The 66,241-nt window shown below is 48.4% G+C and overlaps 8 protein-coding genes across 20 annotated transcripts in view; 6 read left to right on the top strand and 2 right to left on the bottom strand.

The window, feature by feature from the left end:
* The window catches only part of stab2 (stabilin 2), a 23,941-nt gene extending 13,927 nt beyond the window's left edge, over positions 1-10,014 (top strand). For 2 of the 4 annotated variants that reach the window (XM_047575480.1, XM_047575482.1), the window contains 28 exons: positions 142-267; positions 344-417; positions 677-748; positions 1,204-1,323; positions 1,392-1,436; positions 1,503-1,589; positions 1,710-1,859; positions 1,979-2,101; positions 2,195-2,272; positions 2,655-2,831; positions 2,940-3,029; positions 3,108-3,254; positions 3,437-3,496; positions 3,575-3,698; positions 4,430-4,579; positions 4,647-4,751; positions 4,821-4,928; positions 5,532-5,725; positions 6,099-6,240; positions 6,343-6,476; positions 6,642-6,807; positions 6,881-6,987; positions 7,063-7,182; positions 7,249-7,395; positions 8,561-8,671; positions 8,799-8,930; positions 9,583-9,690; positions 9,757-10,014. In XM_047575480.1, the coding sequence (XP_047431436.1) occupies positions 142-267; positions 344-417; positions 677-748; positions 1,204-1,323; positions 1,392-1,436; positions 1,503-1,589; positions 1,710-1,859; positions 1,979-2,101; positions 2,195-2,272; positions 2,655-2,831; positions 2,940-3,029; positions 3,108-3,254; positions 3,437-3,496; positions 3,575-3,698; positions 4,430-4,579; positions 4,647-4,751; positions 4,821-4,928; positions 5,532-5,725; positions 6,099-6,240; positions 6,343-6,476; positions 6,642-6,807; positions 6,881-6,987; positions 7,063-7,182; positions 7,249-7,395; positions 8,561-8,671; positions 8,799-8,930; positions 9,583-9,690; positions 9,757-9,816 (3,257 nt within the window). In that variant the 3' untranslated portion in view covers positions 9,817-10,014. The other 2 variants (XM_047575481.1, XM_047575483.1) reach the window with 2 other exon arrangements.
* On the bottom strand, positions 10,006-15,205 carry ovch1 (ovochymase 1). Of its 2 annotated transcripts, none has more exons than XM_047575484.1 (13): positions 15,064-15,205; positions 14,564-14,710; positions 14,257-14,440; positions 14,102-14,177; positions 13,578-13,767; positions 13,363-13,502; positions 12,824-12,974; positions 12,709-12,747; positions 12,016-12,238; positions 11,137-11,294; positions 10,971-11,069; positions 10,386-10,519; positions 10,006-10,311 (listed from the first exon to the last, which is right to left on the bottom strand). In XM_047575484.1, exons 1-13 carry the CDS (start codon positions 15,197-15,199, stop codon positions 10,150-10,152), a joined length of 1,839 nt encoding a protein of 612 aa, XP_047431440.1. In that variant the 5' UTR covers positions 15,200-15,205; the 3' UTR covers positions 10,006-10,149. The 2 variants fall into 2 exon arrangements, with proteins under 2 accessions (XP_047431440.1, XP_047431441.1); XM_047575485.1 differs by having other exon boundaries at positions 14,564-14,647.
* A 169-nt stretch (positions 15,206-15,374) lies between these two features.
* Positions 15,375-19,230, top strand: parp12b (poly (ADP-ribose) polymerase family, member 12b). Its single transcript, XM_047575486.1, has 8 exons — positions 15,375-15,803; positions 16,498-16,633; positions 17,088-17,331; positions 17,431-17,514; positions 17,779-17,905; positions 17,980-18,148; positions 18,218-18,338; positions 18,624-19,230. The coding sequence occupies exons 1-8, from the start codon at positions 15,496-15,498 to the stop codon at positions 18,779-18,781; spliced, it is 1,347 nt and encodes a 448-aa protein (XP_047431442.1). The 5' UTR covers positions 15,375-15,495; the 3' UTR covers positions 18,782-19,230.
* A 2,161-nt stretch (positions 19,231-21,391) lies between these two features.
* On the top strand, positions 21,392-35,938 carry si:dkeyp-27e10.3 (UPF0606 protein KIAA1549). Of its 3 annotated transcripts, none has more exons than XM_047575734.1 (21): positions 21,392-21,678; positions 23,325-23,527; positions 24,125-25,429; positions 25,503-25,585; positions 26,324-26,626; positions 26,854-27,040; positions 27,326-27,385; positions 28,286-28,437; positions 28,543-28,720; positions 28,849-29,033; positions 29,125-29,309; positions 29,438-29,562; positions 29,798-29,812; positions 29,907-30,094; positions 30,171-30,382; positions 30,683-30,818; positions 31,158-31,451; positions 31,530-31,582; positions 31,663-31,790; positions 31,877-32,031; positions 32,113-35,938. In XM_047575734.1, exons 2-21 carry the CDS (start codon positions 23,386-23,388, stop codon positions 32,335-32,337), a joined length of 4,311 nt encoding a protein of 1,436 aa, XP_047431690.1. In that variant the 5' UTR covers positions 21,392-21,678; positions 23,325-23,385; the 3' UTR covers positions 32,338-35,938. The 3 variants fall into 3 exon arrangements, with proteins under 3 accessions (XP_047431690.1, XP_047431691.1, XP_047431689.1); XM_047575735.1 differs by having other exon boundaries at positions 31,143-31,352; XM_047575733.1 differs by having other exon boundaries at positions 31,143-31,451.
* A 133-nt stretch (positions 35,939-36,071) lies between these two features.
* On the top strand, positions 36,072-41,518 carry svopl (SVOP-like). 2 transcript variants are annotated; one of them, XM_047575737.1, is made up of 16 exons: positions 36,072-36,567; positions 36,964-37,067; positions 37,185-37,276; positions 37,390-37,488; positions 38,249-38,320; positions 38,433-38,557; positions 38,635-38,698; positions 38,901-39,026; positions 39,125-39,253; positions 39,485-39,558; positions 39,775-39,971; positions 40,082-40,193; positions 40,718-40,799; positions 40,883-40,972; positions 41,041-41,154; positions 41,242-41,518. In XM_047575737.1, exons 2-16 carry the CDS (start codon positions 36,965-36,967, stop codon positions 41,251-41,253), a joined length of 1,491 nt encoding a protein of 496 aa, XP_047431693.1. In that variant the 5' UTR covers positions 36,072-36,567; position 36,964; the 3' UTR covers positions 41,254-41,518. The 2 variants fall into 2 exon arrangements, with proteins under 2 accessions (XP_047431693.1, XP_047431694.1); XM_047575738.1 differs by having other exon boundaries at positions 36,951-37,067.
* Positions 41,519-41,605: 87 nt separating this feature from the next.
* Positions 41,606-56,822, top strand: LOC125000285 (protein-methionine sulfoxide oxidase mical3a-like). Of its 6 annotated transcripts, XM_047575732.1 has the most exons (33): positions 41,606-42,558; positions 43,859-44,157; positions 44,379-44,586; positions 44,691-44,804; positions 44,980-45,081; positions 45,243-45,398; positions 45,471-45,571; positions 46,032-46,289; positions 46,379-46,494; positions 46,589-46,715; positions 46,972-47,065; positions 47,875-48,022; positions 48,319-48,515; positions 48,654-48,754; positions 48,827-48,889; positions 48,978-49,124; positions 49,269-49,346; positions 49,646-49,729; positions 50,229-50,400; positions 50,882-50,985; positions 51,216-51,255; positions 51,401-51,665; positions 51,801-51,928; positions 52,589-52,840; positions 53,006-53,182; positions 53,258-53,322; positions 53,702-53,752; positions 53,839-54,084; positions 54,920-55,013; positions 55,090-55,140; positions 55,286-55,385; positions 55,463-55,536; positions 55,638-56,822. In XM_047575732.1, exons 2-33 carry the CDS (start codon positions 43,897-43,899, stop codon positions 55,820-55,822), a joined length of 4,359 nt encoding a protein of 1,452 aa, XP_047431688.1. In that variant the 5' UTR covers positions 41,606-42,558; positions 43,859-43,896; the 3' UTR covers positions 55,823-56,822. The 6 variants fall into 6 exon arrangements, with proteins under 6 accessions (XP_047431688.1, XP_047431684.1, XP_047431682.1 ...); XM_047575728.1 differs by having other exon boundaries at positions 49,272-49,346; positions 52,589-53,182; XM_047575726.1 differs by having other exon boundaries at positions 52,589-53,182.
* A 49-nt stretch (positions 56,823-56,871) lies between these two features.
* On the bottom strand, positions 56,872-62,535 carry lta4h (leukotriene A4 hydrolase). The gene is made up of 19 exons (XM_047575736.1): positions 62,137-62,535; positions 61,276-61,406; positions 61,072-61,192; positions 60,832-60,900; positions 60,617-60,721; positions 60,479-60,531; positions 60,326-60,398; positions 60,054-60,194; positions 59,873-59,896; positions 59,650-59,720; positions 59,453-59,564; positions 58,441-58,585; positions 58,257-58,360; positions 58,116-58,186; positions 57,988-58,042; positions 57,825-57,920; positions 57,572-57,654; positions 57,396-57,500; positions 56,872-57,303 (listed from the first exon to the last, which is right to left on the bottom strand). The coding sequence occupies exons 1-19, from the start codon at positions 62,518-62,520 to the stop codon at positions 57,168-57,170; spliced, it is 2,079 nt and encodes a 692-aa protein (XP_047431692.1). The 5' UTR covers positions 62,521-62,535; the 3' UTR covers positions 56,872-57,167.
* LOC125000035 (protein DENND6B-like) lies at positions 62,526-66,236 on the top strand (the record flags this gene model as incomplete). The annotated part of the gene is made up of 10 exons (XM_047575355.1): positions 62,526-62,934; positions 63,256-63,294; positions 63,371-63,413; positions 63,528-63,637; positions 63,709-63,789; positions 63,889-63,994; positions 64,075-64,154; positions 65,564-65,626; positions 66,003-66,058; positions 66,131-66,236. Coding segments are annotated over exons 1-10 (939 nt in total), but the record flags the coding sequence as incomplete, so codon positions are not given.
* Positions 66,237-66,241: the final 5 nt, after the last annotated feature.

Below are 66,241 nucleotides of genomic sequence, written 5' to 3'. Positions count from 1 at the left end.
GATGATGATGGTAATGATGGTAATGATGATGATGATGGTGATGATGATGATGGTGATGATGACGATGGTAATGATGATGGTGATGATGGTGGTGATGATGAAGATGATGATGAAGATGATGATGATGATGATGATGTCCAGCTGTGGACCCGTGTCTGGTTGAGCACGGCGGCTGCAGCCTGTTCGCCGTCTGTAAACGGACTCGTCCTGGTCGTAGAGAGTGCGTCTGCAGCGTTGGGTTCTCGGGCGATGGACTCGTATGCGTTGGTACGTTGACCTGAAACACACCTGGATCAGTCTGTGATATGTTAGAGTGCTGCAGGAATCCTCTATTTCTCCACAGAAATCAACCCGTGTCTGGAGGGAAACGGAGGTTGCCATGCCAACGCAGAGTGTGTCCATGTGGGACCGAACAAGGTAGAGATTGGAAACACTGCTCAACATTAAGATTATCAAGAGCAGCAAGAGAGCAACAAAATAGAGTAAAAACTGTAGAGTATAAAAATAAATAATAAAGTAAAATAGAATAAAATAAATGTAGGTACTGCAATACACTACCAGTCAAAAGGTACTGAACTGAATGAGAATGTTTTGACTGGTAGTGTATATACCGAACGTACAGTGGACTCTTCAGGAATTGTTGCGCCGTGACTCTGATGATTCCTGTCGTCACCAGACGTCCTGCAGCTGCACTGAAGGATTCTCAGGGGACGGTCGCAACTGCAACATGATCAATTTGTGTCTGAAGGTGAGTCGGTCAGCTGTTCCTGTCCTTAGCAACGGGATCAGCTGTTCCTGTCCTTAGCAACAGGATCAGCTGTTGCTATCCCTAGCCTCCAACAGGATCAGCTGTTCCTGTCCTTAGCAACGGGATCAGCTGTTCCTGTCCTTAGCAACGGGATCAGCTGTTCCTGTCCTTAGCAACGGGATCAGCTGTTCCTGTCCCTAGCCTCCAACGGGATCAGCTGTTCCTGTCCTTAGCAACGGGATCAGCTGTGCCTGTCCTTAGCAACGGGATCAGCTGTTCCTGTCCCTAGCCTCCAACGGGATCAGCTGTTCCTGTCCTTAGCAACAGGATCAGCTGTTCCTGTCCTTAGCAACGGGATCAGCTGTTGCTGTCCCTAGCCTCTAACAGGATCAGCTGTTCTTTCACGCCTCGTATCGGGGTTTAGACGTTCAGCGTCATGTCTTTAATGTTTCCAGAAAAATGGCGGCTGCCACCGTTTTGCCAAGTGCAAGATGATGAGTCCTGGAGTTCGTGAGTGCTCCTGCATCCCGGGCTTCACTGGTGATGGGTCGACCTGTAGAGGCACCGTGGAGAGGGTGAGCAGACACAACATTCACACCAAAACTCTATGAGAATCTCTCAGCTAATGTCCGACTCTCTGCAGGAGCTCAACAACAAAAGAAGGATCACCTTCTACTACAGGCTGAGGGTAAGTGGCGCTTCAGGCCATCGCCCCCTGCTGGGATCACATGAACTGAAGTTGCTCTGCTTTCAGATGGCAGATATTTCCCTCCATGGCCGTGGCCCCTTCACTGTCTTCACTCCGAACGAGAAGGTCTTCAAAGGCAACGCTTCTCTGAGGGTCAGTCCTCCAGAGTCTGATTTTAAATCTGATTTACCTCTTCATTTAGAGAAGAATCTTTATCAGGACAGACTGAACACCCACGGAACTGCTGCCTGTTTCTGACTCTTCCATTTTCAGATGAGAAGCTTGGCCAAATTTAAAGAAGAGCACTCCAACCTCATCAGAAACCACATCGTCATGTGTCACACTCTGCTGCCGGCCGACCTGAGCCAACCCCGAAACCTGACGGCTCTGTCCGGTCTCGTCCTGACCACCGGGTCGGCCCAGGTGACCAATCAGAGAGGAGCCCAGTTAGATTCAGATGACATGATGGATTCATTCGACCTAACCCTAACCCTAACCTTAACCCTCGACCTCTGAGACGGTTTGTGTTGGATTATTTTTAGGACACAATCTTCATCAACCAGGCTAACGTGACGGAGAGTGACGGCCTCAGCACTAATGGGATCATCCATGAAATCAACAGCATCCTGTTTTCTCCCAACATGGACAAACAGAACAGTCTTCCTGTAAGTACCAGCATCTGACACCATGAGCTGGTCACTGATCGATGTCAGAGCTGTTGGTGGAAACTCTCCTTCATGTCCATCATGTTTCTGCAGGATCTGGAAGTTAAGCCGTCGAATCTGACCGATGTGGCCGAGCGTCATGGTTATAAAACTTTCTACAAACTGCTCCAGGTAATGAGACAACACACAAACAGTAGCCTCAAACACTTTGAGTAAATCAAGGTGTAAATGGAATGTAACTACCCACAATCCTCTGCTCCACTCCACCACGCTGACAACAAAAGTATGTGATCTATGTTTTATTGTCTTCTGTGGTCCGAGTCTTTTCATGTGATTCCACATCAACTATGAACCACATGGAGACACTGAACCATTTGTTTCCATCTAGTGGGCTAATGGTGGTACTACAGATAATAAACACTTTGGGTTCTTTGGTTTGATCCAAATGTCCAAATGGAAACTGGGCCTGGTCCTAACCTCTCCACCCTGGAGACTGAGAGGCTAAATAATAATAACAATGATACTAATTAATCACTGAGGTCTCATGTTTCAGGACACAGGTGTGATGGACCTGGTGAATGATGGGATATTCCAACCGGTGACGGTCTTCCTGCCCTCAGATGGCGTCATGGCGTCTCTGCCTCAAGAACAGAAGGACTTCCTGTTCCACCGAGATAACCGAGCTCAGCTGATGGAGCATCTGAAGTACCACATCTTACAGAGTCAGAAGGTGGGAGGAGCTCAACTCGTCTTTCCAGAGAAACATGAGACACTTTATTTTATTTGTTGTCCATGAGCTAAAGAGCTCAAAGTGTTCCTCTTTTCCTTACATGTTCAGTTTTACGCTGAAGGACTCATCCAGCAGGAGTCAGCTCGGACTCTGCAGGGATCCTCGCTCTCCTTCTCCTGCGGAGGAACTGACAACATCGTACGTAGAGCAGACGCAGTAATAACAGCAGAAGAAGAAGAGAAGGGACATTAATGAGCGATGGTTCTCGTTGAACAGGGGGAAATCTTCATCAACAATGGAAAGTGTCGAGTTGTTCAGAGACACCTGGTCTTCAGCGCTGGGATCGCCTATGGCATCGACTGCCTGCTGACTCCGCCCAGTCTGGGAGGACGCTGTGACGAACAGAAGACCTTTGACCTCCAGGTGAAGCCTCATGTTCCTGTAAAGGGGGACGCTGACATCTGTAGGCTAAAGATCACCACAGAGACGTTAGCATCCACCTTGTATTAATTCACCAAACATGCTAACGCTAACCCTAGCTAGGAGACGAACGTCTGTGATGATGAAAATGATTTGTGGATGTTGTTGTTGTTCTTCTATGGTAGATGAACTGTGGACGATGCGGCTTGTCGACCACTGTCTGCCCCGGAGGATCCAAACAGAAGGTCAGACCCCGTCTGGTACAGAGCTGGTTGAAGCCGCTGTGTTAGCGGTCTATGATCTCTTGTCTGTTTTCTGTTCAGGAGATCCAGAGGTGTGATCTTCCCGCCCTGCACATTGCTAAGAACTCGGGCTGTCGCACCATCTGCATTGTCGACTTCTGGCAACCAAAGTGTTGTCATGGTTACTACGGACGGGACTGTCTGGGTAAAACCGAGAATAGAAAATATTTATTACCACGATCAGCAGCTTCTCAGAAGTTAAATGATTTCTTATTAAAGCTCAGAAATTGATCAGAATGTTCGTTAATAATTTGAATATTGTCAAAAAATAAGAGTCTCTTAAATATTAGGACTAACCAAAATTAAATATTACCCATAATCTGCTCCTCTGCTCCACTTTGCTGTGCTGTGTGTCATTAGAAACTAGAGAAGCTAGTGTCTCAATATTTCATCAAATCTACAATCTAATCCAAAAAAACAGCTGACAACAAATGTACCTGATCTAGTTTTTATCATCTTCTGGGGTCCTTTAGAGTCTGTCCTCATGATTCTACATCAGCTATGAACCACTCGGAGACTGGACTCATAGAATCTGAATCAGAATAAACTTTATTTATCCTCAAGGAGACAATTAGGGGGCAAAGAGCAGCACATCAAAAGAGCAAGAGAAGAAATACACAAAAGTGGGAGGGTGAAAGCAGCAGATGGAGATCAGTGTTGGGTCTGCTGCCAGTAACAGTATGAGGGGAATCTGAGTCACACAGGATCCTTTGTCTCCATCTAGTGGTCTAATAGTGGTACTACAGATAATAAACACAATGCAGCCATCTTGTTGTGAAAGTTAGCTTAGCTTACCAAGGTCCATTGAGACCAGGATCCGTTGAGACCAGGGTCGATAGCGACCTGAAGTTGATCCCGTTGAATGTTCTCGTCCAGTCTGTCCAGGTGGAGCTCGCTCTCCCTGCAGTAACCGCGGTAAATGTGATGACGGTCACCTTGGTAACGGGACCTGTAGCTGTGATGCAGGTTTTGGGGGCGTGGCCTGTGAGCTCTGCAGCCCTGGATTCTATGGACCCACCTGTAAAGGTGAGCAGCAGGCCGGGTCCTTGGGGGCGTCCTTCGGGTTCATCGTCCTGACTGTCGTGTCTTTCAGCCTGTAACTGCTCAGAACACGGGTCATGTGACGATGGACGGAGAGGGAGTGGTTCCTGTTTCTGTGACGCCGGCTGGACAGGAGACAGATGTGACGTTCAGCAGAGTGAGTTCAGACTAAATGAGGAGAGAGGAGAGCGTCTTCAGGCTGACTGACTGTGTCTCTGTCCTCCAGCCGAGGTCTTCCAGTGTTCTCCAGCCTGTTCTCCAAAAGCCATCTGTAAGGAGAACAACACCTGTGTGTGTCGGCCTTTTTATGAGGGAGACGGACTTACCTGTACAGGTAAATGTGAAGAAACCAGAACCAGAACCGGTGTAGGTACCAGATGTGCTCGCCCTGAGTATCCAGCACTTCACAACAAAGTCACAACATAGGGTTGTTGACATTGTGTCTTATAATTGGTTGGACAATAGGAAGAAGAAGAAGAGAGGTCAGCATTTAGCGATTGTTATCGAGGCTGAGCAACTTAGTGGTTTTGTTTTATCCTTTTTTTATTTGGATAAATTGATAAAAACTGTATTTGTATGTTATTTTTTTCCAGGATCAAACTTCTTAAATCCTTTTTGCGCCTACTAAACAAATGAATGGATTGAACTCAAATTATTTTGTCTCTTCTAAACATATTGTGAAAAACATGAACCAGTTTTGCAGTCGGAGCCAAATGGAGTCAAACAAACAGGCCAAACATATAGCTGACGTCTCCTGGCGGCGCCAGATACTCTGGGCGAGCAGATCTGGTACCTACGCTGGCTCATATGGAGGGACCCATCTGCATGAGGCCAGTAGAGACAGGGATGAACATCCATCTGACTAAAGTTTCCGTCACCTGATGATGGTCCAGAAGTCAGATGTAGAGTATCTGCTGTGAACTGTCTGTCTCTGCAGTGGTGGACGCGTGTCGCATCTGGAATGGCGGCTGCGCTGATGCAGCCAAATGTTCTCAGAACGGAGACCAGGTGATCTGTAACTGTCTTAGAGGTTACTCTGGAGACGGCTTCACATGCATGCCCATCGACCCCTGCGTCGCGGGGGACAACGGAGGCTGCCACGAACACGCCACCTGCACCATGACGTCTCCGGTGAGGATGCCGCCAAGTTCTTCTGTGTTTATTAGATTAGATCAGATTCAACTTTATTTTCATTCCACATGTTCAGGTACAGATCAGCAAAATCCAGTTTATCATCAACCAGAGGTTCAGTTCAGCAGTTAGAGCTGGAACGTAGAGTGTAGGGACAGGACAGGCTGGTTTATAGCACATGAAAAATATTTAAAGATGGAAACTATGAACAGGTGAGACCGTATGTACAGATGAGTATGTACAGGTGAGAACGTATGAACAGGTGAGACCGTATGTACAGGTGAGATCATATGAACAGGTGAGACCATATGAACAGGTGAGTGAGCAGTATATACACAACGACTCCTTTTGATTCTGAGCTGTGTGTGAACAGGGGAAGAAGAGGTGTACCTGTAAGGATAACTACATCGGAGATGGACTCACCTGTGAGGTCAAACAGCTGCCAATCAGCCGCTGTCTCCAAGACAATGGACAGTGTCACCAAGACGCCAAATGCACCGACCTCCATTTTGAAGGTGAACAAGCTAATGTCGCTGGAATCTCACTGGATGATCAGAGTGAGCAGAGCCTTCAGAGAGGACAAGATTTTAAACTGATGTTGTCGTCTTTGTGTGCAGATGCAACTCTTGGTGTGTTTCACTATCGTTCAGAGAAAGGTCAGTACAAACTAAACTACACCGCAGCTCAGCAGGCCTGCACTGCAGAGGGAGGACGCCTGGCTACATACACCCAGCTGTCCTACGCCCAGCAGGTCAGTGAACACATCATAACGGTCATAGTTAACATGTTAACAGGACAGGGTCCTCATCGACATGTAGGACACAGTCCTCATTGACATGTAGGTCAGGGTCCTCATCGACATGTAGGACACAGTCCTCATTGACCCGCCGTACGCTGGCTCTGGTTCTGCCTGCAGGGCGGGCTCAACTTGTGTTCTGCAGGCTGGTTGGACCAGGCCCGGGTCGCCTACCCCACCACCTACTCCAACCCAAACTGTGGCTTTGGACACGTGGGCATCGTGGACTACGGCACTCGTAAAGACCTGGGCGAGACCTGGGACACGTTCTGCTACCGGATGAAGGGTAAGTCGAGTTTCCTCAAGGTCTGGATATTGTGATCATCTGCAGATGTCAGTGAAGTTGTCCATTGTTTCAGAGGTGAAGTGTGAGTGTAGAGAAGGTTTCGTTGGAGATGGTTTCAGCTGCACGGGAAACCTGCTGCAGGTTCTCCGATCCACGCCGACCTTCTCCAGCTTCCTCACGGTGAGTCCCACACACGATGCCGTTTGTTCACATCAACAAACACACTCTTACTTCCTGCCTCTTCTTCTCCTGCAGCAAATCCTGAACTACTCTTCGGTGTCAGAGTCTGGGAAGCAGTTCATGAAGCGTCTCAGTAACCAGACCGTCCAGTCCACTCTGTTTGTCCCGGACAACAACGGCCTGCCTGAAAACCAGGTGAGTCACTCGGACAAATACCTCACCTGTCCATGTGGGCGTGTCCTCACCTGTCTGTCCCTGCAGACTCTGTCTCAGCGGGACATCGAGTACCACCTGTCTGAGGGCCAGGCTCTTCCTCTCAGCCAGCTGAAGAACGGCAGTCGGATCAGAACTCGTGTTGGCAGCCTGAGCGTCCTTGGAGTCGCCGACCTGCTCGACGCCTCGACTCTGGTTAGACATGTCGCTCTGAAACAAGCAACAATTAACTACGGCCACGTCAAGTCAGACTTTATTTTCTAAAGCACATTTAAAAACAACCTCAGTTGAACCGAAGTGCTGAACAAGCAGAACAATACACCAACATACACCAACGATCCCCTTTAGAACCGAAGCTCATGGTTTTTGAATAACAGTAACTAACAGTGTTTTGCGCTATTGACAAAATTCAAAGTGTGTCTGAACACTGGGAAGTTGTGATTTTGTCTGGAAAACCTTTGTGACATCTCAAGGGTTTATTTTACCAACAAACTCCTCCAAACAGCTCTCTCTTCCTGGTTCTCCCTGGTCTTGTGTTGTGAAGCCAACAGCAACGTCATCGTTACTGTAATGGCAGCTTTACTTTTCAGAAAGCGCAACTTCCCAGTGTTCAGACACACTCTGAGTTTTATCCATCGGTGAGTTACGATAATTCAAATACCGCAACCTTGTTTTTATCCACTGGCAGATGTTTAGGTCCTAAAGTGTTAATATAAAACTAATAAATATGAACTAAAATAGTCAATAAAACATCAAATAAGACATCCAGCTCAACCTGGACTGAAGGCCAGAGGGAAATGCTCCAAACTCTGGAGGTTGATATAAAAGGGTCGGCTGGTCCAGAGGTTGGGGTCCATCACCTAAAAGGTTCCATCTTCTCTGGTTCTGAGCCTGGATCTATGATCCTGGATCTAGGGAGGTCCAGTACCAACTGGTCTGTTGGTGTCAGAGCTCTGGCTGGAGATAAGATGGTGCCGGCCATTAAGACTCTTCAAAACAAGTAATACATTTCAACATGAATCCTAAAATGGACTGGAAGCCAGTGTAGATTGGTCAGTACCAGTGTAATGTAGTTTTTCCCAGTTAAAAGAGGAGCTGCTGTGTTCTGTTCAGCCTGTAGGAGGCGTACTGATGACTGGTCCAGACCAATGCACAGAGAGTTCCAATAGTCTGAGGTAATAAAAAAGTGTGAATTATCCTCTCAGAATCATAAAGGACTTCACTTTATTAGGAGTCTTAATTTAAAGAAGCACATCTTGACTACTGAACTAATCTATTTTATCAAATTTAAAAGTGGAGTCAACGATTACACGAGACACAATATCGAGCTCTAAGGATGAGTTTGTTATCCTCTTCTCAGTCGTCCCGTTACATCAACGACCGCTTCATCACAGAGTCGGACATCCTGGCGTCCAACGGGATCATCCATGTCCTCCAGGGACCGCTGAAAGCCCCGCCTCCTCGCCAGGAGGTGAGTGATGTCACAATTATGATGATTATCAAAACAAACACATTCTGGGATACGTGGCTGTACCAAGACAACATGGACGCAACAGCCATGAAACGTCCTCTGACCTCGACTCTGATTGGCTCTGCAGATGCACGCGGCACACAAGGCGGGGGTGGGCGTCGGAGTGGTGCTTCTGGTGGTCTTGGTGGGCGGAGTCATCTTTGTTGGATACCACTTCTACACCCACAACACCAAACCCTTCCACTTCCACTACTTCAAGGTCAGAGTTCCTGTTCCTTCACAGCTCAGCACATCTGTTATGATTGTATCTGATTATATCTGGTTATATCTGATTATATCTGATAATATCTGATTATATCTGATAATATCTGGTAATACCTGGTTATACCTGGTTATATCTGGTTATATCCGAGGAGGTTCTCAGTCCTCACAGTTTAGATTAAGCTGAAACAAAGACACAAAGACACTTGACCTGGACTTTCTAAAAGACGTTTCATCCAAATCGTTAAACTTGAAAACTTGTATGAAATGTCTTCTAGAAACACAGGATGACGTCTCCTCAGTAACCGTCGGTGTTTTTATTTCCTTCATCATCAGAGATGTTTCATTACTCTGAGGCTGGAAGCTTCCAGGGTTCAGGTCTATTCTGAGTCTTTGTCACTGAAATAAATCCAAAAATAATTAGAAGAACTTAGAGAGTCAGAGACTTTCCAGTTTGTTACAAGATCTGGATCATCTCCTCAAGTCAACAACCTGCTGGTCTTGGTTCTGGTCCAGGTAGAGATCCATTAGAGAGCAGCTGAAGAAGATGAAACATCCTTTAGAAACAAGGCCAGGTGCCTTTTATTTTAGATCCTACGTTGATATTTCACAGTTGAACATTTAAGGTTGATGGTGTGTTGGTCTGACAGGAGGATGAGGAGGAAGAAGAAGCTCCAGCAGCAAACTCCAGTCGCAGCATCTGTAATCCGGTTTATGAAGCGGCTCCAGAACCAGAGTCCAACGCGCCCGGTGTCCCAGTGAGTGACTGGTCTCATGATGAACTGACGAAAACTGAGTTACTGAGTGAGAGCGTTTGTTTTCAGGCGGAGGACAAACATGAGGTGGTGAACGGAGGAGTATACGACCTCCTGCAGGACATCTGAAATCTTCCTGGACATGGACGCTGCCAACAATACTTTCAGGTCAACTTCAGTCTGCACCAGATTTGGAAAGATGATTTTTTTTGAGTGACTACAAATCAAAACCTTTTAGAGAATCATGTATAACTGCGAACAGATCTGATTTGTATCTTGTGTTATTTTACCATCAAATGAAAATAAAAACTCAAAAACTCCTTCAAATGTGAATTTATTGTTGAGTCATAAGCAGCGAACACAGAAAACATCTCGGACAGAAGATCCTGACTCAAGAAAGACTCCAGAGTGTATGATTTATCCTCATGAGGGTGGAGAAAGGAGACGTAGAGCAGTTTATTTTCAGATGTCTTCAGTCACCTCATCGATCCATGACTGATAATCTGGGACTCTGGTGAACACGGCTGGTTTCTCTCCATCACAGCTCTGGCTGCCCCATGTGACCAGGCCGAACAGAAAATAGGCTCCATGTTTCTGACAGAACAGAGGAGCTCCAGCGTCACCCTGCACACAGAGACCAGGTTATAAAGGGGGAGGGGGGTCATGAAGTCTGGTCATTATCGGGGGCGGGGTTTTACCAGGCAGGAGGTGGAGCCTGCAGGATGGAAACAGACGTGAGCATCACAGATGAATCCTCCCCACTTCTGTCTGCAAGACGTCTCCTTGACGAGGGTCAGTCCAACATGGTGCAACCGGTCTGGATCAACATGTCCTACAATCAGAGACAATCAGCCCCTCTCCAGACTGGACTAATCTGGACTAGAAGACCTGTCCCCCCATCTGGGGGTCTAAATTACTGCAACACCTGTGGGTGGAGTCACATGACTGGAGTCTGATAATGCCCTAGACCTGGCCCTGGCCCTGGACCTGGACCTGGACCTGGACCTCTCAACTCAAACTAAACTCAAGCTTTATTCATAAAGCTCCTTTAAGGCGACAGCAGATTGAGATGCTGTACAGAAGAGGGCACAGGGTATAATATAGAGAGAAACCTCCAGATCAGCCTGAAGAAAAAACTCCTTTTAACAGGAAGAAACCAGAACCAGAACCAGCTCATATGGAGGAACCATCTGCTGAAGACCAGCTGGGTAGAACCAGAGAAGATAGAAAGAGAAGAACAGTGGTCAGTAGCTGTGTTTGAATTGTTCCTGTAGAGACTCCACCTGCTGCTTTAGTTTCTCCCCATCCGGCCGTGACACAGAACCAGCTGTCGTTTAGATCCTCGTCCTCCTCAGGGACACAAACTGGAGACACACCAGAACCTGGAGACAGGTCCAACATTAGCAGGACACGTTAGAGACCTTCACGTCTTCTTCTACATGTTCTTACTAAATCTGGCGTCCACGCTGAGGTGCAGCAGGGACAGGTCAGACTTTGGAGGGAAGCCGGCATCCTGCGGTGGATTGAAAACCTCGTCCACCACGATAGACTGGATCGCCAAGAACTTGAGGTCATGGACCCCGAGAACCACCACGTCCTCTTTGGCTCTGCACAGAATGGTAATGAATTGTAGAGAAAATAGAACCCCCTAAAAAAGAAAGATATGACACCAAGAACACACCTAAAAGATGAGATGGAACCATTTCTATTGTTCAAGTCTCAGGTTAAACAGCAGGAGGACCAGCAGGGTCATGGACTTTATCCGGTCCCCCCACTGGTGGCTTTAGACAGACCTTCCTCTACCCCTCTGTCCTGGGAACGAGCCACATGAGGCCAACTAGTGAGACATGAACCTTAAAACCACTTTAAATGGTAGCAAGGAATGTTGGTTCAGAGAGATGTGGTGAGACTGTTCCTGTTTCTCAGCGTTAAGCTATTGACCTCTGACCTTTTACTGACTGACACATTAACCAGTGGACAGTAGAGTGGAGAATGGATGAGCATTTAGCTCAAACTGTCCATAGATGAAGTTCCTGGAATGAATCCTTCCTCTTTTCTCTATGTCTGATCCAACCTGGAGTCACATTAAGCTGGTCCGAAGAGGAAACACTACGATTCATGTTTAGTCTAAAGACGATTACATCAGTGTGTTCCTTGAAGTCTCACATAGATCTGAAGCGCTACCTGAACCTGGATCTGGATCTGGACCTGGATCTGAACCTGAACCTAAAACTAAACCTGAACCTGAACCTGAACCCGGATCTGAACCTGGATCTGAACCTGAACCTAAAACTAAAGCTGAACCTGGATCTGAACCTGGATCTGTACCTGACGCTGCAGTGTTTGGCCGTGAGGACCCAGCGGCGGTGGATTAAAGCTCCGCTGCAGAAGTGTCGGCCGTTGGACTGAAGACTGACCATCCAGGGCCAGGAGAAGGGGCAGGACTCCGTCACGTTCCCCACGGACACCTCACCGTCCGGGGACACCGAGAGTCCAGCGAAGGCCGGAGTCTGATCACAGCCAGAGCTCTGCTGCCTCCCACACCTGGACTCTGTCACATATAATATGATAACAAGACAGAGAAGACTGAGGAATCAACGGAAAGTAGAACCTCACCTTCACTAAAATAAGATCATGTATTATGAGATTATTAAATGTAGAATCAGTAATACAGCACACAAGATAAAATATAAACTGTAAACTTAAAAGGGAGGTAACTCGTATACACATATATATATATATATATATATATATATATATATATATATATATATATATATATATATATTCCAACATGTCACATGATAGTGACTCTACTACATCTGGTAACTACTTGTGATGTAACGCTGCAATAAACGCTGGAGAACCTGAAAAACACATCGAATACGCCTCCAACATAAATAAATGGAACAAATAATATGAAGACATTTATTTATTTTACGGTTTCTTTCTGTCCTCATAGTCTCAGTCCCCTGTGTTGTATCCCTCTGAGCTCTACATGGGTTAAAGTTATAAACTGACCTTCAGTTGAGGACTCGTCGTCTTCAAACGTCTCATCATCTGGACATGAGAGACGTGTTAGAACAGAACAAACCTGGTCCAGGGAGGACGTGCCTCCCATCGTCTCTGAACTCACTCATGACGTTGGACATCCAGCCGGTATGCCGTTGGACGCTGGTGTAGACGCCTGGTCTCTTGGCCCGACCACAGCCCACCCCCCAGCTCACCACACCCGCCAGCTCATACCTGGTCCCAGTGTAGCAGGACAGAGGACCGCCAGAGTCCCCCTGAGACAGGACAGGACAGAAGTGGACATTATGAGGACAACAAAGGCACCAGAATCAGTGGAGGGTGGAGAGGAAACAGACAGAGACAAGGGGGTGCAACAGACAAGGGCAAAGACAGAAGAGACAAGACAGCAAGAGAGGACAGACGAGACAGAATGCAGACGGGACAACTAAGAGACATGTGGTCTAGTGCGGACCCTGAAGTCAGCAGGTTTCTGTCTCTCCTGTCTTTAGTCACAGTCCAGGTCCTACATACCCAGGTGAGGGCCTCGGGCCTACCCTGTCCCACCTTGGTCCCACCTTGGTCCCACCCCTGTCCCACCTTGGTCCCACCCCGGTCCCACCTTGGTCCCACCCCGGTCCCACCCCGGTCCCACCCCGGTCCCACCTGGCACGCGTCGACACCTCCTTCATCTTTCCCAGCACAGAACATGGAGGACCGGATCCTGCCGTGGTAGTACTGGTTGCAGGTGTCTGAGGACAGAATGGTGACGTTGACCTCCTGCAGTCTGTGGACTCGAGGACCGTCTGAAGACGAGAGAAGGTCAGAGGTCAAACCTGAACATTGGACACGTCCTCAGATTTCTACGAACCAGCGCTCACTCTCTCGGGTGGAGCCCCAGCCGGTGACGGAGCACTTCCTGGTCTGAGGCAGCGGACTCATCCAGACGTCAATGGGTCGGACAAACCGGTTAAAAACCAGCGGCTGCTGCAGCTTCAGCAGAGCCACGTCGCCCTCTTTAGTCCGGACGCTGTAGTTGAGATGGGACACGATCCTGGAGACGCCAACCAGCTGGAGAGGAGAGGACACCAGGTCCAGGTCCAGGTCAGAAAAGGACTGACAAACCTTGGCTCCAATGAAAACAGCCGCATGCTACTATGCTAAGCTACACTAGCTACCAACCACAAGCAGCTCCAATAATAAATGTTTATCCAAAAAGAAGGAGCTGGATTTGTAGAGGTTTTTGTAAAGAACTGAAGAAGCGTAAAAATAAAAGTACTCAACATGTCCAGATGCTTCTTTTAAAACACTTTTGGTTTAAACCAGGACCCGGAGGACTGAGAACCCTCACAGACAATACTAAAAGTAAAACTGGGATCAGGACTGATGACCTTTGACCTCTGACCTGCTGCTGAGATTCATGACGATTGTCCAGGTCGTGTTTTCCTGCCAGAACCGTCCAGTAAGAAGCTTTGTTGTATCTGTTAACGACAAGTCCACGTGAGAGACAGAAGACCTGATCCCGGTCTGAATCTGATCCAGACCCTGGTGACCTCTGACCTCCTGAAGCAGTGGGCGGCGGAGACGACCCACCAGGCGCCGATGATGGCTCCTCCACAGGCCGACATGGAGGCCATCTGGAGGGACACCTGCCAGGGCCACGAGTTGGCCCAGGCCTCCTGGCCCCCGATGATCCGGGTCTCCATCTCCATCTCTGGGCTGAAGGATCGGACCCCGGCCAGGTCTGAGGGGTCAGAGGTCAAAGAATCATCGAACACATTCAAACTCTTTCAATCATCCTTTTATACACAACTCTGATTTCTACCATTTCCTGTTTAAACTCAGATGAATCTGATCTTTGAGTTACCGCTGAAACCGAAGAGTCCGGAGAAAGTCGAGTGTTCAGACAACGTCACGTTGAGAAGATTCTGGTTCTGAGTCGAGTTTCCATCTGAAGGAAGAGCAGGAACAGGACAGACTTGATCCTGGATCAGCTGGAGTCTCTGTGAGGAAACTGATCCATCACAGATCTTTGATGAGGTTTTATTTTCTGAGGACCTTCATGTCTCCGACGTTACAGACGAGACTTTTTCTACTGGAACACGTGAAAACCTGAGGACGTCATTTCTAAATCACATTTAAAACTAAAGGGCTGAACAGCAGAAAGAAAAAAAAAAACGTCGTTAATATAAAACTAATAACTATGAGCTAAATATATTTATATATAATTATAAAACTAATTTAAACTATTTAAAACTGTGTCTGCAGAATAAAATCGTCCTGACCAACCTGGACTGAGGTCACACAGAGGAACTGGGTTTTCAACAATCATTTAAAAACTCTGGGAGCTCTGATATGAAAGCCTACCTGGTCCTGGTCCTGGTCCTGGTTCTGGTCCTGGTTCTGGTCCAGTCTGTTCTGTTGAGATGGACCGGTTCTGACTGTGTCCAGGTGAACAGACCCAGACTAGGACGTAGAGGAGGAGCAGGGACCTGAGGACCATGATCAGAAAGACCTGCAGACACTTCCCACAATGCACCACTGCTGGTCCTGCACCTGGTTTCAATCATTGATCCACTCGTGACCAATCACAGCTCAGCTCTCACCACCTGCGTGACGTCACGGGTGTGGAAGCGGGTCAGAAAAATAAACCGATTGACAGAGACCTCAGCTAAAATCCGATTGGTCTCACTGTCACTATGGTAACTGTCTCTGTGCTCCTCCCCCTCAGTGTCTCTCTCTGTCCTCCCAGTCTCCCCCTGTCCTCCCCAGTCTGTCTTTAAACCTCCCCCCGTCAGCATGTTCAGCAGGGAGGTCCTCGGAGCCACCGTGGAGCTGTGCGGCAACATGGGGTCGATGCCGCTTCCAGATTTTCGCAAAAAGCTGCAGCAACACTTCACTCTGACGGATGAGGACTTCCGCTTCATCGTCAAGGAGTGCTCCCGCTTCCTGGAGGTCCGCGACCCGGCGGGGGTCGACTGGGTGGTGGCCAGGACGTCCCTGCGGCTCTGCAGGAACTACGGCCTCAATGAGCCGTGCAGGGGCTGCCAGCAGCTGCACCTCTGCAAGTTCTTTCTCTACGGAACCTGCAGGTTCGGGAAGGGCAGGTGAGACGCGCACGCGCACAGGTGATGTGGCCGTTTTTAACATGAAATGTGTGAGTAGAGATCAGAGAATCAGTCTGAACCCCTCCGTTTATCTCAACAAACGAACAGGTCCTAGTAGAACAAGGTCCTGATTCAGGTTCAGGTTCTGGTCTGGGACTACTTGATCTCTGCGGACTGATACAGACTCAGAGCAGCTGAGAAGAGACGAAACGAAACTTAAGGAAAAGAGACGAGAAGAAAACAGAGACTGTTGTTATTATAGTTGTTTTAAATATTACTAGTAGCCCTCTTCTTATTATTAATGTTATGATTGTTGTTGGTTGTTATTGTTGTTGTTGTTGTTGTTGTTGTTCACGAACATGTTCATGACGTCAGACCTGACGTTTGATTTCCGGAGAACTGAAACTCAAAGGAGCTAATTAGTAACAGGGCTCTTATCAAGACTCTACAAGTTCAAAGATGAAATGAAACTGAAACTTTTTCCTTTCGTTGTTTTTATTTTGGTTCCATGTTGACTGATGGTTAATTAATTAATTGATTAATTATTATGATTCTTCATTCAGTGAAATAAAACACATTTAAATTATTTCTTTATGTTGATGACGACACGTGTTCTGAGTTCTTGGTTCTTGGTTCTTGGTTCTGATCCTGAAGAACCGGTTCTGGTGAGTGACCTGGTTTGTCTGGTTCTCAGGAAACCCTGTAAGTTCTCCCACGACGTCCAGTCTGAGCACAACTACCCGTTACTGCGAGAGTGCTCCCTCCACCAGCTGGACCAGGACCTCCTGTTCCGGCTGCTGCTGCAGAACGATCCGGCTCTGCTGCCCGAGGTACCCGGCCCCACCTGGCCCCACCCGCCCCACCTGGCCCCGCCAGGCCCCACACGCCCCACCCGCCCCACCTGGCCCCGCCAGGCCCCACAGGCCCCACCCGCCCACCAGGCCCCACCCGGCCCACCAGGCCCCACCCGGCCCCACCAGGCCCCACCCGGCCCACCAGGCCCCACCCGGCCCACCTGGCCCCACCCGGCCCCACCAGGCCCCACCAGGCCCCACCAGGCCCCACCCGGCCCCACCCGGCCCACCAGGCCCCACCAGGCCCCACCAGGCCCCACCCGCCCCACCAGGCCCCACCCGGCCCCACCAGGCCCCACCCGGCCCACCAGGCCCCACCAGGCCCCACCTGGCCCACATGTTCCCACCCGCCCCACCTGTTACTGTGTGTTATATTGTGTTGTTGTTATATTGTGTCGTTATTATATTGTGTGTGTGTGTGTGTGTCCAGGTGTGTGTCCACTACAACCAGGGCCCGGGGCCTCGTGGACTCTGCTCCTTCCAGGACGACTGCTCCAGACTCCACTTGTGTCAACACTTCCTTCGAGGCGAGTGTCTCTTTGGACGTCGCTGTAGACGTCTTCACGCTGTGGACGGACAGGGACGCAGGACGCTGGAGGAGAGAGGACTGAGTGGGGACATCGTCCAACATCTTCCCTTCATCTACAGGAACAGCCACTTCCTGTCCGCTGCAGGTGAGACATGAGGACGTCCCCTGAGGATGTCTCCTGTCTGACCCTGTCTCCTTGTGGGCAGGATGTCCAATTGTCTTCTAACATGTTTGTGTCTTTCAGACAAGGTTCCTGATTCTTTCCAAGAATCGTCTCAAACTCCAGAGATTTGTCTCCACTTCATCAGAAACAGCTGCAGGTTCCACAGTGAGTTCATCAGTTTGTCCACTAGAGGACGGCAGAGACACTCCTTCATTCACTCCTTCATTCATTCATTCATTCATTCATTCATTCATTCCTGTCCCGTAGTTAACTTCCTGTTGTGTACCTAACTTCCTGTCCAGTAGTTAACTTCCTGTCCAGTAGTTAACTTCCTGTTGTGTAGCTAACTTCTTGTCGTGTAGCTAATTCCTGTCATGGAGCTAACTTCCTGTTGTGTCATGTAGCTATCTTCCTGTGGTCTTCCTGCAGACGACTGCCGTCGTGTCCACTTCCACCTGCCCTACAAGTGGGAGGTGTTTGATGGCAGCAGTTGGACCGAGCTGGAGGACCTGGAGGACATTGAGAGGGACTTCTGTGACCCATCGAAGACTCAGAGGTCAGAGGTCAGACCTGAGGTCAGCTTCCTGTTGGTGGTCAGATGTTAGACCAGATTGTTTCTTTTGTCTTCAGCGGCATCTCTTGGCCGGTCGACTTTCTGACGATGACGTGTGACTCGCTGCCTGTCCGCCGTCTGTCCACGGTGTCCTCAGTGACGAAGCCGTCCCACTACAGCCTGACCACAGAGTGGCGCTGGTACTTCAAGGGGGATCGGCGGACCTGGGTGGAGTACGGGGCTGAGGTGAGCCAGTTAGCATGTGAGCCTGTTAGCATGTTAGCATGCTGACCTCTGTGTCTCATGGCCCTCCAGGAGGACCAGCAGAGCTCCACATCAGTGACGTCCCAGACTCTGGAGGCTGTCTTCCAGTCTGACAGGACCGCTGAGGTCCCAGTGGTCAGGGGGACACGTCAGTACCTCATCAGCTTCACAGGTACAGAGGATGTACAATCAGAGAGGACGTCCACTCAGAGAGGACGTCCTCTCTGGTCTGAACGTCTTTTAATGTTTGTTTTGTGTCTTTACTGAACTCTTGAATTGTCTTATTGGATTTAAAAGTCTCCGATACGTCACATTTTACCAGCTGACTGGATTGTCCCTGTTGGATGAACAAGTCCAATAGATTCAATAGACATGTCCGACCTGTCCAACGCGTCCCAGTCTTTCCTGTCCTCCTAACCCTGCATTATGAGTCCTTCTTCTTCTGTGGTTTCTGCAGACATGTACCAGAGGAACCTCAAACACAACACCAAGAGGAGAGTCCGCCGGCGTCCACGCTTCCTGTCCTCAGCTCAGGTGGACAGACTGGTCTCAGAGTCCGGAGGACAGAGTCCAGGGGACAGAGGACTGATGTGGGACGTGACTGGAGCTGAATGAACATCTGCACCATCAGCTGTTTCCTTTTATTGGTCTTAGAACATTTCAACTGTCTCTGTCTCTGTGTCTCTATGTCTCTGTGTCTCTGTCTATGTCTCTGTCTATGTCTCTGTCTATGTCTCTATCTATGTCTCTGTGTCTCTGTCTATGTCTATGTGTCTCTGTCTATGTCTCTATGTCTATGTGTCTCTCTGTCTCTATGTCTCTGTCTGTGTCTCTGTCTATGTCTCTGTGTCTCTGTCTATGTCTCTGTGTCTCTGTCTATGTCTCTGTGTCTCCAGTCGTGTGTCTCTCAGGGAAACATTGACCGTGTGGAAGACGGTCAACATTTTAGTTTATTTCAGTTTATTTTGTGTTCGTGTTTAAATGGATCCTTTTTATACTTTTATAGTTTTATGTCTTGATTCTTATTTTTCTACTTCAACTCAAAATGAAACACGTCAATAATCTCCTTCGTCTTTTCTTTTAGTTTTATTTCAGGACTGTGAAAAAGTCTCACAATTCTTATTTGTCTCAAACTAATGTAAATATTAGAGACGTGATGTCTGATGACGTTAGACTCAACACTGAACAGAACCAGACGGACGAGACCAAAGAAATCCAGGAACACAGAACAGAACAGAACAGATCTCCCTGGATCCGTTCAGATGGACCAGAACCAACATGGGGGCTCGTCTGACGCATGGTGATGTTCTCTGTGTTCTGAGATTTTAGGGAAAATGTGAGACAGAAGTGGAAATTTGAGGAAGTAGATCTAAAGCAACATGAACTCTGACCTCAACCAGAACATCCTGGAGCCAAGACGTTCTCCAGGGTTCTGGAGCAGAACAGAGATCCAGCAGCAAGTCCACCTCTGAAGACCTTAAAGGAACTTGAAGGTTCTGGAGTCAAAGTCTAGAGTTGAGTTCAGGAGTCATCACTTTGTCCCTTTAAGAAATAAAATCATCTTAAAAACATGTTTGTGTCTTTGTCTCAGCTTTATAGAGGATGAAGCTCTCGGTCAAGTCAACAATATGTAACACTACAGATGTTAGCATCTGTAGTGGCGCCGCCATCTTGTACTGTGACGTCATGGGGTTGGTGATTCACTTGGTGGTGGACAAAGACAGAGACAGACAGGTAGAGGAAGACAGGTCATAGTCTTGTATCTATCCAACACCACATAGCTTGGACCTGTTTTCCATCTCATGGTTCCGGCTAGCTTAGCTTAGCTTAGCTTAGCTTAGCTTAGCTTAGCTTAGTAACAGGGCGTTGCAGCATGTCTGCTCAGACGTCTTTCAGTGAAAACACGTCAAACGTATAATGAGGATAGGAGGGTCAGCCAGGAGGAAAGGACCAGAAATAAACTAATTCAATCTTTTTAATATTTGACTTTAACCGAGGTTGTTATTGGTATCAGAGTCAGGTCATGTCAGCCTGGTTTACTTCGTCAAAAAAAGTAAAACTTTCCATGTTTTTTGTATTTTCCTGAAGGAGGACGTCTTACACTATAAGAAAATTATATTGGTCCAGTTCAGGATATTAATAATTTAATGATTTTGACAAAATTCTTTGTCTTCTTTGACAGAAACAAAATGTCCACCCTGTTACGGGACATTCTCATCTCTATTAACATATGTTTTAAATGCACACTTATTATAATAATTCCATTTTCTGAGAATGAAAATGTCCCTTAATTTACCTTTGAAATATCACTTTTAACAAATATTCACAAACAAGTATATTGACAAAAAGCCTTGCTCTATTTTAATGCACACTATAAATTCAACACATTTCTTTTTGAATTAAAGGGAATTTCAGTGGAATTTTATTTTTAAGTGAGTTCAATTTGGCAAATCATACACTACAGGTAAACACAAAGAAATACTTAATATTTGTTATTTTTATTTAATTATTATCAAAAAAAAACAAGTAACGGTGAAAAACACATTTCATTAATAAAAATAAGATTTTTCAACATTTACATGAATATTAAAACTGAAAACATTAATTCCAATAATAAAATAACAATTAATCATCAATTACCAATCACCAGTTAATTTAATGTTTAAGCACATCAGTCAAGCATCTGAACCCTGGACAAAGGTTGAAAGTGGCCCTGACTCTGCTGCTTCCTGTGTCATGTGACTAGTGAAGTAACAGGGGGACAGTTCAGAGACACAACATATTTGAGATATTTTAAGCAGTAGAAATGTATTAATAACGTGACATTACATTTGACGGGGGATATTATGAATGAGGATACAACAGTAATGAAAAATGTAGAATTTATTCAATTTCTGTTACTTGTATTAGTAACTTTATTTCAGGAAACCTGATTTGGGACATGACTTTAGTCTGCTGACGTAAAACTAGAGTAATTATCTCAAACTGAACTAATCCTGCATATTTATCATTGTGTTCTATGGTAAAGGGCAGTTAACCACGTGCACCAAGCTTTTAGAAATAAAACAAATAAAATGCAATAGAACCATCAACAATCAATCAATCAATCAATAATAATAATAATAATATAATAATAATAATAATAATAATAATAATAATAATAATAATAATAATAATAATAATAATAATAATAATAATAAATGATTGTCCTTGTGAGGCGTTTAATGTCGGTCGGAAATCTCCGTTCACAGACCCACAGCTGGACCAGGTTCCGTTCTACTAAACGGATACGAGTCCATCTCGGACTGGTCCCGGTACCGGACGTGGGGTGGTTCTGATTCAGAGCGGTTGTGGGTGAGGAGGTTTATTCTGGTGAGGAGGAGGGTCGGGCTCTGCAGGGATCATCTCCTCCTCCTCCTCCTCCTCCTCCTCCTCCTCCTTCCCCGTGCAGGGAGCGCGCAGCGCGGCGTGGAGAGGCGTGACGCGGCCGAACCGCAGATCCAGGATGGCAGGTAGGTGCGGGATTCACAGGAAGCTGCAGTGGGGATGGTTCGATTCGGACCGGCTCGGCTTTGCTCGGCTCGGCTCGGTTCGGTTGGTCTGTGTGATGTGATGCTTGGAGTGCGGGGCGGTGCGGGGGGTGCGGGGCTGCATGAAGGGAGGAGGCTCCATCTCGTTCTCTCTCGTTCAGAGAGACATGACATGGATCAGAATCATCGACACCACCGTGTTAAAGCGGAACCGGACCGGGCCGGACCGGGCCGGATCGGTCTAAGGCCGGGAAGGAGCATGGGGAGCGGAGTCAGCTGATGGACGGTGTCTCTGCGGAGGACACATCTGTCCGATAATGGGGTCAGTGAGAAAGGGAGGACGGGCCGAACCGAACGAGGCCAGAACCGCTGGGAGGGGCCTGGAATCACAACTGGATCCAGAACAGGACCGGGACCACGCTCTGCAGGGCTAGAACAGAGAGAAAGAGGATGGTACTGAGAGAAGGGGGAAGACCCGGATACAGAACCATTAGAACCAACAGAACCATCAGAACCATTAGAACTACTAGAACCATTAGAACCAATAGAACCATTCAGAGAGGGAGACCTGGATACAGAACCATTAGAAATTGATTGATAATTGATCGATGGTTATTGTTGTTATGCAGCAGTGATCAGCTTTAACTAATTGATTGATTGATTGATTGATTGATTGATTGATTGATTGGGGGTTAGGGTTAGTGATCAGCTGATGGACTAATTTATTAATTAATATTCACAGAGATGAAGCTTTGATGTTTTTCATGTGGATGATGAAAATAAAAAACAGAAAAGGAGTTTATCACAAGATGTTCAGGAAATCTGCTCAGCTGGAAACCTTCTAGAGGACTGGAGGACTAGAAGACTAGGGGATTGGAGGACTAGGGGACTAGAGGACTGGAGGACTGGAGGACTAGGGGTCTAGGGGTCTAGAGGACTAGAGGACTAGAGGACTGGAGGACTGGAGGACTGGTTCAAAACCTTCAACAACTGTTTGTGTCTTTCTTTGTCCACCATGTGTCTGCATTAATGTGTCCCTGTTGCTACGGAGACAAACTAACTTGTGGACATTGTCCAACCAGAGGAGAGCTGATGCTTCTTATTGAGAACAGTCTCTCCCAGTGAACAGTGGCTGCAGAAGTGGACACATATTAGCAGCAGCATTGGCAGCTTGTCTTTGTCTTGGTTTGTCTTGGTTGGTCTCCAGCTGTTAGCCGCGTTAGCCCAAGTGCTAGCAGAATCCCCGGCTAACGTATGCTTGGCTTGGTTCATGTGCTGTTTGAAGCTGGAAAGAAAACTCCTTCCTGCAGAGTGTGATGATACTTTATGTGTCTCCACTGGTCCCTCTTGGTTTCTTTGTCCTCAAATGTCCCATGGAGAGGACCAACGTGCTGTTTAGCGTCTTCCATCTTTATGGGTTGGTTCTGCTGCCTGTCACTACCGGATCAGCTGGTGCTAACGCTAACGCTACTTGGACAAACTGAGACACGTTCATAGTCGTTCTGCTGCAGATGCTTCACTGGGTTCAGATATTTAATCACATTAATCATGATGATGGATTAATTAACGTTAACACTTTAATTTCCAGCCCTAATTAACACATGAATAAAGTTGTGTTCCATGTCTAGGTCCTCCTGATGGGCCCTCGGCTCTTTGTTCTGGGTTCAGACCGTCGGCCCTTTGAGGACCATGGACTCTTTAACCCCACCGGGCCCCCGCTCCAGGACCAGGACCAGGGTGGGCCCTGGGACCTGCAGACAAGCGCTCGCTGTGATCCTGCTGGTGGCTGCCACTCTGGTTTCCATGGTGACCTCAAGTTCACCTGCTGCAGGTAAACTGTCTTCTGGTGGATAAAATAATTCATGAGTTCTATCTATCTATCTATCTATCTATCTATCTATCTATCTATCTATCTATCTATCTATCTATCTATCTATCTATCTCCATCCATCAATGACTCAACACGTGATGCAGCTGCAAAGCACGGCATCACCATGGCAACAAGAATGAGATGAAAGAGACCCTGTGAAAGTAGAGTGTGTGTGTGTGTATGTGTGTGTGTGTGTGTGTGTGTGTGTGTGTGTGTGTGTGTGTGTGTCTTTAAAGCGACAGCGTCACCTCCAGGACTCTGACTCTATGTTCATGTTTCTACAGCTACTATTAGTGATTAATCTGGACCAGAACCAGAACCAGAACCACATGTACGACAGTATCCTGGAGGCTGACTAGAGGCACGAGTCTGTGGGATAGTCAGTCCTCAGGTCCAGGGTCCCAGGTTCAGGGTTCTTAGGTCCAGGGTTCTTGGGTTCGGGGTCCTCAGGTTCAGGGCCCCAGGTCCAGGGTTCTTAGGTCCAGGGTTCTTGGGTTCAGGGTCCCCAGGTTTGATGAAGGGTCCATTGTGAACTGGTTTTGTCCTTCTGGCCGACAGGCGTGCTGGACTTCAATAGGACAACTGAGCCTTCATCGCCATCCTCATCCTTGTCCCCCCCGGGGCCTCCAGGTCCCAGCTGGTCCTCAGAGTCTCTGTACCAGGGTAACCATGGCGGTGCCGGTTCTGCAGAGGACACGGACTCTGGGGCCCAGGGGATCCACCTTCTCCTGAGACCTCCAGACCTCCTGTCCCCGAGTCTACCCCCTCCCCTCCCCCCACACAGCCAGCCCACCCTCACTCCCCCTCCCCCCTGGGACCAGGGCCCCTCCCTGGAGGAGTCCTGGGGTTCTGGGGACTACCTGGAGACGCTGTCTTTCATGGTCCCCGATGGGGAGGAGCTGGCTCTGGCCACGCCTCTGCCCAGCCTCCCCTACGACCAGGACCCGGGCGACGACTGGGTCTCCTACGACACGGCCTTTCCATCCCGTCCCACCCTCCCACTCTCCTCCAGCCTCCCCCTATCACCCTCCTCTCCCACCCCCAGCTTTCCCTTGCACACTCCCCCCACCCACCCAGACCTGTTCCCCACCTGGGACGAGGACTACGACGTGGAGGACCTGGTCCCGTTAGAGCCGACGGAGATTCTGCTGCCGGACATGAACAGTCTGGAGTACTACACCAACCTGGTGGCCCGGGAGAGAGAGAGGGAGAGAGAGAGGGAGAGGGAGAGAGAGAGGGTGAGGGAGAGAGAGAAGGAGAGGGAGAGAGAGAGAGACAGACAGAGGGAGAGGGAGAGGGAGGAGGTGAAGGAGGAGGACCGGTTGAACCAGACTGACTCCAGACCACCCATTTCTCCTGCAACAGCTCAAACCCTGAATCCTCCTTCTTCCCTGTCCCTGAGTCCTGGTCCTCCCCCAGGACTGGAGCCCAGGGACCCCCTCCCAGGGCCCACCCCTCCCCTCACCCTTTCACCGACTTCCCCAAGGGAGGGTAAGACCTTTCCTCCATCAGCCCCCCCCAAAACCCCTTCCATCTCTTCTACTCCTGCCCCGGTACCCAAAGACCTAGCCCCAGTCCCGGGCAGACCCCGTCCTCCATCCAACACCACCAGCCGGGTCCTGCCCCCTCCCCCACTGGGACCCCCCACCCTCCCCGACAGACCAGAGAGGCCTTCGTTAGTCACAGAGAAGCCAGCTAGGCCCCCCCCCACAACCACCACCACCACCACCACCACCAGCCAGAGGACAGCCATCAGCCTGACCAGAGCCCCCCCAGTGACTACGCCCAGAGTGGCCCAGACCCCACCCACCAGACAGTACCTGTGCAATGTCACCAAGCCGGAGATGTACCTGGTCAGAGTGGGTAAGAGCCCCAGAGTCATGTGACCTCCAGCTGTTCACTGCCATTCAGCTGATGTTTGTTTGTTTGTGTGCAGTCAGCTCCAGAGGCTCATCAGCTGGTTTCAGTCAAGTCAGAGACGTCCTGAGGAGAGAGTTCAACCGGTCCGTGGAGCTACAGGTACCCCCGTCCACACCAGGTCCACACTTAGGACCAGGTCCACACTTAGGACCAGGTCCACACTTAGGACCAGGTCCACTCCAGACTCCAGCTGGACAACACATCTCTGGAACTGATGTGTTCACCATCACACCTCAATACCACTCACTGCCCCCCCTCTGTTATTATATCTATATATTACATTCTTCTGTCTCTATTTCCTGTACATTTGTTCCTATGCTAGTTCTGTTAGCTAATGCTAATTCTTTGCTAATGCTAATTCTGCTGTTTTCTAATTCTGCTATGCTATTTTAACTTGATTTTACGTTTTTTTACTTTCATTTTTATTTTATTTACTTTTCTATTTTAATTTCTTTTTTACTTGTGGTTCTTAAGTGTTTATTTTATGTTTAACTTCCCATGTCTTAGTCCCAGGGGTCCCAAGGGGTCCCAGGTGGACCCAGGTGGACCCAGGGGTGCCAGGGGGCCCAGGGGGCCCAGGGGGCCCTGTAAGCAGCTGAAGCCTCTCTATTAATGTTGATGTGTTTCATGGATTCTCTTTGTCGACTTCCAGGATGTTTTCATCATTTAACTCCTTTAGCAGCTAAAACTGGTTTAGGTTCTCCACAGCTTTTATTTTGAAGGGCTGGATTCAGGGGTCTGATGATGAAGGACAGCTGATTGTCCACTAAGTGTCCTGATCATGGTCCTGGTCCTGGGGGGTGGTCATGTGACTACTGTCCCTCTGTCCCTCCCCAGTTCCTCAGGACTCCGTCCAGTTTTGCCTTTCGCGTCGTGTCGGGTCCGTTGATCTTCACCGCCGTCTCCGTCATCAACGCCCTCCGCAAGCCACCGCCCCGAGGCTCCGCCCCCGTCCCCGTCGTGTCTCCACTGTACGCCGTCCCTGACCTCCGCTACCAGGTCCACTCCGTCCTGCAGTTTGTCCCGGTCCATGTGGACATTAGAGTCTGTAACTTCAGCCAGAGGGTGGAGACCGGACTGATGATGGCGTACGCCGAGACCCGGAGACGGTCCCACGAGACAGGAGACACCACGGTACAGGTGAGTCTCTACCTGTCCTCAGTCCTTACCTGTCCTTAGTCTCTACCTGTCCCCAGTCTCTACCTGTCCTCAGTCCTTACCTGTCCCCAGTCTCTACCTGTCTTCAGTTCTTAACTGTCCCCAGTCTCTACCTGTCCCTAGTCTCTACCTGTCTTCAGTCTCTACCTGTCCCCAGTCTCTACCTGTCCTCAGTCCTTACCTGTCCTTTTGTCCTCGCTGGTCCCCAGCTGCTGAACATCACCATGGACGTGTCCCGGCTTGCGTTGGACCACAAGGTTCCTGTTGACGTTACGTTTGCGGTGCGTGATGGGCGGGGCTTCCTGCCGGGGTCAGAGGTCAGCCAACACCTGAGGAAGCTCAGCCTGGTGGAGTTCAGCTTCTACGTCGGGTTTCCCGCCCTGCAGATCGCAGAACGTACGAGACACTAAAACCTGATAGAGACCAGGGACATGAGACAAGTTCAGAGCAGAGAGTCCAGGATGTGGACAGGAACCAGTTTGTAGAATGAGACTGGATCTGTAGAACTAAACTAAACTTTAGTTTATAGTGTAGCCATTACTGATTAATAAATGAATTGTACTCATTATTACTTTATTGGTTTCAACTGGTCCCTCTAGAAAACAGGTCTAGTTTCTACTGAACACATGAAGACAAACATCTGATCTAATGTGAACCTGTCATGTGGTCTTGTGTTGTCAGCCTTCCACTACCCTGAGCTCAACACGTCTCACCACCTGCGCTCCACCTGGGTCCGTACAGGTAGGAACTCAGCTCTGATCTCAGCTAGACCCCCTTAGAGTCTGACCACTGATCAAAGCTTCTCCAGCTCATCCCAAACATTCTCTAAGGGGTTCAGGTCTGGACTCTGGTCTGGTCTCATGCTCCCTGAACTACTCTTTCACTGTCTGAGCCCCATGAATCCTGGTGGCGTCTTGGAACATTTTATTCCGACTACATTAGTTCCTGGTAGACCATGGTTCTCCACTATCCATCCACTCTTTGATAAAGTTCTTAAGCCAATTTTAATAGTTTCTAGATGTTTCCTCTGCTTGATGCAGCCAATGATTTATTTGACCCTTCTCCACCAGACTAACATCTTCTCCACCAGACTAACATCTCCTCCACCAGACTAACATCTCCTCCTCCACCAGACTAACATCTCCTCCTCCACCAGACTAACATCTCCTCCACCAGACTAACATCTCCTCCCTCAGACTAACATCTCCTCCCCCAGACTAACATCTCCTCCTCCACCAGACTAACATCTCCTCCTCCACCAGACTAACATCTCCTCCACCAGACTAACATCTCCTCCCTCAGACTAACATCTCCTCCCCCAGACTAACATCTCCTCCTCCACCAGACTAACATCTCCTCCTCCACCAGACTAACATCTCCTCCTCCACCAGACTAACATCTTCTCCTCCAGACTAACATCTTCTCCTCCAGACTAACATCTCCTCCCTCAGACTAACATCTTCTCCACCAGACTTACATCTCCTCCATCACCATGGGATGTGGAGTAAATGAGAAGCTGCTCATAAATAACTTGTTGAACTAATGATCCACCAGGAGGCTCTGATCTATCAGCTCACTTAGATCCAGGTCAGTGTAGTTCAGGTCTGGATTCAGGTGACCACAGTCTGTGACCTCCTCTAGTCCTGCTGGGGGTTCTGGACCAGCTGGTGGCTGAGAGGAGTTTTAAAGCTCGACTGGAGAGACGTCTGGCTCTGCTCCTGGAGGAGGGACTGCAGGAGTCCAGCAGGAGGCGCTGGAGGAGGGCCACGGCGGTGGGAAACAACAGCCTGCAGGTAACTACACACCTGTAACTACACACCTCCACCTGGTGTTGAGGTAACCCCGCCCCCTGTCCCTCCTGTCCCCCTGTCTCCCCTGTCCCCCTGTCCCTGGTCCAGGTGGTGAGGGTCTCCAGACTATCTGGGGCACAGCACCCCCTGGAGGTCTTCTATTTTGTGGAGGGTCCAGGTGGGGACAGGGTCTCAGCTGAGGACACCGCGTCCACCCTGAACCGTCTGGACCTCCAGAGAGCCGCTATCATCCTGGGACACAGAGTCCAGAGACCCCTGGCCCAGCGTGAGTCTCCACTGGGACACATGGACACATGAGACACATATGGACACAGGGAACATATGAGACACATGAGACAAAAGGAAAATTTCATCTGAACAACCCTGTCCCCTGTCCCCCTGTCCTGCCTCCAGCTGTGGAGACTCTGTCTGTCCCCCCAGCGGAGACTCAGAGCAGCAGTGTCTGGCTGATAGTGGGCGTGGTCGTCCCCGTCCTCCTGGCCGTCTTCATCATCATCATCCTCTACTGGAAACTGTGTGGATCCGAGAAACTGGAGTTCCAGCCGGACGCCGTCAACACCGTCCAACAGAGACAGAAGGTCAGAGGACAGACAACAACAACAACAACAACAACAACAACAACAGTAACCCCTCTTCATCCCCTGCCTCTGCCCCTCCCCCCCCCCCCAGCTCCAGGCTCCCAGTGTTAAAGGTTTTGACTTTGCGAAGCTGCATCTGGGTCAACACAGTAAAGATGACATCATGGTCATCCAGGAGCCCCGTCCCCTGCCCCCTCCCAAAGAGGCCACACCCCCCACCCCCCGCTCCAAGGCCTCATCCACCAAGGCGCCGCGGTCTGGACGCCGCAGGGGACGGTACGTGCTCAACATCCTCCATGGCCTCCATCACGTCCACCAGCATCTCTTCGTTTACACATTAAATTATCTGAAGTGTCTCATGTCTCCTGTCTCATCGCGTCCCATGTCTCATCCTGTCTCATTAGGCTCAGCCCATCAGACGCCTCGTTAGGAAGCGACCAGTCGAGTGGCAGAGAGTCGGGGGAGGACAGCACCAGAGCGGAGGCCACGCCCACCGAGGGAAAACAGCACAGGAAGACGCCCAAAAATGGTCAGAAACAACGTGACCTCATCATGAACCAGTGAATCCATGAGTGAATGAGTGAATGATTAGTAAAATTTATTTAAATTAATTCATTATATTAATAAATAATTAATGAATGAAATGAATGAATAAGTGACTAATCAGTGAGTAAAATCAATGAGTGACCAATTAATTAATTAATTAAATGAATGAATGAGTGATGTCCCCGTGTCTCTCCTGTCCTACGCTGCTGTGGCTGCAGGGAGGACAAAGATGGGTATGTTGGTTAAGATGCTCCAGAGAATAATTATTGTGATGTTAGTGAGAGGTGCATCCTGGGAGTCGTAGTCTTGGTTTCCTCTGACGTCCAGGTGGAGGCAGCGGTCCAGAGGAGCTCCTGTCCTCGTCCTCCATCTTTGACCATGTGGACCGTCTGTCCCGCGGCTCGTCTGATGGAACCCGTCGTCAGGGCAACAAGGTCCAGCTCATCGCCATGCAGCCCCGGCCAAGTCCCCCCCCGCCGCTGAGCCCCCCCCTCACCCAGAGGCTCAACACGGAGGTGGGACGCCAGCGGGACGAGGTCCAGGGACGGAGGCGGGTTTAAGGGGTCTGACGGCGTCTCTCTGGTCCTGCAGGTGGCGCTGAGACACAAGTCTGAGATCGAGCATCACAGGAACAAACTGCGTCAACGCGCTAAGAGACGAGGACAGTGTGAGTTCCCCTCCATGGACGATATCATGGACGCCTTCGGGGACGGACCCGTCCAGACAGAGACGGCGCAGCGTCTCTACAGCTCCGCCCACGACCACATGGACTGCATCCTCCAGGCCGACGCCCCCCCCGCCAGGTGAGACACCTCAGTCTGTCCCTCAGTCTGTCCCTGAATGTCTCTGGTTGGCCTCGGTTCAGATTTAGAGATGAGTGGTCCTCTAGGGACAGACACACCAGAGACACCAGAGACACCTGAGACATAGAGACACCAGAGACACCTGAGACCTAGAAACATAGAGACATCAGAGACATAGAGACACCAGAGACATAGAGACAACAGAGACACCAGAGACACCAGAGACATAGAGACACCAGAGACACCAGCCTGAGAGGACAAGCTCAATTAAAATAAGTCCCCCCGTGCTAATGTGTCCAGGGGACGGCGGTCTCCTCGGGGCCGGAGGACTCAGCCAGGACCAGGAAGTCTCCCGGATACAGACAGAGACCGGCTGCTCGCAGACCACAGCGCCACCTACAGGAAGCACCCAGGCCTCAACAATGTGGCCTACATGGTGAGTGAGACCCCAGCGGAGATCCCCCCCCCCAAGGATCAGGATCAGGATCAGGATCAGGTCCTGGTTCTGGTCCAGGTCCAGGTCCAGGTCCAGGTCCAGGTCCAGGATCAGGATCAGGATCAGGATCAGGATCAGGATCAGGATCAAGTCCAGGTCCAGGATCAGGATCAGGATCAGGATCAGGTCCAGGTCCAGGTCCAGGTCCAGGTCCAGGATCAGGATCAGGATCAGGATCAGGATCAGGTCCAGGTCCAGGTCTTGGACCAGGTCCTGGGGATAGGGGTGAAGGACCGTCCTCCTTCTCCATGACGTCCTAATCAGTCTGCTCTGTCACAGTCGGACCCGGACCTGCCCCCGGACCACGGCAGCCCCTCCCCCACCGATGAGGTGTTTGACCCGGCCCCGCCGCCGCCCCCCTACATGCCCCCCCAGCCGTCCATCGAAGAGGCCCGGCAGCAGATGCACTCCCTCCTGGACGACGCCTTCGCACTGGTGTCCCCGTCCTCCCAAGGCAGCGCTGGGCTGAGCGGGGTAAGCCCCGTCCTGCCCAGCCCCCCCCCCCAGACCCGGCCCCCAGGCCGGCAGGGGGGCTCTTTCCCTGCTGCCCCCCCCCACAGCCCCTTCTCTGCAGTGAGTGTGTCGACCTGCAGCTGAAGCCAAAGGCTCAGAGATGAATCCACACTCACATGTCCTTGTCTTCCTCCTCAGAGATACGCCGAGCTGGGAATGTCCCCCACGTCCCTCCAGGGCCTGATGCACAGGTAGGACTCACCTGAGACCCCCCCCCCCCCCCCCCCCCCCCGCGGTCCAGACCAGAACTGACTCTGAGTGCTTTATCCAGACAGGGTCTCAGCTCTGGAGGGTATGGTTCTACTGGAGACCAGCTTCAGGACTCCGTGTACTCCAGCAGGGGGCAGTATGAGGACCCCCCCTCCTCCTCCAGACCGCGACCTGTAGGGGGCAGCACAGGTACTGTCAACATGTTTGATCCACATTGACCCAAAACCAGAAAATGCCTCCAGATGAACTAATGTGTTGCCTGGATCCACCTCCAGGGGCTCAGCTGCACCACCTGACCCAGGTGGGTCTGTCTAGTCAGATCGGAGCCTACCCCGGGGTGGGGCGCAGCATGTCTGGACCCACAGGATCCAGCTGGACCCAGCAGCACTCAGACCAGGATCTATCCAGACCTGGAGCCAGCAGAGAGAGCGTGAGTCCACAAGTCAACTGGGACTCAATTAAGATCAGTCTAGACCAGACCAGACTAATGTTTTTACTCTGCCCTCTACAGGTGCTGTCCTTTCCTGAGTCCTCCTCTTCCTCTGTTTTCCAGATGCCCAGCTCCTCTTTGCGGGACCCGTCGGCGCCCCCCCTCCTCCTGACCTCCCCGACCCCTGAGTACCTACCTGAGGACGCCCCCCCCTCGGCCCACACCTCCGCCTCCCTGATCAAGGCCATCCGGGAGGAGCTGCGCCGACTGGCCCAGAAACAGGCCGCCGTGCCCAGCTACCCGTAGACCGGTCTGGACCTTTAGGCCCAGAACCACTCAGAGTCCGTTGGGATGGACTGACCCACTCTGGACTCTGCTGAGATAACACTAAGCCGGAACTCTGGACCAGAACCCATGTCTGAAAACCGGTCTCCTGAAGACCTCTCATTTCCACTGAAGTGCTTCCTGGAGCAGATCATTCGTGATCATCCTTTCTCCAACAGACGGACTCGGCCCTTCAGAACCTCTGGAGCAGATCCTCCGGACCGGATCTACTTCTACTGGGCCAACCTGCCTCCGGACTGTCCGGAGTGGACCCATACCCCTTTTCCACCAAACTGGTTCCAGGTCTGGTTCGGAGCCAGGGCCTGACTTTGAATGAGTTCTTTGTTTTTCCACCGACTAAGCACCGGCTCCAACCTGGTTCCAACCTGGACCTGGTCTAAACAGAGACCAGATGTGAGAAGTGTATCTATGAACAACCAGCAAGTCACATTCTGGAGGCTGAAAACCAGCAGCAGTGGACTAAGTCCAAGACAAGTTGGAGGGGGCCCTTGCACAAAGACAGATGACCAGACCCCGGACCCTGGACCCTGGACCCAGGACCCAGGACCAACTTCTGAAGAAACCCACACCCACAGTCATGACGTGGCTCCGCTTGGATCTTGGCCTAGACTTTTCCCAGTTTGGAAAAATAAACCAGTTCTTCGGGGGGACCAGGTTGGAACCAGTTAAGCATGAACTGGCACCAGGATCTTTTTGGTGGAAAAGGGGGCTCAGAGGAGGTTTGACCTGGGTCCTCCTGAGGTTCTGAAGGTCCTGGTCTTCTCTGGACCTTCTGTGGTGCTAACCGTCTCCTCATTGGCCGTTACTGCCTTCCAGTCCATCCTCAGCCGTGGTACCAGGTCCGTTCAGACGTCCCTGAGGTCTTGGGACTGTGGACAGCTGGAGGTGAAGAAGAATAGTTCTATGTGAAGATGAGCACAATGTTAATGTTACAGAGTTACTCCGGGAGTGTTGACACGTACTGAGGTTATTTTTACTGCTTATATGCCCGTTTTATTTCGATCAAAAAAGACCAAACTACTGTTTATGGTTGTGATTAATCCTCTTGTGTTTGAGACGTAGCTTAGCCGCTCGCTCGCTATCTTCATGTGTCGTGGCAAAGAAAAAAATAACAAGTACAGCTGATGCATCGCTTGGTGTCGAGCTTTTCGTTGCGACCATCCGTCGACGAGCAGAAAGCTGCAGATGAGTCTCAGTGAAACCGGTAGAAACATTCAACACAACCAGGAGCTGAAGCTAAAGCGTTTCTTTATTCTGCAGCAGGACGTTAGCCTTGTTAGCTTCCACAGAGTCATGGTCACTGTTAATGTTGACGGCCATTCTTGATTTAGTCTTTATTAAAACATTTATTAGTCACGTTTTAGTCAGTGCATATAATAAACAATCGCTATAGTTTGAGTCTAGTTTTAAAAGGCATTTCAACTTTAATTTTTAAATTTAGTCAAACTGACACTAACAATGTTAACTTTATAAACTAAACATGAATCATAGTGTTTCTCTCTTCACACCAGTTTAATCTCAAGGGACCAGACCAGTAACGCAACGGAATAATAATCTATAAGTAACGACAACTCCAGACGTTTAATTTTGTTTTACAGCAAAGAAGAACAAGGAAATTAGAGAATGTTTACATTTAATAAAAATATCCTTTCAAAAAATTACATTTCTTGATAATAATTGTAATCTTGACTCATGTCTGTCTGTCTAGTCCTCGGTCTGGTTATAGGATTCATTCCAGGAAGTACAAGTATGGAAGTTTGAGCTAAATGCTAATACATTCTCTGTCCAAATGTGTGTCAGTAAAAAGTCAGAGGTCAATAACTTTATAATTTTATAATAACTAGTAGATGAGACTAATTTAACATCAGCATTAGCTCCAGTGATGGAGACTGAATAAATATCAGAGTGATGCTCCTTCCTCCTCATTTTAATCTAATGTTCAAATAACATCTGATCTCATCAAATAACATGTGGACTTGTTAACGTTTCCTTGTAAATTCATCATTAGATTTTAGTTTTAGCTCGTTAGCGTCTTCAGTGACGACATTAACACTGATACCAATCTCATCTAATCTTGGACCACGTTGGGACCTGGGTGCAATACAAATAAGAGTGTATTTAAATCATTTATATTAAATAAAAGCTGTGGGTGAGGCCTGAGTAGCTGTAAGAGATGAAGTCGATAGCTGGTTGTTGGTGGTAGGTCTGAAGAAGCTGCTCTCATAGAAACCTTTAGCTTCATGCTCTGGTTGAAGGTGAATGGATCGTCTGCGTCTCTGCTCTGCTTCAGCATGTTCAGCTGAGTTCCAGCTTTAGGTATTAGTGATGTTAATGTTCAGCATGCTGCTAAAAGATGTTTAAATAAGAGTTGTTCCACATCCAGTTGAGAGTGAGCAAAGAGTGAATGACGTCACAGTGCCATAAAACACCGTCCATCGTGTGAGACATCACTTTAGTTTTACCAGAAGATATTTTTGAATCTAAAAGATGAAATGGCTTCGAAATGAAAGTGAACCCATGATAATAAATATATATATATATAAATACACACACACATATATATATAAATAAATATATAAATGTAGAGGAAATATTTTATGTGAACTTTGTCCAACACGTCCTACGTGGACCAGAACCCCTCTGGACACTGATTGGACCGAGCACCTGTCAGTCAAGCTGTAGGTCAAACTACAGGTGCTCATGGTGCTAATTCATGGAGGTCTGAACCTCGCCCGTCCTGCAGGTTCTTCTCCTCCTTCAAGACTCTAACTCCTCCTGAATGTTTCCTTCAGTGTTTTCTAGAGTTTCTGTGTTTTCTAGATCCAGCAGACGACCGGTCAGACTGAGGGAGCTCATTCATGACTGAACCCATCACACCATGTACTGAAAGCTGGAAGAGTTAAAACGAAAACTGACTGAGCTGAGAACAGCTGATGTGATGGAGCCACGCCTCCACCTGACTCCGCCCAGCTGAAGGTTGAACTGGTTGGTTTCATCATGAATGAACTTCCACAGGCTGAACTGGTCTGACTGAACATTCCTGTCGATCCTCTTCTGACTCCGGTCTAACATAGGACCCTTTCAGACCTGAGTAATCTGATTACACCTGATCTAGGTTAGAGTCCAGGTGTGAACCTACAATGAGTCCTGGTCCAATTGAAGACCACCTACTCAATAGAAGAGGAACCCATTCATTCAACCACTGGTAGAAATGATCTGTTCATTAGTGATAAGCCTTTAAACTGTTCTGAGAACCAAACTAAACTAGAACCATGTGTTCCCGGTTCTAGTCCAGTGGTAGGTAGAGATCCATTAGAGACAGCAGCTGATACAATATTCTACTGACCACATGGTGGCGCTGTTTATCCATATTATTATGTCAGGTGAGAACACAGGTTCTTAGAGATGGCCCGGTGAGGTCAGATGTTCATTGTGTGAAGGGGTCCAGACCAGAACCAGAACCAGAACCAGCTGTCAGCAGCTGACAACATGACAGGTCCTGGTCTCATCCTGTGGTCTTTCAAAGATTGTGTTGACATTAAAGAGACGTGTTCAGATTCAACCTGAGTCGTGTGTTTGTTCATCTTAGAAACAACAACAAAGAAAATACTTTTTAATCAAAAAATGACCTGGAACAAAGTTAGAAAACAACAAGAAAATATTCAGACAATAAATATTTGTAGAGTTGTAGTTTCTGTGGTGGTTAGATTCAGACTTCCTGGTTCCTCCGCCCACTTGCTGATACTTCCTAGTTCACCTGGACAGGTAAACAACAACTCGCAGCATGAGAGCAGGAAGAAACACGTCGAAGCTGCGGCTTCGGCTCTGAGATCCGACATCTGAGGAAAAGTCTTTCCGGGATACAGCGGCTGTTCGGTTCCTGTTCGGGTCCTGTTTGATTCCTGTTCGGTTCCTGTTTGATTCCGGCCGGTGAAGCTAACGCAGAGCTAAAGTTTCTACATCAACCTGAGTTTCACCTGAACAGCTGCTTTTCTTCGTGATTCGTGATTAATGTCCCTCCTCATGCTTCCTCCGGAGAACCCGCTCCGCCGAACTCCGTTTACATTTCTGCAGATTTAAAGTTTACTTTTGGTTTTCGGCTTCAGGACGAACAGTCCCAACAGAAAACCACCGAGCTCCGTCCACCGTTTAAAGCTGCAGAGACGTTCAGGGACCCGCTGCAGACACAAGGTCTATTGTTGAATTCATTCATTCATTCGTAGAAGTGAAGAATCTTCATCTCTTTGTGGAAACTATAAAAACGGGTTAAGTTAAAATTTTATCTTCACATTTTTACTTTACAGTCGATCAGCTGAATATTATAATAGTGTAGTAATATCCTGAATCTGATTGGTTCATAGAGAGCAGAGAAGTTTTTAATTGGTTTTCATTGAGTGACGTCATCGTTAATTGATCCGTTTTAATCACCAGTTATTCTTTTTATCAACTTTAAAGCGAAATTCTCTCAACATTTTGTCTTGACATTTTATTTATCGGTGTTTGGTTGGTTCCAGGAACTTTAACTTTACTGTATCTCGTTGATGGTCTGACAAATGTTGGGAATGACCCAATAGAAACTGGTTTCAGGATGGGGGACGGGATGAAGACTCAGTTGGTGAGTGCCATCCATCTGCAGGAGGTAGAACTGGAGGAGAAGTCTGGAGACAATGACAAGAACAAGAACAATAATGGTGAGCGTGAAGTCCTTAAGGAGCCAGAAAACCAGAACTAAAACCTTCCTCCTGTCTCGGTGTCTGAGTTTAGGACCAGTCGCCATGTTTCCTGATCAGAATCTTTGTTTCCTTCAGAGGATCAGACGTTCACGGTGGAGGACGCTGTAGAAACCATCGGCTTCGGACGATTCCACATCCTCCTGTTTGTCATCATGGGAAGTTCCAACGTAAGAAATGGGTTCAAAAACTAAAACAGCAGAAAACCGAGGAGAAAACTTCACGATGTGTTGTTGTTGATGTGTTGATGTTGTGTTGTCTCGTTGTTGTCATTGTGTTGCAGATCATAGAAGCGATGGAGATCATGCTATTGGCCGTAGTTTCTCCAGAGATTCGATGTGAGTGGCGTCTAGACGACTGGCAGGTGGCTCTCGTCTCCACGGTAAACTTTCAATTAATCACCTGGACCTTTAATTAATTACCTGGATCTTTAAACCTTTAATTAATCACCTGGACCTTTAAATCTTTAATTAATCACCTGGACCTTTAAACCTTTAATTAATCACCTGGACCTTTAAACCTTTAATTAATCACCTGGACCTTTAAACCTTTAATTAATCTTCTGGACCTTTAAACCTTTAATTAATCACCTGGACCTTTAAACCTTTAATTAATCACCTGGGCCTTTGATTAATCACCTGGACCTTTAAACCTTTAATTAATCTCTTGGACCTTTAAACCTTTAATTAATCACCTGTGCCTTTGATTAATCACCTGGACCTTTAAACCTTTAATTAATATCTTGGACCTTTAAACCTTTAATTAATCACCTGGACCTTTAAACCTTTAATTAATCACCTGGACCTTTAAACCTTTAATTAATCACCTGGACCTTTAAACCTTTAATTAATCACCTGGGCCTTTGATTAATCACCTGGACCTTTAAACCTTTAATTAATCTCTTGGACCTTTAAACCTTTAATTAATCACCTGTGCCTTTGATTAATCACCTGGACCTTTAAACCTTTAATTAATATCTTGGACCTTTAAACCTTTAATTAATCACCTGGATATTTACTTAATCACCTGGGCCTTTGATTAATCACCTCGACCTTTAAACCTTTAATTAATCTCTTGGACCTTTAAACCTTTACTTAATCACCTGGACCTTTAATTAATCACCTGGATCTTTCCTCCTCCAGATGGTGTTCCTTGGCTTCATGTTGTGTGGAGTTTTAGGAGGATATATTGCTGACAGATACGGACGCTGGAAGGTCAGAAACATCTTTAATAATCAGATCTCTGATTGGCCGGCCACTGCATAAACCCGGTGCCCTGTATTATTGTGTATAAACCAAGTGTTGTGTATTATTGTGTATAAACTAGGTGGTGTTTGGGGGATTCGCCTGGAGTGCCTACTTTTCTCTGCTCACGTCCTTCGCACCATCCTATGGTTGGTTCATCTTCCTTCGCAGCATGGTGGGCTGTGGCGTAGCCGGAGTTTCTCAGGGGTCCGTTACACTGAAACTCTCTGATTGGTCGGACTCAACTAAACCGGTCAAACTGAACTGTTTCTCTTCCTGTTTAGGTTTGTTTTGAAGACAGAGTTCATCCCTGCAAAGTATCGAGCTTTGTTACTGCCTCTGGCCTCGGTGAGTTCATCAGCTGGAAAACATCCAGAAACATCTCCTCAACACCTCCCAAAAACCTCCTCAACACCTCCCAAAAACCTCCTCAACACCTCCTTAAAACCTCCTGAATGCCCTCCCCCTCCGTAACCCTCCTCTAAACCTCTTTAGTGTCCTGAGACCAGTTTGATCAAACCTGCTTGAACTCTGGCTGTTTGCAATTTAGATCTTCTGGATGACGGGATCCATGCTCATCATCATCTTGGGGATGCTGGTTGTTCCTACTCTGGGCTGGAGGTGGATGATCCGGATCTCCGTCACCCCCAGCATCATCCTCCTCTTTCTCTTTAAGGTGAGACGTCAAGTGTTCATAGTAAAGCTGAGACCACATCTGGACTGATTGTGTCTCCAGAACTGGTCTTTATCCTGTCTCTGTTCCTGTTGGTCCAGTTCATACCTGAGTCGGCCCGTTACAACGTGTCGGCAGGAAACGTCAATGCTGCCGTTAAAACGCTGCAGAGGATCGCCACCATGAACCGAGCTTCTCTTCCTCCGGGACGCCTGGCAGAGCCGGCCGTGGTACGACTTCATCCAGAGTTACATCAGAACAAATAGTCCATGTTAATATGGTCTGTCCACAGGTTTTTGAGGTCCTCCACAGAGACTGTCCACAGGTTTTTGAGGTCCTCTATTCATGTTGTCCCTGCTCTGGTCTCTAGGAACTTTGCTATCGTTTATATTTCCACATTTTAAATTTGTTGTGATGGATGAGAAGTAAAATGTTATGAACTGTGTTGCTGGATGTTTCAGAGGGAACGAGGAAGCTGGAGAACTCTACTCAGTCCATCCTTCAGGAGGACGTCCCTACTGCTCTGGTTCTCATGGTAACGGGTTTTATACTTTTCACAAGTGATTAAAACTCATTTTGAAATGGAATCAAGACGCAGTGGATTAGACAGATTTATTGAAATAGTCCAACCAATCAGATCTCACCTCAGTCTGCCCTCTGATTGGATAATAAACACTGTGTGTCCATAAACCAGGCATTGTGTGTTATTGTTGTGATTGGTTCTGACTTGTTCTAGTTCTGGTTCTGGCAGGTTCGTGGCGTCCTTCTCCTACTATGGTTCAGTTCTGAGCAGTTCTGAGCTACTGGAGAAGAATTTGTTGTGTGTGACAGACGCTGACCGAGAGCATCAGGTCAAACACCGCCATGAGGACGGACTGTGTTACTGCATCCCCTTCGCTCGCAGCGACTACGAGACGCTGCTCATCAGCTGCCTGGGAGAGATCGCCCGTCAGTCCGACACACAACAACCGACACAACAAACACAGAAACACGGCAAACATGACAATAACAAACACCATGCTGTCCCCTGCCCTCCTGTCTGTCCTCTGTCCTCCCAGTGGTCCCAGTCAACATTGGTCTCCTTAACGTCTTTGGACGGAAGATGAGTCTGACGGTCCTGCAGCTCATGGCAGCTGTTTTCTTCATGTTGGTCAACATCTGCACCACCATGTAAGCGCCACCACAGAGTTCCTGGTCCATGAGGTTGTCTACAGAGCACCCTGGTCCATGAGGTCCTCCACAGAACACCCTGGTCCATGAGGTCCTCCACAGAGCACCCTGGTCCATGAGGTCCTCTACAGAGCACCCTGGTCCATGAGGTCCTCTACAGAGCACCCTGGTCCATGAGGTCCTCTATAGAGCACCCTGGTCCATGAGGTCCTCTATAGAGCACCCTGGTCCATGAGGTCCTCCACAGAGCACCCTGGTCCATGAGGTCCTCTACAGAGCACCCCGGTCCATGAGGTCCTCTACAGAGCACCCTGGTCCATGAGGTCCTCTACAGAGCACCCCGGTCCATGAGGTCCTCCACAGAGCACTCTGGTCCATGAGGTCCTCTACAGAGCACCCTGGTCCATGAGGTCCTCCACAGAGCACCCTGGTCCATGAGGTCCTCCACAAAGCACCCTGGTCCATGAGGTCCTCCATAGAGCACCCTGGTTCATGAGGTCCTCTGTTCATGTTGGTCTCTGCAGGTTTGGCTTCACTGTGCTGCTGTTCCTGCTCCGGTCTCTGGTCTCCATGAACTTTACTGTTGTTTATATTTACACAGCTGAGGTACGTACACGGAAATTGATCAGAGTTTATTGATCAGAGTTTATTGATCAGGGTTTATTGGGTTTATTTTTTTGGACTCTCAGGTGTATCCCACCGTGGCTCGTTCTCTGGGGATGGGTTTCTGTACGTCCTTCAGTCGGATCGGAGGAATGATCGCTCCGTTCATCGCTCAGGTGCGTTCACTGTTGTGCTCGGGAACCAGAGTTGTGTTTTTGAAGCTGATCGTCTGCGTGTCCTTCAGGTGCTGATGTCTCAGTCGGTGATTCTGGCTCTTAGTCCATTCGCTGTGGCCTGTGTGGTCTGTTCTCTGGGGAACTTCTTTCTGCCGATAGAAACTAAAGGACGAGCTCTGCTGGTGAGAAACGCCATAGACATTCAGGAGATTGATATTGTTCCATCATTTCCTCTTAAACAAACTCGTTGCTCTCGTTTCTTTTCTCAGCAAAGCTCCTGATGACGTCTCCGGACAAACTGCTGCTGCTTCAGACTTTATCACTGTTACATGTGGGAGGGTGTTAAATAAATGCTTCTGTCAGAACATGCTGGCAGACACAGGTCAGATAAGTTATAATCTGAAGTAATGATGGAGTTAGTCGATGGAGCCTGTCTGTTAATAAATGTTTTTACCAGAATTTGAATCTGAAGACAATAAGACCTTTGTTGTTATTCCATGTTATTTAAATGAAAATTAAAAACAAATGTGGTGATGCTTAAAAGTTGCTCTGCACTCAACAAGTCCAGTTGTTTTTGGATAAGCCATGACCTGACATGGATGTAGGAGATAGAAGTTTGAACTTGCACTGGTTAAAGAAGAGATTTCATCTGAGTCTCTTCTTCAGTTCTAAGGGACTGGGAGAAGCTTAAAGAGGTTTAAATAGGAACTCTGAGGATAAAACTACCAGAAACTGGCTGGACTAGTTGTTATGCTGACATCTGTTTACGATCCAGTCTGGAATTCTGTCCCCTTCACACCTGGAGACTGGAGCCTAGGACTGATAATGGGTCTAGACCATTCATAGGGATGGAGAACAGGGACAAACACACCCTCTCTTTAACTACAGGTCAGTATGTAGACGTTAATGGATTTTAGTCATTAACAGGAGAGGGGATAAAAGGAGACAATGGCCTCAGGAGGGAGTGTGGATAAGAACAGAAGGAAGGACCGCCTCTAAACTAGTTTAACAGAGTCATGTATGTGCCAAGAACTGAAAGAGGAATCAAGGGTGGGTGAGTCCAGTCAGCCTTTGTGGATTTTTGACCTATGAAAATGTTCTCCCATCCCCTCTCTTGAATTGTTATTTTCTTTAGGCCTTAAAAATATTCTCTCTACCCTGAGGTGTGATAGATTTAATTGTCTGTCTGGAGCCCAGGTAAATCAAACGTTATGTATATTTTTGGCCTTTACTTTGGATGTTTAGATATATATAATGCAGCTCTCTGTTAGTATGGGATCGGACTTTCTAGGTTTGTATGTTGTGTTGTCTGTTTTATTTTTTGTGTGTTCATAAAATCAAAGAAACAAACAAACAAAAAAAAAGAGTATAAAAACGTCAAAGCTTTTCTTCCCGTGAAGCAGAAGTCAGTGATGCGTTCAGGTTGAACTCCATCTCCTCTCGTTAAGCTCGTTAACTCTCAGATTAGTGACAGATCAGCCCCCCCCCCTCCCGCTGCCTCTTTGTGTGTCTGTGAGGACCAGCGTGATTAGTGGATTATGTTCAGCCTCGACCGGAGACAAGAGCAGACGGTCGGAGTCTGAGAGGTGAGTCTATCTCAATGTTTAAGTGTTTGTTTCTGCTGGGAGGCTTTTGCCCTGTTGGTTTTTAATAAAGTCAAACCATGTAGATTAATAAATAATATTAGATTAATTCACAGATTTAAATGTTGTCTTCAAACGTCTGAACGTGTGGTCCTGTTAAAGTCTGAAGAACATACTGGAGTTAAAACCTGTAAAAGTTTAAGGATCAAATAAAACATCAGCTTCATCCAGAGCTTCAAATGGAAATGAGTTGTTAAAACTGCAGATCTGGTCCTGGTCCTGGTCCTGGGTCCTGTCAGAGACATAAAGACAGTGGTGTGTCTGGGTGCTTAGTACAGACTGGTGGCTCTGGTCCAGGTCCTGGTCCTGGTCCTGCCTGGTACAGACCGGTGGCTCTGAGAGACTCATTGTTGACGTGTCATGTGACCACATGTTCGCTCAGTCAATGAGTTCAGTTCTCAGCCCTCAGACGTAGAGGGAATGGAACCAGGAACCTTCTCCAACCACTAGACCACAGTGAGTCTCTGAGTCTTTGAGTTATTTTCTGCTTCCACTTCAAAACCCCGGAACCTGTGTATTTATGTATTTATTTTAATATTACATGATTCTACTTTATTATAACTGATACTAATTCATTATAACCGATTCTCCTTTATTAGGCAGCAATAAAAAATCTGTCACCTGATCTGGTTGGCTGATTATTGATTTTGTCCTCAGATAATTGTTCTGCTTAATTCCCTGAGATTTTCACAGATGAGTAAAATAAAGTTCTTTGTTAGTATTATTTGTTATTCAACAATACGATACATTTGAACCAGCAGATTAAATTTATAAGATTTACATAAAAAAGCATCACAGCCATTAAAATAACTTAATTTACTCATTAGAGGAAAATAGCTAAGAGTCAACTATGTGGACATGTTCACTGTGAATGCTGCTGTCCTACAGTCAGTAATCAGTTCTTCAGTTTTTGTCCCATTTAAAGTGATCATGACACCATTTAATGAAAGCAGGTAGGGCCTGACCCCATGCCCCTCTGACTCTCCTTCAGATGGGATTTAAAACTAGTCAGTGTGAAGAAGATGATGATGATGGTTGTGGAGGATTTTGAATGTTAGGAGGAGGATTTTTTTGATGTGGCTTTGAACGAGATGTAATTTACCGAGGGACATGAGGGGAGATCAGTTAGAAGTGAGTTGTAGATGGGAGGTGACGAGGGAAATGAAAGAATGAATGAATGAATGAAGAGATTCATGTGAGGGAGACTCGACTCATGTTGATGGTTGAAGTCTGTTCCTTTCAGCAACCTTCCCATGGTGCCCTGCAGCCCCGGGGGCCGCCATGGGAGATGAGTACCCACAATGCCGAGCTCAGGAGCTGTTTGATGAGTTTGTGTCGGCGTCGACCTGCAGGGCGGCGCTACGCTCCTTCGTCCAGCTGTGCGAACATCTGCAGCTAGACCGGCGCGCTGCCGAGAGGCCGCTGTACCGACCAATCAAACGCCGCCTCAACTACTGGAGGGCCAACGCTCTGTGGGCCAAACTCGACCGAAGGGCCACGCAGCAGGAGTTCCTGAGGGCCCAGGTCTGCAGCAACATGACTGTAAGTTATAAACACATTATTTATTTACTGGTACCGGGTCAGAATGTTCTGTAACTGGAGTGTGGTTTAATGTCTCTGACAGATCAGACTTTAATCTATTAACAGAACTGTTCATGTTACTAATCTGAAAAAAACCCTTAAATATGAGGAACAGTCAAAATAGAACATTAGCCACAATCCTCTCTGATTGGACGGCCATTGTCTCCTCTCTGATTGGTCAGTGTGTGATCATCGGGGCAGGGCCTTGTGGTCTGAGGACGGCGGTGGAGCTGAGCTTCATGGGAGCTCGGGTGGTGGTGCTGGAGAAGAGAGACTCTTTCTCCAGGAACAACGTCCTCCACTTGTGGCCTTTCACCATCCACGACCTCCGAGGCCTCGGGGCCAAAAAGTTCCACGGGAAGTTCTGTGCTGGTTCCATCGACCACATAAGTAAGTCTGAGAGTTGTCTGCAGTCTGTTCTGTTCTGTTGTGTTCTGTTCTGTTCTGGTCTGTCATGTCGTGCCGTCCAATCAGCAGCTGTTTCCTGTCGGCAGGTATCCGTCAGCTGCAGCTCATCCTGCTCAAAGTTGCCTTGTTGCTCGGGGCCGAGGTCCACGTCAATGTGGAGTTTAAGAAGCTGGTGGAGCCTCCTGAGGACCAGAGACTCAGTGAGGAAATCTCAAATTATATTTCAGTCTGTAGATAGATTCAAACATCAAATAAAATGTAGTAAAATGAGCTGTTCTGAGTCCTGTTTGTTCACCTGTCTTCCTGTCTTCCTATCTAATTTCCTGTCTACCTGTCTACCTGTCTTCCTATCTAATTTCCTGTCTACCTGTCCAGAGGTGGGCTGGAGGATGGAGGTGAGTCCAAAGTCTCACGTCGTCAGTCAGCTGGAGTTTGACGTCATCATCGGAGCAGACGGACGCAGGAACACGCTCCCAGGTACGACCGAATGTCATGTTATCGTCACATTAGCATTTAGCTCTGTACTAAGCTAAGTGTGATCGGCTGAGACTTTATCAAAAACAGCTTTTCTGTGAAATGGCATTATTGGAATATTTTGGTTTATCTTTAGTGGTGATTAGATGCTATTATCTGAACAGGTTTCAGGCGTAAGGAGTTCAGGGGGAAGCTGGCTATCGCCATCACGGCCAACTTTAAAAACAGAAACACGACGGCCGAGGCCAAAGTGGAGGAGATCAGCGGCGTAGCATTCATCTTCAACCAGAGGTTCTTCCAGGAGCTTCGTCAGGAAACTGGTCTGTTCTCGGAATGGTCTCTTATTATTCAGAGACTCTGTTCTGAGTTTGATGTTCATGTTCTCATTTCAGGGATTGACCTCGAGAACATCGTCTACTATAAAGACGACACGCACTACTTCGTCATGACGGCAAAGAAACAGAGTCTGCTGGAAAAAGGAGTCATTCTACAGGTAACTAGACAAACCTCGAGTCACTCTACGGGTAACTAAACACACCTGGAGTCACTCTACAGGTAACTAGACACACCTGGAGTCACTCTACAGGTAACTAGACACACCTGGGGTCACTCTACAGGTAACTAGACACACCTGGAGTCACTCTACGGGTAACTAAACACACTGGGAGTCACTCTACAGGTAACTAAACACACTGAGAGTCACTCTACAGGTAACTAGACACACCTGGAGTCACTCTACAGGTAACTACACACACCTGGAGTCACTATGAGTAACTAAACACACCTGGAGTCACTCTACAGGTAACTAGACACACCTGGAGTCACTCTACAGGTAACTAGACACACCTGGAGTCACTCTACAGGTAACTACACACACCTGGAGTCACTATGAGTAACTAAACACACCTGGAGTCACTCTACAGGTAACTCAGGGTTCATTGCTCCTCCTCCAGGACTATGCGGAAACTGAGCTGCTGCTCTCTCGGGGGAACGTGGACCAGAATGCATTGCAGGCGTACGCCCGCCAGGCCGCAGACTTCTCGACCAATCAGCAGCTGCCATCTCTGGACTTCGCCATGAACCACTACGGCCAGCCGGACGTCGCCATGTTTGACTTCACCTCCATGTACGCGTCAGAGAACGCCGCCATGATTCGTCAACGCCATGGACACCAGCTGCTGGTCACTCTGGTGGGAGACAGTCTGCTGGAGGTGAGACGGGGGACAGGTAGAGGGACAGGTAACCAGAGGGACAGACAGGTAACCACTGTCCTCCTATTTGTCCTCCTGCCTGTCCTCAGCCCTTCTGGCCCATGGGGACAGGGATATCTCGCGGGTTTCTAGCAGCTCTGGATTCAGCCTGGATGATACGAAGATGGGCTCAAGGAGGAGACGCTCTGGACGTCCTGGCTGAGAGGTGAGGACACTCCTGTTGTCCTCCTGTCTGTCCACCTGTCTCTCTCTGTCCACCTGTCCACCTGTCTCTACCTGTCCTCCTGTCTGTCCTCCAGAGAGAGTCTCTACCGTCTCCTCCCTCAGACGACTCCAGAGAACCTGCAGAAGAACCTGAGTCTGTTTTCTGTCGACCCAGCGACCAGATACCAGACCACCAGCTCCCTGACGGTCACACCAGCCCAGGTAGGACTGGATTAGACCAGGACCAGGACCAGGACCAGGACTGGACTAGACCAGGACCAGGACCAGGACTGGACCTAACCCTAACCCCTAACCCTGGACCAGGACCAGGACCAGGACCAGGACTGGACTAGACCAGGACCAGGACCAGGACTGGACCTAACCCTAACCCCTAACCCTGGACCAGAACCAGAACCAGAACCAGAACCAGGACCAGACCAGACCAGACCAGTACTAATATCTTGTCCTCTGTCTCCAGGTGAGACACCTGGTGGACACTGGGGAGGAGGCGGGGCTAACCTCAGCCATCAGAGACATCAGCTGGTTGTCTTCACCAAGTCTCATCAGTCCAGGTGAGTTCATGTTGTTTCACTGTGGGACCTGGAGGACGAGACAAAACTAACTAACCAGCCTCCGGTGGACCACGTCCCCTCAAGAACTGGTTCAGACCTGAGCCGGTTTGTTGTGAACATGATGATGAACAGACAAACCGTGTCGGACGCGTCTCCAAGGAGACAAATAAAGACACGAAGACACAACTTTCATCAAACTCAGAAAAAACAGGAACAAAATGGACGACATGAATGGAGACACAAAGAGACACGAGGGGACACAAGGGGACTTGATGAGACTCGATGAGACACAAGGGGACACGACAAGATATGAGTGGACACGACGAAACATGAGGGGACACGAGGGGACACGACGAGAAACGAGTGGACACGACGAGACACGAGGGGACACGACGAGACACGAGGGGACACTAGGGGACATGAGGGGACACGAGGGGACACGACGAGACACGAGGGGACACGACGAGACACGAGGGGACACGACGAGACACGAGGGGACATGAGGGGACACTAGGGGACATGAGGGAACACGACGAGACACTAGGGGACATGAGGGAACACGACGAGACACGAGGGGACACGAGGGGACACGACGAGGAAAAAATAACCAATCAACCAATCAGAGGGAACGAACCAATCAGAGGGAACAAACCAATCAGAGGGACACGCAGACAGGAAGTGATGCAGGACAAGAAAGAGTTTTATATTAAGTAAAAAGAGGAAACACAAAGAAACCAAACAGGGTCAGAGAAAATATTCATTGTTGTTGTTAAATCTTTCGTCTGATTGGTTCCCTGTGTGTCTCTCAGAGTCCTTGTCTCGGTCCAATCAGCTGCTGTCCTGGTGCCAGGCCCAGACTGGCGGTTACCGTGGCGTTGCCATTGTGGACCTGACTACTTCCTGGAAGAGTGGCCTGGCTCTGTGCGCTCTGATCCACCGACACAGACCGGACCTGATGTAAAGACCTGAGTGCTTCATTGGATTTATTCTACAGTTCTGAACACATCACCAGGACTAGTCCTCATGTCCTCACACTGTCCACTCTTCTCATAAATTTAATTAAATTAAATGCATTGGGTGCTGTGTGTTTACTGGACATCTCCATACGAGGGCTGGATGTCTCTACACTCAGACTAGTTTTATTTCATGTATTGTGACGCAGCCTCAGGATCATGAACTGTTTCCTGCTGAGCTGCTGCTGAATGTCTTGTTGCGTGATGACAATAGATTCTGATTGTGTCGTCTCCTCTCAGAGACTTTGATTCTCTGGACGAGTCGTCGGTGGAAGAAAACACTCGACTCGGCTTCGACGTGGCTGAACGCGAGTTTGGGATCTGTCCTCCGATGACGGTGGAAGAAATGTCTTGTGTTGGAGAACCGGACTCTTTGTCCATGGTGATGTACCTGAGTCAGTTCTACCAGCTGCTCCGAGACGCGACGCCTCCTACTGGTGAGACACGTCACAGCAACGATCCTTTAAAACTAAAAACACTCAATAGATGAAATGTACTGTATATAATATACTGTGTACAGTACATGATATATTAATAACATATAATAAGCTAATATACTGTAGTGTTGGTTTCAGGCTGCCTGACTCAGAGCGTTGACCTGAGATCAGCTCTGATCACTCCGGCCTCCCTCCTCAGCAGACTGGGAACCAGCCCGTCCAGGAAGAGGAACCCAAAGGTACCGCTCACACCTGGACGGGGTCGGGTCAAAGGTCAAAGGTCAGCCACTGACTATGTTCGGTCTCTGCAGGAACACAGTGACCCTCTGGGGAAGAGGAGGAGGACCAGGGGGTCAGGTGGAGACCAGCAGGAGGTCAGAGGTCAACCCCCCCCCCCCCCCCCCCCCCCCCGTTCTGGAGGATGACTCTTGTTTCTTCTTCTGACTCCATGTTTTGTTCCAGTCATGTTGTGACCTGAATTGTGATGTTGTACCACTGGTGGGCGGAGCCAACCTGTCCAAGGTTCGTCTGATGGCCAATCAGCTGCAGGCTAAGATGGAGGAGACTTCCTCTTCCTCCTCGTCTTCCTCTGCAGCTTTACATCAACAGGTGAGACTGATCAGCTCTAAGACCCGACCAGACCTCCGTCCGTCTCATTAATTAACAGACGTTTGATCTGATATTAGATTAATTGGACATTAATTAACAGATGTTACATAAATCATGATCAGTGAAAACATGACCTTGAACCAGCAGGGGGAGCTGTTACCGAACCCTCCAACATTAGAGTCAGACGACTGTCAGCTGGGCCACACGTCGTCATGGAGACCGGTAAAGACCAGTAGAACCTGGAGAAACCCAATAGAACCCAGTAGAATCTGGTAAAACCCGGTAGAACCTGGAGGAACCCAGTTTTTCTACAGAAATGTGCGGCGCTGTCACGACCACGGGCCTAGAACGGGTTAAACTCACAGTGTTTACTGAAGTGGGTTAAAGGTGAAAGAAACATGAACATGTTCTATTTTGGGGGCGTTTGTGTGTTCCTTCATTCTAACCACGTCAATATTTTAAAACGATCTGATCCTCATGTCCAACACGTCCTCATGTCCTCATGCTTCTGTCTCCATCAGAGGAAACGAACCCTTCAACAGGAACAGATGAGTTTTCGGTTCAAGGAGAAGATCAAGTCTCAGAGTCCGGTCCGAGGAGACGAGGTACAGGACTCTGCTCGTCTTCACTGTCCTGTTTATTCTGGGCCAGATCAACGGTTTGATTCTGGTTTGTTCTGGTCTGAGTCTTTGAAAATAAAGTCTCTGCAGTCGTCGTGTCCTCCGGCTGCTCTCGTCCTCGTCGCTCTGAATTCGTTGAGTCCTGCAGCTCCTCATCGTCGCTGCATGTGACCCACAACAAACTCAGCATCATGAATAGTTGGTATTGAGGAGCCCAGCTGCTCTCAGATCAGCCTCCAGCTCTTCAGCCAACAACAGACTCTCTGTCCATCTGTCTGTCTCTGCTTAAAAAGGACGTCTCCATGAATGGACCAAATAAACCACCTGAGACAAAAACCTCATTCCATATGAAAACATGAAGAAAAATGAAATGTCAAGATTTATATCAGGAATAATCTGTCTCTTCTTGTCTCTTCAGTGTCTCTTCTTGCTTTTTGTTGTCTTTTCTTGTCTCTTCAGTGTCTCTTCTGGTGTCTGTCCTCAGGTGTCCCTGCGTGTCCCTGGCACCAGCGTCCTCTGTGTCTTCTGTGATCAGAGGGTTTATCTGATGGAGCGTCTCAGTGCTGAAGGATTGTTTTTCCATCGCAGCTGTTTCCAGTGCGACTCATGCAGCTCCGTCCTCCGACTTTCTTCATACGGCTACGAGCACCACACCGGTCAGTCCACCTGTCCCTCTGTCCCTCTGTCAGTGTCTGATAGTGAACCACGTTAGTCACATTAGTGGGTGTGTCCGTCCACTTTATATCAGTCTGAATAATCTGGTTGAAGGTCTCTGCATTTCTTTCTACAGTAAATAATAATAACAACAGACCCTGAGGATGTGGACCGTCACCATGGCGACTGTCCATCACTCTGACTGCAGTAATCTGGTCACAGTCACATGATGCCTCTCAGTATTTTTAACCACAAAGTGTTTATTGTGAGTCTGACGGCAGCCAATCAGAGCGCAGCAGTCACATGACCTGCTTCAAAGCTGAGGCGCTATAAACCCAGTTCAGTCCAACAGACAGGACGGACAGAGACCCAATAAGACGTCCTCAACAAGTCTTTATCATCTGTCCTCCTGGTCCTGGTCCTGGTCCTGGTCCTGGTCCTGATCCTGGTCCTGATCCTGGTCCTGATCCTTCTGTCTCCCAGGGAGGTTTTACTGCCTGCAGAACTCTGAGTGTCGACTGAAGGCTGCGACCGTGAGGAAGAGGCCGACTGCGTCTGACAGAGCAGCTTCTCATCGATCGTCACTGGTGAGACCAAGAACTCAGGGTTCAGTCTTTGGAAAAGAAGCTGCTGCTTTTTCAGGTAGTGATTCTATGTAACTAGGAAGGAGACAGGGGGTTGCCATGGTGATTCTATGTAACTAGGGAGGAGACAGGTGGTTGCCATGGTGATTCTATGTAACTAGGGAGCAGACAGGTGGTTGCCATGGTGAGGTAAAGCTGTATCATGTGTCCTGAAACTCTTGTTTGTCTTGAAGGCGTCTCAGAGTTCGTCTCTGGCTGAACGCAGATTGTCAGGTGAGATCGTTTCACTTGTGTCCTCTCACACTTCATACGTGTTCACACTGAGCGTGCTCCTTAAACACGAATCAATGTGGCTTTAGTGTGTGTGTGTTTCTGTGCGTGTCTGTGTGTGTGTGCGGCTGTGTTGATGTGTTATCAGCTGCTTCTGTAACCACGGCAACGCCAGAGAGGATTGAGCTGGAGAACGTCGGACGGGTGGAGGAGGAGGAAGAGGAGGAGGAGAAAAAAGAGGAAGAGGAGGAGGAGAAAAAAGAGGAAGAGGAGGAGGAAGAGGAAGAGGAAGAGGAGGAGGAAGAGGAAGGGGAAGAGGAGGAAGAGGAAGGGGAGGAGGAGGAAGAGGAAGAGGAGGAAGAGGAGGAGGAGGAGGAAGAGGAGGAGCAAGAGCTGAACCACTTCACCCTCAGGTGAGAGACATCAGCTTTATAAGAAGTGAAGTTTTTTCTAAAGTCTCAGTTTGAAAAAATGAAGTGAAATCAAGAAGTGACTTTTATTTATTTATAACTGAGTTATTTCTTCTGTTGGTCCTCCTCCACTTTCAGATCAGAGCCAGAGATGGAGAAGGACAACAAGGACAAGAAGGACAAAGAGGACACTGTTTCATGGAGAGAAACTCTGCAGCTCCACCTGAGAGTTGAGGTGAAGGAGTGTGAGAAGGAGTCCAGTGATGGTAAGCTGAAGTCTGTAATTCTGTAGGTTTGTAGTTTGAATCCCCTGCTGGTTGAGTCTGTGCATTGTGTGTCTCCCCCTGCTGGTAGAGGGGGAGTACAGCCCATCAGCCCATGGGAGACTCCACCTGGAAAACACCTCATTTAGAATCAGAATCAGAAAAGATTTTATTGCCAAGTATATTACATACAAGGAATTTAGGAATTTGCCTTAGTGTTTTGTTAAAATAAAATAAAATTGTAAACATATACACATTCAAATATACAGCAATATACATACACTGTGTATATGCACACAGTGTATGTACAGCTTATACACACTGTACATACACTATGTATATACACACAGTGTATGTACAGCTTATACACACTGTACATACACTATGTGTATATATACACAGTGTATGTATACACAGTGTATATATATATATATACAGTGTATGTATACACAGTGTATATATATATATACACAGTGTATGTATACACAGTGTATATATATATATATAATGTACACCGTGTGTATACATTCACCAGTAAAATGCTGAAACATTCCTCAGATGTTGGCGGATGTTGGCATCACACAGTTGCTTTCAATTGTTTTCATTTAACATAATTTAAGTGTCTAATTTGATTTCTAATCTTTTTTATTTTCATCTCTTCAGAGGAGGAGGAGTTTTCTCCTCAGAGCTCTGACTCACCAGTGAATCCTGACTCCGCCTCAAACCTGCCACCCTGCATCACTTCCTGTACACTGTCCTCTATGACTCCGCCCACTGCTCCTGCAACTCCGCCCACTACCTCTGAGACTCCGCCTGCTGTTGCCACACCTTCCGCTACCTCGTTCAGCATCACCGTGGACTCCACCCTCCAACAGGACAGGCCCGTTGTCATGGAGACAGCTGGTGGTGGGCAGGGTGCGTTTGAGAGCATCACACTTGAACTTCCACAGAAACTGCTTCTCTTACAGGAGAGGGAGGCGGGGCCAGAGGAGAAGCGGGCGGGGCCAGGGGTGGTGAGAAGGAGGAGTCATAGAGGAGCTCACAGCCTCCCTCCTCTTCTCTTCCCCCCTTTGCCGACAGGGGGTGGGACTACCCTACTCCAATCAAAACAGCTTGAGAGAAACTCCTCCCCTGGACAGGTGGAGGTGGGACAGGGAGGAGCCAGATCTCTATGGAAGACGGTGTTCTCTGGAAACAGGGAGGAGCCACAAAAGAAGGGGGGCGGGACTTTACCAGCCAATCAGAAGAGAGTTACAGGTGATGATGCAAAAACAAACACATATAGACAGAGTGATGTCACTGTGATGTCATGACTGTACTTCCTGTTTTCAGATGTGAGGGAGGAGTCTGACCTGGACTCGTTGCTGCAGAGGTGTTCACTGAGATCCACCAACAATGTGAGAACCAATCAGAGCCCAGCTACAGCTAACCAGCCAATCAGAGCACAGCTACAGCTAACCAGCCAATCAGAACACAGCAGCACACAGTCAGCCAATCAGAGCCCAGCTACAGCTAGCCAGCCAATAAGAGCCCAGCTACAGCTAGCCAGCCAATCAGAGCCCAGCTACAGCTAGCCAGCCAATCAGAACTAACCTCTGGATTGTGATGTTTTAGCTACAGTTGTTTGACCTCATGTCTGAAATTCAGAGAGTCAAGATAAAAGAAGAGGAGAAGGTACCTGATCCAAGACCTGATCCAAGACCTGGACTGATGTTGCATTGACTATCTCTGTCTTCCATGTCTCTGTCCTCCATGTCCTCTCTCTCTGTCTCTCAGACGCCGTATGTCCCTCATGCTCTGGCTTTCAGACGATCGTACGTCATCAAGGTACAGGTCTGATGTCTTGGGTTCCCCATTGTCCACTCGTCTGTCCTCCTCTTTCTGAGGTAATGTCCTGTTACCTGTTGTTTCAGAGGCGGTCCCCGAAGGACAGAGTCCACGTCCAGGACTCTGATGGACAGTCCTCATGTCCCACAGAGGTGGTGGGCATCCTGGCTCAGCCGAAGGAACCGTCCAGTCTCAGCGTGAAGGAGACCTTCTTCCAGAGGGGACAAGAGGATGAAGACGAAGACCTGGACACCAAGATCACTCGCCGGGTCCAGAGAGCTGCGAGAAGACAGGCCAAACAGGACCAGCTGAAGAGACTCCACAAAGCTCAGGTGGGTTCAGCTGGAGACAGACCATCTTGGTGCAGGACCACATGGATTACCTGTCCAGGTGTAGGTCAGGATACCTGTTCAGGTGTAAGTCAGGTTTAGGCCAGGTTACCTGTCCAGGTGTAGGTCAGGTGTTGGTCAGGTTACCTGTCCAGGTGTAGGTCAGGTGTAGGCCAGGTTACCTGTCCAGGTGTAGGTCAGGATACCTGTTCAGGTGTAAGTCAGGTTTAGGCCAGGTTACCTGTCCAGGTGTAGGTCAGGTGTTGGTCAGGTTACCTGTCCAGGTGTAGGTCAGGTGTAGGCCAGGTTACCTGTCCAGGTGTAGGTCAGGATACCTGTTCAGGTGTAAGTCAGGTTTAGGCCAGGTTACCTGTCCAGGTGTAGGTCAGGTGTTGGTCAGGTTACCTGTCCAGGTGTGGGTCAGGTTAAGGCCAGGTTACCTGTCCAGGTGTAGGTCAGGTGTAGGACAGGTTACCCGTCCAGGTGTAGGTCAGGTTACCCGTCCGGGTGTAGGATAGGTTACCTGTCCAGGTGTGGGTCAGGTGTAGGACGGGTTACCTGTCCAGGTGTGAGTCAGGTTTAGGCCAGGTTACCTGTCCAGGTGTGGGTCAGGTGTAGGCCAGGTTACCTGTCCAGGTGTAGGTAAGGTGTAGGACAGGTTACCTGTCCAGGTGTGATTCAGGTTTAGGCCAGGTTAGCTGTCCAGGTGTGGGTCAGGTGTAGGACAGGTTACCTGTCCAGGTGTAGGTCAGGTTACCCGTCCAGGTGTAGGTCAGGTTACCCGTCCAGGTGTAGGACAGGTGATGTAACGAATGCTGTGTCTGTCCTGGTGTCTCAGATGATTCAGAGGCAGCTGCAGCAGGTGGAAGAGAGGCAGAGGCAGCTGGAAGAAACAGGGGTAATGGTGGAGAAAGCTCTGAGAGGAGAAGCAGGTAAAACAACACACAGGTGAGAACTGAACACAGACTGAAGAACACCTGAACTCACCTGAGCATCTGTTCCTGTCAGATTACTGGGAGGACTCCAGCCTCAGTCCAGACATGGAGCTTCACCTGGGAGGTAGGTTCACCTGGGGTGCTCTCATCCACCATCATCCATGACCTCTACACCTCTTCAGGTGGGTTACCTGTCCAGGTGTAGGACAGGTGGGTTACCTGTCCAGGTTTACCTGTCCACCTCTCACTATTGTCCATGTCCTGTGCAGGACTAGGTAGACTGGAGAACCAGGCTCTGATGCAGCAGTGGTTCCAGCTGGTCCAGCAGAAAAACTCTCTGGTTCGATATGAATCTGAACTCATGATATTGTGAGTATTTGACCTTTGACCCTCTGGTTCTGGTTCTGGTTCTGGGAAGTTTGGACTTGGATCTGGTCTTGTTTCAGTGCTCGGGAGCTGGAGTTGGAGGACAGACAGAGTCGTCTGCAGCAGGAGCTCAGGGAGAGGATGGCGGTGGACGGTAAGAGAGACAGGAACTCATCACCACAGTCTGAGGGTGTTAATACTCACCTGATACTCACCTGATACCACTCACCTGTGCCTCACCTGATACCTTTGCAGATCACCTGAAGGGGGAGGGGCAGCTGGCTGAAGAGCGTCTGATCCTGGAGGAGATGTTGGATGTGGTGGAGCAGAGAGACGCTCTGGTGTCTCTGTTGGAGGAACAGAGGCTCCAGGGACGTCAAGAAGACCTGGACCTGGAGCGGATCCTAGTGTCTGGAGGACTGGGACTGACCTGGACCTGAAACTGGACTGGATCAGATCAGAACCAAACATGGACAGGCTGATGCTGCATTCATGTTCTGTTGGTAGGATTGGAAAGAGCTTCAATGCTAACTAGCGACACAAGCTTTTCTTGTAAAGGTTGCATTTGATTGGCCACCTTCTTCAGTTGAAGTGTGAACCAGAACCAGACTAAGCTAAAAGCTAACATGCTAGCCAGGTAGCAGGTTTGGAGCTGCTTTGCTGTGGATCATCTCGGTTCTTTCGAGTCATACAGACAGAGGTTCTGCTCTGCCCTGGAGACGAAGTTCTTTAAGATCACCAATAAGTGTCGCTAAATTGTCACCTACCAAATTAACTGTGGAGGTACGTGATGAATCTTTTCCTGCTGGTCACCTGTCTGCCTTACCTGATCAATGCCTGCACTAATGGGTCTGACGTCATGTGACTGAATCTGATATGTCTGTAACAAACGAGGAAATTTCAGGTTGGACAAAAGAAAGATTTTAAAAATAATTTGAATTATGAAAATATAATATGTCGTTTTTCATGGAAGAGGTTTTATTTTATTTTTACTTTCACAGAACCTGAAGAAGATGTTTGACGTGTTTGTGTTTCGGGTTGTTTCATCACATCTTTTTAAAACCGCTTCATGTAACCCGTCTTCCTTTTATCTCATTTCTATTGCTGTTTGTTTTGACATTGCTGTGTTTTTGTAATGAACTGTTGAGAGCAAACAAACCATATTATTTCATTAGTTTGTCTCCTCTTCCTCTTCAACATGTTTGTGAAACTCTTGTGTAACAAACGGATGATGATGATGAAACTCTTGGTCCATAAACGGCTGAGTGAAACCAAAAAGAGGAAGGAAGCTGATCTGTTGGAAACAGTTTTTAGATTTCAAACCTTTAAACCTCTGAGAAGCTGCAGCAACAGATTCATAAGAACTGAGAGAACCAACAACTGACCTGGTTCTCAGGATGTTCCTTCAGTTCATTCATTAATAAAATAATTAAGATTTAACTCTAGTCTACGTCTCATTTGTCGTGTGAACACAAGACAGGAAACCGTGTAAATGCAGAACGGAGTTTATTTCTTCTGTGAGCAGCTGGAAAATAGAACGAGTAATAAAGTTCATGATGAAACTGGTTTAACTAGAACCAGCTCTCAGAGTTTATGTCATTATAAAATCATTAGAGACGGAAACAGGAAACAAAAATAAAGAGAACAGTCGAGAAGGAAGCAGATTATTAATACTTCTGTTTACAGGTCGGTTTCCGGTCTGGGTTCCTGGTCTGTCACAGGTCGGTTTCCGGTCTGGGTTCCTGGTCTGTCACAGTTCGGTTCCTGGTCTGGGTTCCCGGTCCGTTACAGGCCGGCGGTGCTTGAGTCCAGCTTCATGTCCTTAGCGACCAGCCCAGCAGTGACCGGGTGCATCTCATGTTTATGAGCCAGAAACACTCTGACGGCTTCATCGTGGTATTTGTCAAAGTTAAAAACCTCCCTGCACAGAAGCAAACAGGAGAAATAAACACACCAAGAACTAAAGTGACAATAATAAGAATAAAGGAACCGAGAGGTCGGTGCAGTTTAGACCTGAAGAGCGGCCGGGTGAACTTCATCCTGCCCTGCTCCGTCGCCATCTTCAGCGCCATGGGAACCGCTTCCTCCCACCTGGACCGGACGCACAGCCTCAGCCACCTGGAGAGAGAACAGCCAATCAGAAGGAAGCTTACTGGAGGAGGGGGCGGGTCCCGGTTAACGAGGCTCACCTGAAGCGGATCTCAGCGTTCATACAGGTGTTGAGATTGTAAACCTCCTGCATCTTCTTGACGTGGGTCAAAGGGAGAGGATCCTGGAGGAGCAAACGAGAACCAACTTAAAGAGGACCAGGATGTTCTAAAGAAGTTCTGGACCAGAGTTCGTCTCTCTGGTTCTCAGACGGGGGTCATCACGTCCTCTGCCCAGCCTCAGGTGATGGTTCTGAGACGGTTCTGTTGAAGGACTGGACTGTTGATGACTTACCTCATGCAGCAGCAGAGACAGGAACTCGATGTGCTGGTGTGAGGACAACTTCTTCAGGTCGGACTCATCGAACTCGTCCAGGTTCTGGTCTTTGGCCTGAACAGGGACGGAGGTTTGAGTCTGAACATGAATCAAACAGGCATGAGGCAGGTGCGGGTCTCACCTTGATCCACTTCTGGCTCAGAGCGATGCAGGCGTCGGCCATCGAGGTGTCGTACCTGAAACACAACAACTGATCAAAACCCAGTGATCAGATCCAGACCAAGACCAGGTCTGACCCGATCCACTCACTGAGGTTTGACAGGAGGCATCCCAGGGGTGAACATCCAGGCGTTCCAGTCCACCTTGTTCAGGACGTCCACCTGAGACACAGAAACTCTTTAGTTCTAGAGCTGTGGTTCTAGTGAACCCTGAAGGTACAGGTGTCCTCACCTTGTCTTTGAAGTAGGTGAACAGGTAGTTCTTCCACTCGTCTGTGGTGACGCTGCCGTAGGCGAACAGCTGGATGTACGACTTCACAAAACCCATGAAAACCTCTGAGAAGACAGACGGGAAAATGAGCTGAGGACCAGGAACCAGGAGCCAGGAGCCAGGAACCAGGTGAGTGAGGGGGTACCTGGGCCTCCCATCTGCTCCTCCAGGTGGTACAACAGAGCGAAGCCCTTCTCGTAGGGCACCGAAGAGAAGGCGTCGTCTGGGTCGACGTCCTGCAGACTGGGGACCAGGTTGGTCAGAGGGTTGGAGGCTCCGAAGACGTTCACCTGAAGGAGGACGACACGGGACAACATCATCTCACCTGGAGCAGGACCAGTGGAACAGGGTTCAGGTTCTAGTGTAGTGCAGCCTTAGCAGAGAAACCAATCAGTTTCCACTTAGACAGGAAGTAAGAGTAACAGGACAGAGGTCTAAGGGAAATGAATGAATGAATTAATGAAGAACTAGAACTAAAACCCTCTGGAGAAAGCTGCTGGTGAATCTCTTAATCCCATAATCTTTTGTACCGAGTTAACCGGGCTGACTTTATTAATTAAGAATAAGTTTAAAAGTGGACTAGTCCATTAGGCGACTTCTCTCCTGTATCATGTGGACGAGTCTCTGATCACACGACCATACCAACATGGCCGCCTCCATGAAGACAGGTGAGGAGTCCAGTGGGTTGTTGGTTCATCAAGTGTGTGGAAATACTTCATACTACTGTGACATGTCAGCCCTGAAATACAACCAAAGTACTGCTGATGCTAACGCTAACGCTAGCAGAGGAATGGTCCAGATCCCCTGGACATCAGTCAGTCAACAACTCCACCAAGAGAGAGGAGAAGGCTGCACATCAGCTATAGTTATCAGAGCTTTAGCTGCACAGAAACTTGCTTGGGTTATGTTTTGGGTTTTAACCTCAAAGTTTCTATTTAAACTCTTTAAACTTATCTCTTTAGTACTATTAGTCTCTGAGAACTGAAGAAGCTCCTCAGATGAAACGTCTCCTCTAAACTCAACATGTCCAGATGCTTTTTAAATGGTTTTTGGAAACTGTCAGAAAAGCCTCCATTACTTCCTCACTGCTTCCTTTGCTACAACCAGTGTTCAGGTCAAGAACATAGATTTAATTTCCAAATATTAGTTGTTCTCACCGAGTCCTGCAGGTCCTTCCAGCCGCCCATGGCTTTGAACTGTCTGAAGGGTTCTCCATTCATAGAGCGGCCGATCATCCTCTCCAGGTAGACCGTGTGACCCTCGTTCAGCCTGGAGGCGTACGAAACAAACACACCGTCTCTTTATTTCTTTATTCATTCAGTTCCTGTTCATAGCTGTGGGTCCAGGTTTTTACCAGAAATGTTCCCACGTCTTGTTGGTCACCAGGTTCCCAGTCCAGCTGTGAGAGATCTCATGAGCGATGACCTGAACGGCACAGAACGTCAACACAGAACGTCAACACGGAACGTCAACACGCATCAACATGTATCAACACGTATCAACACGGAACGTCAACACGCATCAACACGTATCAACACGTATGTAACATGAACATGTGAGAGGACAGTTTTACTTACGTTTGCCAGAGACTTGTCTCCAGCCTGAAAAGAAACACAGGAAACAGCTGATCAACATGAACGATGTCTTCATCGTAATCTTTATCGTATTATTATTATTATTATTATATTAACACGTAGGATTGTTGCACTGCTATCATCTTATTATTATCTTCTTATTTATCGTACTATTAGTATTTACCAGCAGGGTGGGCGTGGCGAAGGTCAGACATGGGTTCTCCATTCCCCCGTAAGGGAACGATGGAGGAAGAACCAGGATGTCATACTGTCCCCAGACGTAAGGTCCAACCAGGTCCTCAGCTGTCTTCAGCATGGTCTCAGTCTGATGGACGGTCACAGAGAGGACAGAGACAGAGTTATGTGTTCCATCGTTCTGGATATTCTCTACGTTCCCACTGAGGTTCTCTTCAGACCAGTTCAGGTTCTGGTTCCTCTCAGCTGATGGGAACTCACCTCAGAGAACTCAAACGCTGCTTTTTCCACAAACTCCTTCTCAGACCAGACTCTGGACCTGGGCCCGATGACCCTGTCAGCCAATCAGAACACAGAACCAGCGTCACCTCAGCCAATCAGAACACAGAACCAGGGTTACCTGGACAGACGTACCTGTGCTCCAGATCTCCCACCACAATGGCGATCAGGTAGGACGGCATGGGCACCTGGGGACAGACAGAGGACAGACCTGAGCTCAAGTGAGGACGACGTCAACAGACAGAAGATGAGGGCGAGGACGAAGAGACGTACCGGCTGTCTGAACCTGTAAATGACACGGCTGCCGTCCTCAGGGTCCACCTCCTGTCCGTCTCTCATCGCACTCATCACTGCTACCAGGTCCTTGGGGACAGACACCTGGACAAGACAGACACACCTGAGAGACAAGGAAACATCTGGACAAGAGAGACACCTGAGGAGACACCTGGACAAGAGAGACACCCGAGAGACGCACATTTATTTGTTACCTGGGCGTAGTAGGTGTGTTTGATGGACGGGCTGTCCTGGCAGGGCACCATGCTCCTGCAGTGGTGAGCCTGCAAGACAAGACACAGGGCGGATTAAACCGGATGGACATGGGGACATTAGGAAATGGGGGACATGGGGACATTTGTTAACCTCTGATGTTGAAATATGTCGAAATGAAAACCACAGATGTTGAAGTGACTGCTGTGTGTTGAACCCTGGGTGTAGACTGGCAGGCTCACCTGACACTGGCTGAACAGGTAGGGCTGTTTCTTCCCGGCCGTCTGCTCAGGTGAGAGCCACTGCAGAGAAGAGGCAGACGGAGACGTCTCGTAGGACACCTCCACGATCACATGCTGCCCTCTGATTGGTCAACACAACACACAGCCGTTAGACCTTATTCTTAGGACTTGTGATGAGGAGGCCGATGGGGAGGGTGGGTTCACCTGGAGACGTCAAAGGGCATTGTGACGTTGAGCGGCGTCCCCTTGAAGCTGTGTTTCGGGCCCAGGCTGAAGGACGCTGGCTGTCCATTGGCTGACACAGACGTCACTGTCAGGTCTCTGGTGTCCAAAGTCTGCAGCAGATAAAAGATGTTAGAGGAAGTCCACCTGAGACAAACCTGACTCCATTCGAATAAACCTCATCATTTACCTGACTCCAAATAACCTGCTGTTATTCACCTCACTTAACATTAACAAACCCGTTATTTTTCCTGCATTCAAGTTTACAACAGCAACAACAAAGTAGCATAAATATCAAGAGCAAAGAGTGTAGGGAAGAAAAAGTTAAATAATGAAATAAAATAGAATAAAAAGATACTGTGGCCTATATATAAAAAAGAACAGTGGACGAAACAGGGGCTTGAATTGCACAGATGGACCAGGTGTAACTGGCTTATAAAGATGTTCAGAGTAAACAGTGAAAGTTGAGGTGTAATAATAATATTGAACAAATTAATAGTGTTCATTGTGGAGCCCAACATCGAAACATCATCATCACCTTCAGAACCAGAACCAGACGAGCACCAGTCTGATCTGGGGTAGTTTAATGAGACAGCTCAGACTTCAAGTCAAAGTTCAGGGTTTAATCGGTGCGTAATTAGCCTTCAAGTCAAAGTACAGGGTCCTAAAGCACAGATAAACCTCCAGGTTTAAAGACTCCGACTTTAACAGAGACACGTGAACTCATCAGAACTCAGAACTGAATCGGAACCAGAACCCAAACTGGTCCTGAGTGAGAACCACCGATACCATACTAGAGAAGAGAACCGGTCCTCCAGAGCCAGACCGGCACCGGTATCATACCAGAGTAGAGAACCGGTCCTGCAGAGCTTCCACCGTCAGCGCCACTTTCCCGGTAATCACGTGTCTCTCGAAGTCCACGCGCAGCCTCAGGTTCAGATGTTTGGTGACGCAGCTGGTGAACGAGCAGAAGGAGCACGGGTCCATGATCGGTTCGGTAGCAACGGAGAACCGGAGAGAGACCAGAGAAACTGAGAGAGACCAGAGAAACTGAGAGAGAGGAGAGACCGGGAGAACCGGAGAGACCAGAGAGAACCGGGAGAACCGGAGAGACCGGAGAGAAACTGAAAGAGACCGGAGAGAACGGAGAGAACGGGAGAACCGGAGAGAGACTGAGCTTTGGTCCAGTGTCAGCCGTTTATGTACCGGAACAGGCTGCTGCCACATCCGGAGCCGTCGTTTCACAATAAGAGGCGACTCGTTTATTTTAAATCCTTTCAAATTAAAGCACCTTTAATGTATTTTAATTTCATATTTTCAAGATAAAATAAAATACAACAAATATTAAAAATGAAATTATAATGAAAATTGACTCTAAAATGACCTATGAATGGATGTTTGAGCCTCAGTACCCCGGGCCTCCAGCAGGGGGCTCCCGGGTCCCGGTTCGTGTGGCCGGGGACCGGAGGATGCGACGCCGAGTGTCTGAGCTTCGCTGCGCTCGTGATGAACCCGTTTGATGGCTCCGGTTCTCCCGGACCCGAGGAGGTGGACGGACGGTTCCCGTGGACGCGCTTCTCCTCGTGGTTGGAGTGCGTGTGCGTGGTCACGTTCGACTTGGAGCTCGGACAAGCCATGGAGGTACGTTAGCTTAGCATGGTTAGCATCGGTTATCAATAGGTTCATTGCACCAAACTCCATTTAAAAAACAGAGAATTCTAGTTGGAGCCTCCAGTTAAAAAACAGCCTCTGGAAATAAATGTTTAACCATCCTCTGTTAAAGAGTGATGGATGGATAGATGGATGGATAGAAGGATGGATGGATGGAGGAATGGATGGAGGGATGGATGGATGGATGGCCAAAAAAAGATTTAAATGAAACGGTCAGAGAGAGGAGAACCTTAAATGTCCAGATTTTTGAATGGACTCTGGTGTAAGTCTGTGTCCTGTGTTTGTTTCCAGCTGGTTTATCCTCAGGACGTGAAACTGACAGAAAAAGAGGTAAAAACCACAAATTAATAATCAGCTGTTCCTCATGTCATCATTCACATTATTGATCAGGACTTTCTCTTCTCAGAAAACAAGCATCTGTTACCTGTCCTTCCCCGACTCCTACTCAGGTAAGACTGTGTGATCAGGTATGAAGTGTGTGATCCTCAGGTCAGAGGTCAGAGGTCATGAACTGTGTGATCCTCAGGTCAGAGGTCAGAGGTCATGAACTGTGTGATCCTCAGGTTGCCTCGGAGACACTCAGTTCAGCTTCAGGTTGCGTGAGTCGGTCGGTAGGAGAGCGTCGAGGTTCAGAGACGACATCTACAACAGAGAAGCTCCGGTAACGCTGCAGGTGAGACGCATCACACACCTGAGTCTGTCTCCAAGTGTGGTCTGTCCCTCTCACCTGTCCTCTGTCCTCAGAGAGAAACGGCGCATTTCTTCGGCTACGTCTACTTCAGACAAGTGAAGGACGTCTCTGTGAAGAGAGGCTACTTTCAGAAGGTCAGTCTTACCTGCCATCACCTGTCCTCTCATGTCCTCACCTTTATTCACCTGTCCCCAATGTGCTCATGTGACGGGGGTCATGTGACGGTGTTACAGTCCCTGGTGCTGGTGTCCAGGTTGCCGTACACTCACCTGTTCCACTCGCTGCTGCAAATCGTGGCCCCCGAGTTCTTCGAGAAGTTGGAGCCGTGTCTTGAAGCAGGTGATGATGTCATGCTTACATCATAACCAGAGACCAATCAGGCGTTTCTTTTACCTGAGTGTGTTTTCTCATCCTCGCAGTGTGTAACGAGATCGACCAATGGCCTTCACCGGTACCTGGACTCACCCTCAATCTGCCTGTGATGGGTGCCATCTTACAGGTGAGCTGATGGGGGCGTGGTCTACAGGTGAGAACTCAACAGGTGTCTGAACTCACCTCAGACTATGTCTGACCTCATCAACGTAGTATTTACACAGGTGAGATGAGACAGGTGAGATGAGACAGGTGAGATGGTGGATCATCAACAATTTTCCAAAAGGTGTGTGTGTATATATGTGTGTGTAGATGTGTAGATGTAGGTGTGTGTGTGTGTGTAGATGTGTAGATGTAGGTGTGTAGATGTAGGTGTGTGTGTGTGTGTAGATGTAGGTGTGTAGATGTAGGTGTGTGTGTGTGTGTAGATGTAGGTGTGTAGATGTAGGTGTGTAGATGTGTGTGTGTAGATGTAGGTGTGTAGATGTGTGTGTGTAGATGTAGGTGTGTAGATGTAGGTGTGTGTAGATGTAGGTGTGTAGATGTAGGTGTGTGTGTGTGTGTGTGTGTGTGTGTGTAGATGTAGGTGTGTGTGTGTGTGTAGATGTAGGTGTGTGTGTGTAGATGTGTGTGTGTAGGTGTGTGTGTGTGTAGATGTAGGCGTGTAGGTGTGTGTGTGTTTGTAGATGTAGGTGTGTAGATGTAGGTGTGTAGATGTGTGTGTGTAGATGTAGGTGTGTAGATGTAGGTGTGTAGATGTAGGTGTGTGTGTGTGTGTGTGTGTAGATGTAGGTGTGTGTGTGTGTGTGTGTGTAGATGTAGGTGTGTGTGTGTAGATGTGTGTGTGTAGATGTGTGTGTAGATGTAGGCGTGTAGGTGTGTGTGTGTTTGTAGGTGTGTGTGTGTTTGTAGATGTAGGTGTGTAGATGTAGGTGTGTAGATGTGTGTGTGTAGATGTAGGTGTGTAGATGTAGGTGTGTGTGTGTGTGTGTGTGTGTAGATGTAGGTGTGTGTGTGTGTGTGTAGATGTAGGTGTGTGTGTGTAGATGTGTGAGTGTAGATGTAGGCGTGTAGATGTAGGCGTGTAGGTGTGTGTGTGTTTGTAGGTGTGTGTGTGTGTGTAGATGTAGGTGTGTAGGTGTGTGTGTGTAGATGTGGTGTGTGTGTGTGTGTGCGTGTAGATGTAGGTGTGTGTGTAGATGTAGGTGTGTGTGTAGATGTAGGTGTGTAGATGTAGGTGTGTGTGTGTAGATGTGTGTGTGTAGATGTAGGCGTGTAGGTGTGTGTGTGTTTGTAGGTGTGTGTGTGTGTGTAGATGTAGGTGTGTAGGTGTGTGTGTGTCGGTGACAGGTGGACTCCAGGTGAACTCCAGTAATTATGTAATTATGTGCAGGTTGCTGGTTATTAGTAGCTTCATAACAAACATATACAGGTTATTGTTATTTATATAAAACTGATCAAACATATAAATTACAGCTGAAATGTTGTGTTAGCGCCACCTGCTGGATTTCTACTGAACAGACGTTGTTCTTTCAGGTGAGGATTCCTTCTAAATCAGACAAACCTGGAGGGAGTCCGGTCCACCAGACAACTAACGAGGTCAGTGTCTCTGTCTGTCTGTCTCTCTGTGTCTCTCTGTCTGTCTCTGTGTCTCTCTGTCTCTCTCTGTGTCTCTCTCTGTCTCTCTGTCTCTCTGTCTGTCTGTCTCTGTCTCTGTGTCTCTGTCTCTCTGTGTCTCTCTGTCTGTCTCTGTCTCTGTCTCTCTGTGTCTCTCTGTGTCTCTGTCTGTGTCTCTCTGTCTCTGTCTCTCTCTGTCTCTCTCTGTGTCTGTCTGTGTCTCTCTGTCTCTGTCTCTCTCTGTCTCTCTGTGTCTCTCTCTGTCTCTTTGTCTCTGTGTCTCTCTGTGTCTCTCTCTGTCTCTTTGTCTCTTTGTGTCCAGGTCAGGTTCTTGGGTTAAAACCTTATGTCTCCTCAGAACCTGCTCCGGGTCCCGACGGTCCTGCCGACCCTCCATGAGCTGGACCTGTTCAGGTTGGTGCTGGTCTCTAGTTGTCCTTCCTGTTTGGTCATGTGACCCTTCAGGTCCGTCTCACCTGTGTCCAGGTGTTTCCAGTCCGTCCTCATCCACCTGCAGATGCTGTGGGAGCTCACGTTGCTCGGGGAACCGGTGGTCGTCATGGCGCCGTCGCCCACCGTCTCATCGGAGACCGTGCT

This window comes from Mugil cephalus, chromosome 22 (assembly GCF_022458985.1).
Source record: "Mugil cephalus isolate CIBA_MC_2020 chromosome 22, CIBA_Mcephalus_1.1, whole genome shotgun sequence".
Classification (NCBI taxonomy): Eukaryota; Metazoa; Chordata; class Actinopteri; order Mugiliformes; family Mugilidae; genus Mugil; species Mugil cephalus.
This window is presented reverse-complemented; position numbering and strand designations above follow the sequence as displayed.

Bases quoted from the DNA above. Each gene is read 5' to 3' on its own strand.
- si:dkeyp-27e10.3 (XM_047575733.1), top strand. From the start codon at position 23,386: ATGGACTCTTTAACCCCACCGGGCCCCCGCTCCAGGACCAGGACCAGG. The intron at 31,452-31,529 runs GTGAGTGTGTCG...CTTCCTCCTCAG, and splicing joins CCCACAGCCCCTTCTCTGCA to AGATACGCCGAGCTGGGAAT. The intron at 31,583-31,662 runs GTAGGACTCACC...TGCTTTATCCAG, and splicing joins CTCCAGGGCCTGATGCACAG to ACAGGGTCTCAGCTCTGGAG.
- svopl (XM_047575737.1), top strand. From the start codon at position 36,965: ATGGGGGACGGGATGAAGACTCAGTTGGTGAGTGCCATCCATCTGCAG. The intron at 38,558-38,634 runs GTCCGTTACACT...CTTCCTGTTTAG, and splicing joins GTAGCCGGAGTTTCTCAGGG to GTTTGTTTTGAAGACAGAGT. The intron at 39,027-39,124 runs GTGAGACGTCAA...CTGTTGGTCCAG, and splicing joins TCCTCCTCTTTCTCTTTAAG to TTCATACCTGAGTCGGCCCG.
- LOC125000285 (XM_047575726.1), top strand. From the start codon at position 43,897: ATGGGAGATGAGTACCCACAATGCCGAGCTCAGGAGCTGTTTGATGAG. The intron at 48,755-48,826 runs GTACCGCTCACA...CGGTCTCTGCAG, and splicing joins CCAGGAAGAGGAACCCAAAG to GAACACAGTGACCCTCTGGG. The intron at 53,323-53,701 runs GTGAGAACCAAT...TCTGTCTCTCAG, and splicing joins CACTGAGATCCACCAACAAT to ACGCCGTATGTCCCTCATGC.
- ovch1 (XM_047575484.1), bottom strand. From the start codon at position 15,199: ATGGTCCTCAGGTCCCTGCTCCTCCTCTACGTCCTAGTCTGGGTCTGT. The intron at 11,295-12,015 runs GTACAGATCCAG...CATTCTGTGCAG, and splicing joins GCCAAACACTGCAGCGTCAG to AGCCAAAGAGGACGTGGTGG. The intron at 10,312-10,385 runs GTAAAACCCCGC...CTCTGTGTGCAG, and splicing joins CAGGCTCCACCTCCTGCCTG to GGTGACGCTGGAGCTCCTCT.
- lta4h (XM_047575736.1), bottom strand. From the start codon at position 62,520: ATGTGGCAGCAGCCTGTTCCGGTACATAAACGGCTGACACTGGACCAA. The intron at 61,193-61,275 runs GTGAACCCACCC...TTGACCAATCAG, and splicing joins ATGCCCTTTGACGTCTCCAG to AGGGCAGCATGTGATCGTGG. The intron at 58,586-59,452 runs GTGAGAACAACT...GTCCTCCTTCAG, and splicing joins GGAAGGACCTGCAGGACTCG to GTGAACGTCTTCGGAGCCTC.
- parp12b (XM_047575486.1), top strand. From the start codon at position 15,496: ATGTTCAGCAGGGAGGTCCTCGGAGCCACCGTGGAGCTGTGCGGCAAC. The intron at 18,149-18,217 runs GTGAGCCAGTTA...ATGGCCCTCCAG, and splicing joins GGGTGGAGTACGGGGCTGAG to GAGGACCAGCAGAGCTCCAC. The intron at 18,339-18,623 runs GTACAGAGGATG...TGGTTTCTGCAG, and splicing joins GTACCTCATCAGCTTCACAG to ACATGTACCAGAGGAACCTC.